The sequence below is a fragment of the Xyrauchen texanus genome, chromosome 40 (genome assembly GCF_025860055.1).
Source record: "Xyrauchen texanus isolate HMW12.3.18 chromosome 40, RBS_HiC_50CHRs, whole genome shotgun sequence".
In the NCBI taxonomy this organism is placed as follows: domain Eukaryota; kingdom Metazoa; phylum Chordata; class Actinopteri; order Cypriniformes; family Catostomidae; genus Xyrauchen; species Xyrauchen texanus.
The window spans coordinates 24,703,155-24,775,243 of record NC_068315.1 but is presented as its reverse complement, the minus strand read 5'-3'; positions in this window follow the sequence as shown (position 1 = coordinate 24,775,243).

The window sequence follows — 72,089 nt, the reverse complement described above, 5'->3', positions numbered from 1 at the left end:
CATTTCCATTTTGTTTCCATTCAGGTAGGTTGAGGTGTTGCTCACTGTTTAATGATGTGAACATTTCGAGGCAAAGAAATGCAGATGTACCATTTTTAATAGACCGGAGCTGGTGGCGTGAGCGTTGTGGCAAGTTTGCGACGGAGGTCGCTTTCAGGTATGTCTGGTATTTACATTTTCTTGATCGCATATTGTGGAGATATTTATTGTATTATGTTCACAGTAACAGCAGCCTTAGCAGGTGGGTGAATGATGGTCTGTACACTGAGCCTCAGGTTTTGTTGTGAACAATCATACAACTTTGTGTCTGGTGGTTGCTCAACCAAATTGTAAGTACGGCTCTCCCTTTTTCACATCGGGGCTCATTGGATGTAATTTAAATCTGTCATTTTGTTAAGGTATGTGTGGGGAGTTGAACCTCTAACCCTAAAACAAATCGCTAGCCGAAGACGCTACTGCTGTTTTGCTTACGGGCATTTTTTCTCTTTTGTTTTGCTTCTTTCATTTTGCCTCTTTATTTTGCTTACGGGCATTTTCTCTTTTGTTTTGCCTCTTTCATTTTGCTTATGGGCATTTTGTCTCTTTTGTTTTGCCTCTTTAATTTTGCCTCTTTTGTTTTGCTTTGCTTATGGGCATTTTGTCTCTTTTGTTTTGCTTCTTTAATTTTGCCTCTTTTGTTTTGTTTACGGGCATTTGATTCTGCTGCTTGCTCACCAGCAATTGTGTTGCTGTTATGCTTTGCGGCTCGCTTGGGCTCTCCGGTTAAGCGTCTCGCATTTGCTGTACTGCATATCAGCTCCTATTCGTGTAGTTTGTTTCCCCCTTTGTGCTGTGTTTCGTCTTTTTGTCTTCTTTTGTTGTTGTTGTGGTGTAGCGTTGTCTTGTGGCTATTGTTTGATTTTTTTAAGTTGAGTAAATTTGTTTTGTGACCACATATAGTGTGAGAGGCGGTTTGTTAAAGGTTGGTATTTCCCACACTGTCACATTATACCTGATGTGGTGTATGTTGTAGTATTGTATATTGTTATTTCTGTGAAATCTTGTTCTAATTTGTGTTTCTCTTTTCTCCAGGAGCCAGTGAGGTCTTTGTGGGGAGCAGGGGAGGATAGCTGTCTTGATTCAGTGGTGTGCTTCACAAGTGTGCTAAGTGTGCCATCACAACTTTATGGTGCGCGTGTGGTGTTTGACGATTTGGCGTGAATTTGAGGTGGGTTTGGATTATCTCCTGAGTCGGCTGGCCTGCCTTGCTCCTGCTAAGCCTGGCCCTGAATAATTGTTAGTTGTTTTAAATATTTATTGTGCTTCAAGGGAGAGAGAACCTATAATTTTATGTTTTTAGTGATACCGAATTGTCAGTAAAAGCTATATTTTTGTATTGATACTCACGTCTCCCTTTTGCTTATTTCTTTGCCTTCAATTGGTACAACTTACCTGTGTGCCCTTTATTGGGAGTATTTCCCTGGCTCTCCCCCAGGGTGGCGTAGTCGGGTTTAATTTCATTTTGATTTAAGTTTCCCTCCAGTCGGGAATGCCACATTTAGAAGCAGGGCTACCACTACTTTCTGTTTCCAAGAGGGACGGGTTTATGTAAACAGTAATATGTAAAACATGCATTTGCTATGCCTAGCATTAAATGGCACCTGCGATTGTTGTAACAGACAAATAGTTGAGCCAGGATCGTAAAATGGGACCCCTGTAAAAGCAGTTCTTGTGAGATTCGAACTTATCAGTTTTTATTTGTATTTTTCTCACAATTATATGTTGCAAGACATTTGCGAACACGCTTGTACAAACGCTTGTTGAGGAAGAGATTATTAATCGCAATGTCTGCATGCGGACACCTAAAATTTTATTGTTTTCTAGATTAAATATCTAGAACATATGTGAAGAATGTCAGGAAACATGCTTTCATGTGCATGTTCAATGTTATTTAAATTGTGATTTGTCATTAAATTAGAAGGCACCTGAAATTAAGAACCAAGATGAATACCGTAGTCTGATATTTTACTTAAACATATGGTTTGGAGCTTTGTAGATTATTCTCCAATGCAATGCAAGTGATTCAATTTACTTTGTATTATTGGCATGGGGTGACTCATCTCGTTTTGACGAGGACATACAAAATAATTTGGATTTTGTGCCTGAAAATTGGATTTAATAGATACTATGGGCACCATTTGCAGTAGTGTGGTGAATAAATATGACATATTTCTATTGATAACTTGTAATAAATTCTAGAGTGAAAACTAAAATATTGTGAGGATGAAGCAAAATACGAAGCGAATCATCTGGCACCAATTTCAACCCCTTTCTTTAAGCCTGGGTGGAGCTCTAGATTATGACATATTGTTGAAACACTTTAAAGTCATGCAGCAATTAGTTTCTATGTTCAAGCTTGTTAAGAGTTTGTAATCCAAAGATCCAATCCAATTTGGCAAACGTAGAGAAGACTTGTCTGTGAAATTAAAATTATGGATTTATTTCACCTTCATGAAACGTTTGTTTTGGGCGGTGGTAGAGAAAATCATGTTATAGTCTAGAGATGAATAGAAGTTTGTAGAAATGCTTGTTTCATAGTTATCGGTGCTGCATGGCGAGCTTGGATGGAAGACACCATTGTGGAATGATTAATGAACAAGTTAAGTGATGTGGAGCGCTACCTGCGGTTTGCTGAGCTGAATTCGGCTCAGGTCTGTATATAGCCAGAAGCTGTATATAGCTGTAGCATGGTCAGTGAAATGTCTGCACTGATTTGGAAAGATGTTTGAAATTAGAGTAGCAGTCATTTGAAAGGAAGTTCGCTTGTTGCATGATTGCCCCTGTGTTCCAAATGGAATAAATCACACTCCGAAGGGCGCTTTGAAGGGAGAACAATCATGATAGTCATGTTGGAAGATAACTTCAAACCAAATTTCTGATAATAAAGGCTTAAAAGCGAGTTCCAAATTTTTTGAGCCACCCACTTCTTAGCCCTCCAAATATTTCATGGTTTATTGGAAATTCTTCCAAAGGAATAGATCATGGAATGATCACTGGATGGAACACACCCTAAATGATCTGCACGGCAGGATAATAAGGCTGACAGGAATCACCTGTGTGGAAGAACCAGATTGAAACACTGGAGTGTGTTGGAATAATGTTTGAATTAAATTGTCTATCTTTGGAATCCCTCGTGTTAAATTAAAGATTTAATAGAGCTCAAGTGGCATGAAGCTGGAGCAGTGCCCATTTGCGGAGACAGCCTCACCTTATAGGGTGGAAAATAGGATGAGAGGACCTGTGTACAGCCATAGGGGGCTGTACGAGAAGTTTACAGCAAAGCAGAGGACTGTACAGAGGCAGCCTGGATGCCAGGTCTAATGTGGTGAGGAAAAATTAGAAAAAATGAAAGATAAAACCAATGCAAAAACAATTAACGTGTTAAATTGACAGCCCTAATATATATATATATATATATATATATATATATATATGTAAATATATTCCACCACAGATTACAGAATACATGCTGTAAAATGTCATTTGTAACATATTCCTTTAGATTACTTTGATTAATTCTTCAGCACTGGTAATTTTTTTTACTTGTTTTGACTATAAAAACTCTGCCAGTACAGCAAGACAAAATACACATGGTAAAAATAAATTCTCTGTCTTACTAGAAAAAAGAAATTATGATCCAATGGGAATTTTCTTGATAAAAAAAATATGATTGTGCCTGGTAACATGTGCATGTAAAATGGCTTGAAATAGCATTTTAGCTTGGCATAAAGCTGACAATTTATACAAGGTTTATTTCTATTTCTTCTGCTCCAAACTTACTTCTTAACTCTCTGTCTGCCCGTATGAATGTAACAAATAATAAGAAAGTGTTTTACCACTGTTCAAATGTACTTTGGATTGCACCATTAAAATTTATAAATGTTTTCCATCTGAAACCATAACTTATTAAATGAAATAAATGACAAAGTAATCTCTTCAGTAATCATGAAATACTTCATGATTGTAACTGTATTCTAAATACCAATGATTTAAATTGTAACTGTAGTGGAATACAGTTACTTACATTTTGTATTTTAAATACATATGTATTTCATTACTCCACAACCCTGTATGTATGTATGTATGTATGTATGTATGTATGTATGTATATATATATATATATATATATAGGAATAATGCACAGATTTCAAGCATTGCATAGCCTTCATTCCTCAAAACAATGATTGACTGATGAGTTTCTGGAGAAAGCTGTTTCTTTTTTTTGGTTTTGCCATTTTTGACCTAATATTGAAATTCAGACATGCCAGTCTATTGCATACTGTGGTAAACAAACAAAAATACAATGTTAATCTTAATTTAACAAACCAAATTGATTTTAACTGTGTTTGCTATAATGTCAAGTGATTTTCTAGTATATATATACACTGGCGGCAACTTTTGGCCGCCAGTGTATATCTATATATATATATATATAAGTTATTTGTCCACTACTAAATTGGCTATGGCATCATTATGCATGGCTACAGTGGTCATCTTGGAAGATGTGTGTACTGAATACACACAGTGTTTATGTGCACACGTGTGTATGTGTGCCTATTCTGAGACCACATTTCTCCCTCCCTCCGCCCTTGAGTAGACAGTGCCAGTAAGTGACCAGGCAACCTTCCACTGTGTACCACACACAACAATAGAGATGGTGGGCAAATGTCCTCCATCACTGAATCATGTAATCAGATTACAGGCCGGCCCCTTGGAGGTCATTCTGCACCAAAAACCAAACTACCAAACCCCCAAAACAGACCTCCTCATTCCCTGTTGGCCATGACCCAGTTAGGCCCATTACAGGAGGAGAACCCTGATTGCTGCTAGCTTGTACTCATTTTTCAGACTCGTTTGAATGACCTGAGATGAGTGGAGGAGGATGATTCTACTGATTTTTGATTAAATTACAATATATGTATGGTGTTTCTGAACCATACAAAGCATGCTTGTGCTGTCATCAAAACCAATCCTTGGTTTTCCTGGAACATCTGAGAACAAATTATCTGAAGAAAATGAGTTCATTAATTACCTTCTAATGACTGAAAAGGATATATATATATATATATTTTATTTTTTTTATCCATGACAAAATGGGAGTAATTTTAATGCTTTGCCATTATCTCTGATTGTGCATTTGGCACTGATGAAGAAGGTGGGTCCTCATCTTAGCAGTACCGTGGCAATAAACAGGCCAAGCATGGTGCACATTGTAAGAGACTTACCATGTCCACGGCAGCCAAGTTTATTATAAAAACGTTGCCACCTTCAACAGACCACATGCTCTGTTATTTGTTTTGATAAGTCTCTGACCCTGTCCATCACAGCTGTGTTGAGTTCCCAGGAAGAAAAAAAAATGCTGAAGCTGTCAGTTAAAAACAGACGGTTTGGAAGAGGCAAGTAATTTGCGATTAAGCGGAGGTCTCCAAAATCTGTGAATTTGTCTAGCAGATATCTAGGTTGACTACTGCCCAGCCAAGTCCATCTGTTTTTTTTAGCTGGTTCTGTCTGGTTCTTTTCTGGTATGAGTTGGCAGAACCTTTTCACTGGGCAACAAGCATAATGGATCATTCACGGGAAATGGTTCTGGCCACTAAGTAATGGGTTTCCTCCCCAGTGAAAGATGAGAGTCCAAAGCAGCATCATTCACCTTTCCCAGTCCCACTGAAATCCGTCACATCACACAGAATAACAGCACTAATGGTTTGAGTAATGCTCAGGGGTGGGTGTGCCTTTATTGGGAATTAAGTGTTCTTAGTGTGGAGGTTTCTGCTGAGATAGACAGTGAATCTGAAGGAACAGAACAGGCACAGTTGGCCCAAACATTACGAAAACTGCAAATATGAATTCATCTGGGAGGAAAAGACTGAGGAAAATGGCCACAATTTGGGACAGTTAAAGCTGTAGTATGTAATTTCTGCCCCACTAGCGCCACCAAACAGAAATTCAAAAATAAACAATGTATTCAAAACAGTTTTCCAAATATTCCATTGGTCAAACAAAGAGATATTTCTGCCCCCAACTCATGCCATTGGTTGAGTAACGTTGCTAGGGTGGATCAATACGTTCACTTAAAACAAAGAGCAATTTTCAAAGCACCACAGAAAACAATGCTTACAGTTTCTGAAAAATGTAACCTATGAATGGATTACTCCATTCCATACTATATGGCTCTTTTCCACTACACGTTACGGTTCGACACGACTCGACTCTGCTCGCTTTACTTTTCTGAGATTGCTTTTCCACTGCTGTTTAGTGCCGCCTCAACGTGGGTGAGATTATAGGCTGATCGTCATTGTTGCGCTGGCTCTACTGCCATGACATCATCTTAAACATGATAAATAACAATAAACAATAACACAACCGCTAGCTGTTAGCTACTAGCTAATTGTGCTGCATTAAGCAGTTGTTGCAAGGTGATTTTACATAAGTGTAACAGTTAAATTGGCCTGTTTATTTTAGAAGCAATCTTTCCAATAGCTGGTTATCTAAATAAAGTGAAGCTTTCAAGCAGAGTATAGAGTTAACGTACCATCCTCCATCGTGGACTCCAGGGCACTCTCCCTCCCATTGCTCACCGGTCTAGATAGTGTCCATTTAGTCGAACCACTTCCACTATTCCTTGATGGTTCTGTAGTCACTGAAACATTTTTTTTTACTTTTCCCTACACTGTTGGTTGGTCTGGTGGTAGCCGTGTGTGACCAACAGCTGAAACACTTCCTGAAAGACTTTTTTGTTTCACGTCGTTTCGTTCGTCGCTAACGAGAGCTATTACTATTAGAGAGCTATTACTATACTCGTTTATTGACCACGATGTGGTTTTGCGCACAGCCATTTCTTTTTACAATTCAAAAGTTGCGTAAACAAATGATACTGCTATCGCTGTAGCTAACTTTAAAACTAGCAGGTTGATGTCACGTGATGCAGTGACGCTGGTTGTGACGATTCTCTATGACCAATCTGTGATCTGCAGGGTTTTGACGTCACATTTAGTATGGCTTGGCTCGCTTGGAACCTCGACCGAGGTGGTACTAAAAAAGTACCAGGTACTATCCACAGTGGAAAACCCCCAAGAGTGAGCAGAGTCGAGTTGAGTCGAGTTGTACTGTGCATTGGAAAGCCCCCAATAGTTGTCTCTGCCTATAAAGATTAGTTATGAGAAGGTATTTTAGGTACCCCATCAAATCTCTCAAAATTCTCATTTCAAATTCTTAAAGTTTAATGTGTTGTTTTTGAGGTAAATTGAGACATCTTACTCTCAATATGGAATATGTGAGACATATCACTGATTCTTGAAATAAGGGACAAAACAGTGTTTAAAAATGCCAAAAAAAACTAAAACAAAAAAAAGCCATCCTTAAACATAATTACCAAAATGAAAGAGAGGGATATGTAAGATATCAAACATTATATAGCCTAAAGTAAAACAAAACAACTGCGTATCAAAGTTGTGTACTCACTTTGCGTCAACTCTGTCAGATTTTTTATAATCCTGAATAAATCAGACAATGTCATGGTCAGCTATAACTTTACCCATTTCCCACTTCCTGCTCATGGTGGATGCAACAGTAGAACACATGGTCTGGTAGGTTTTATATTTGTTTATATTTTAAACAAACAATGTTTATGACTCGGCAATCAAGCTTCAACTGCGGCAAAAAATAAATAAAAATGGCTCCAGTTTACAACACATGGTTAAGATGGGAAAATATTCAGTTTTGTCAACTTGAAAAATTACTATTTCAGAATAGTATGAAAACAGAAAAAAACATGTATAAAATGTTTTTATCACTTAACTCATTTACTGAGCACCATTATCAGATAATTAAAGAATTTACAATTTTGTTGGATCAAATTAAAATAGCATGCTTTTTAGTGTCTGACAGAGTTGACACAAATTCCAGTATGATATAAGTTCTAGGGAAATCTGCCCAAGGAAGACATGGGTTTAACATCGGGGAAACTGTCTCACAGAAAATAAATCTCACAGGATTACTAACAGGCAACCACCGCATGTGGAGCAAAGTAGACATTTGGATCCTAACCCACTGAAGATCTTATTGGGCTGTTCACACATACCACTTTTGCTTTCCAGTTTTGTGCAGGTAAAGATATGTTTTTGAAAACTTGAAAAAACATGAAAGGTAAATACACTTTAGACAGACTGATCTCACAGTGAGATCGGAAAGAGTTGATCGTCTTTTCTTTAGCTAAAATCTGCATATATTTACCAAAATTCGAAACACGGCCCCATGTGGCCAAAGCGGTAATTGGTCACGTGTGAGTGCCATTTTCTGGGTGCAATGACACAAAGCGAGTTGTTTTCTGCTGCTCAGGCACATATGAGGAATGACTCTTTTATAAAGTCTACAACTACTACTAGTGTATGAAAAATGTAATGTTAGGTGTGAAAATGCAACGCAGTGCGCAGTGCGGCCGTCACTGATTATATGATTGTAATTACTCCCTGATCACAGTGGCATTTGATCCAAGTTGTTCCCCACTGATGTGACGTGGATCATATGCAACACGCTATGGGTACGCCACAGTGCAAAGCAATTGAACTGGAGCCGTTGCAGACATGTCTATGAGGACATGACGGTGGTCCATGAGTCAACATAATTTCGCCAATCCTAGTCTATCAGAACTATTGGAAACAACATTCCGACCACCCATGTCATCATGTTGCTTTAGATATGCTGCAACACTCATAAGACCTTTAGAATACTGGTATCAAGGGATTTTAAAAGTAATCCATCAATTACATTAAAGTAGTTGAAAAAAGGGTTGATATATGATAATTCAGTTTAGATAAACCCACACCTCCCCAGCAGCAAAAAGACCTACATTCACTGGCATCTCATTTTTTTCCCATAGTACTAAGGCATGCTTCTTATCCTAGTGCCATTGCCAAAGAGACCATTAGGGAAGCTGTTATTTATACTTTCCAATCTTTTGGATTTGAATCATTTGTATAGTTAATAGTCTCAGATAATACTCCAATGATTTCAGAATATTATTTGGATTGCCTGAATATCAAGTTATAAATATGTTTAATAATTTTCAGCTGTGCCCAGTATTTGATTACCTGACAATATCAATTACTTGTCATGCAACTTAAATGTAATTATTTGTATTTATTTTTTTAAATGATGTTCTAAGAGGTATTCTAACAGTCCATAATGCATTTCTGTTGTATTAATTCCTTTATATTTATGATCCTTAAAACTGAAAAGGTAGTATTTTTGGCACACATCTTTGGTGTGTTGCCGTGCGTCACATGTGGCAGTGTGTGAGTAGTCATGACGTGGTTTGTGCAGTTCACTGCACACATACTAAACCGTATTAGACACCTTATAAATCGTGCTGCCCCAAGAAAGCAAACAGTAATCATGATACATGGGTGACTGATGCATGAACGACTGAATATAAGAATGTGAGAAAATAAGGAGAGAGTAGTAAAGGGTGGAGGTGATATGGTGGAGTAGTGCAATACCATTCGAGTGCCACCTCATGCCAGGAGCCCTCACAAAGAGTTAACGGGTTTGTTTTGAAAAGACGCAAATGGGGAGAGATGGTGGGTGGAAAGAATTCTGTGTCTACCTGCTCTGTAATAAGCAAAAATTATTCTTTGGCCTCTGGGAACTGGCAGTGGAATGAAGAGGCGCTTCTCAGTGCTGAAAAGACTGTTTTTTCTCAAAATAAATAACAGAAATGTAACCTTCCAATTAATTCCAATTTACATATGCCTGGCTCCAGTTTCCATCTAGGAGAGGGCCATGGGACGTCATTCCCATTGCCTCAGTTTGATTAGCTAATTAATAATTCCCTCAGTGCTGCAATTGATTTTAAATTAGCCAAATAGATGAGATGCACAGGAGTAAGGGTGCTCGCCATTTTGACGGCTTTCTACACATCTACACACATTTTCACACATACAGTGGGATTCAAATGTCTAAGTTCACTTGTAAAAACCAAGCTTCTAATTGTTTTTTTTTTTTTCTAGTTGAACAGTATTAATTTATGCTATCATTTAAATGACAAGTTAAAATGAGACTTTTACAAGAATAACAGAATTAATTTGTTTTCAGTAATTCCACCTTTTGCTTTAATGACAGCATACACTCGATTCCACAAGTTTATGAAAACCGATCCATGTCCTCCATCATGATTCGAGAATGTTCCAAAGAGCATCTTGTGTGCTTCAATGGAAGCTAGGCAATCTGACCTATCATACATAGGATTTAACATGGTCGACATCACAAATGTGCTTATGTTTGATAAGTGACCGAGAAATTGTGTTGAATCTAAAGTATTTCTTGTGCATTTTACATCATAAATATTCTTTGTTTTAAAGTTGTCAAAGTTAAAAAAAAAATCTGTTTATTTAAAGCTATAAATTGGATTTTAAATCCCTGATTTCAATGTGGACACTTTACAATATGCACTCAAAGCAGCACAGTGGCCAGGTTTTTCCTGGTGTGTCTAGTTCTGCCACTTTTTCTCTCCTCTGTGACGCTCAGCAGTCAATACTGCCAGAGATTAGCGCAGTTTGTTTGCTTTTTGTGTCATTAACGCCATCATCAGGGCCCTGGCACCCGGGCTTTACAGTTTGTCACCTGCTCCATGCTACGTTTAAACCAAGAAAAACCATATGAAGTCATGGCTTCAGCAGAATTGGCAGAAAATAGGCACCTTGTGCCTTGGGTGAAGTCTTAAGTAGCCCTATTGCAGTGCTTCTCAACTGGTGGGTCGCAGGTCTCTTCTGATAGTGTTGTGCAAGCAGGTAAATAATAATTAAAAAAACAATGATAAATGTAAATAATTAAAAGTGCAAATAACTATATATGAGTTCATACAGGTAGGATTGCAAAATAAAGATTCTGATCTACTTTTAAAAGAGAAGGGAAAACACTTCCCATATCCAGCCTTGTCTCGTGAACATTACGTGACCTTGGCAAAATTGTTGCAAAAACGAAATTACTTGCTTCATTACACGTCTGGCTGCAGTTTCCCAGTGAAATGTCATGGTCTGTAGACCTCGTAAAAAGTGTTAATGAAGCGCCACTGAACCTGCATAAATGTATTTATTGTGACTGTGTTTTTGTCTCTATATATAGATGTGTGTCAGCGTTCTCAATCCTGAACATCATCAAATCAGTTTGTTCTCCATTTAACGATTATCTCCACAAATATCTGTCTCATGCACTGGCTCCTGTGTGCAAACAAACAATATCCGCACATTCTGCATGACAAGCAAATGTTAAATTTCCCCTCATTGAATGGGAGGATAATAAAGAGAAAAACTTTTTTTTGTTCTCTTTTTTTATTACATTTATTTCTAAACGTTATGTATTTGATGGACATTGTTTTCTTAAGTGGGTTGACATTGTTAAAGATATGGTCTTTAGCAGATTTTAATCTCCCTCATAATTTTCATAGTAAAACAAAGGCCCAGATATGTTAAAATTATCTTTGTTTGCATTTTTAAAGTGAAGTTGATCAAATTTTATTTGTTAGTTAAGGGCAATTAAATCATGTTTTTTTCTTCAGCAACATCTTAAGCAGGAACTTATCGCCAGACCTTAAAAACTTTTAACTGAATATCCTTGAATAATTTTATGTTAAAACACACAGTATTAATAACTAACTAACAGATGATTTCCTAAAACAAATCTGTTTCTCTGTTCCTCATCTACACTTATTACATCGCTTCTGAAGCTACTGATTACTTTCATGCTGACTTATGTGATTTTGTTTAGCTTTAAAATGTTGGCACCCATTCACTTGCATTATATGGACCTACAAAGCTGAGAAATTCTTCATTTGAGCTCATCTAGGATGGCATGAGGGTGAGTAAATAATGAGAATTGTAATTTTTTGGTGAACTATCCCTTTAAGGGCTCTTGTCAGATCTGAATGAATTTGTCAATAAGAGATGTTTGGAAACATTTCTAGTAATTATTACAGTGAAAACTTGAAAATGTCCCACAAGTGCATTATATGTACTGCTGAAATATAAACCAAAGCAAGATAATGCTTTATTTATGCCTTCTTTTGCTATTTCATAGCTTTTAAAGTCCTGTGTGGATTCTTATCTCAGTGTAGTTACAGTTTTCAGTGTCATAAGTATTTAGATCATTAGTTATGTACGGCAGTACTGCCGCTCTCTAAATGCATATATGCAGTCTAGTGAGTAGGGCAGCAACCCTGGTCGAGGAACACTCACTTTGTATGAAACCGCCCCCTGTCATCTATATAGTGGACAATTTCGAGTGTCTGAATTCTGAGTGAGCAACTTGTTCCCTACTTTTGTTTATTCATTCTTACCCACAATGCATTCTTATTTCAAGTGTACATTTGATGTACACTCAACAATGGTTAATTTCCCACAATCCACCATAGGGTAGATGTACTAGCTGGGATTTTACTGCTTCCTTCACTCCAGCAATGTTTTATTTCATGCTGAATGTAAATTACTTTCATGACAAATCATTACTTGATTAAAATAACATAATAACATATAGAGACAAAATATACAGATACATTTTAAAATGTACTCTTTATTTGATAAAAATATCCATCCATCCATCCATCGTCAACCGCTTATCCTGTGTACAGGGTCGCGGGGGGCTGGAGCCTATCCCAGCTAACATTGGGCGAAAGGCTGATAAAAATATTTATTATATTAATATATTTAATAAGAATAACAAGTATGGCCCAAGTATTTTAATATTTCATATGTGAAAATGTTTCTGCTACAGTTCCAGATCTCCGACACTCTGTGTATATGTTAGCATCACTTAATGCTGAGATATAGTGCACTAACTACCATTCACTATATAGGAAATAATTAATGAGTGAAATATTGTTGACACAGCCACTCCCTTCACCATACGATTGCCTCGCACCTGCACATCTCAGAAATGCTGTCTGTTCGCACTCCAGTTGTTGATCACGCAAATGGCAGTGATTTACACTTAACTTGGACGTTTACAAGGATTTATACAGTTAATACGCCTGAGGTAGCTGTGATAGTTTCCAGTAACCCCGCAGGGTAAATGTGTAAATTCTGCTATGACATGCGGGATGCGGGACCAAGCGCACTGATATATGGCTCTACTGATTTAAAATTTACACTTAAAAACTGATGTCATAAGAGCCCAGTTACATTATCACCCTGAAAATTACTATCTCATTACACAGACAAAGCCCGCGTTAGGATTAGAGCCAAAATGTACCTCAGCATGATGCCTTAAATTGTAGCTGTGATTTTAAGCTTGCAATATCAGCTTGTCTTGGTGTTAAATGAAGGCATTGCATGACAAATCATCCTGGTTACTTCTGTAACCTCTGTTCCCTGATGGAGGGAATGAGAAGTTGTGTTGATGAAGTGACACTAGGTGTCACTCTTGGGATCTTTTATAAAAGACGAATGGGAATTTGCGAGTGGTATTTACATGTCACTCCCCCGAACATACGGGTATAAAGGAGGGGCGTGCATACCGCTCGTTCAGGTTTTGTGCTGAGGAGCCGAGAAAAGTCCCGGCTGTTTCAGCGGGTAGACCAGTGTTGTGGGAGGAGGGACACAACGTCTCGTTCCCTCCATCAGGGAATGGAGGTTGCGGAAGTAACCAGGACGTTAAGGAACCGTGCCTTGATGGCCTCTCTCATCTCGACTAGGTTGAGCCAAATTTGGAGCTCCTGGACCAACAATGTGGACATCACCCGTCCGAGAGACCGTCGGAGGGCGGTCTCCGAGCGCATTTCCTGCATCAATCCCGGGATGGAACTACCTTTGTGCAGCTCTTTCTGCACCTTGGCTTGGTGGACTTGCTGGTGAGCCATGGCGTGCAGGATGGAGGAGGCTTCCCAGCGGCACCATAGGCTTTGGCCATCAAGGCACGGTTCCTTAGGCTAGGGCTCAATCCCGGGATGGAACTACCCTTGTGCAGCTCTTTCTGCGCCTTGGCTTGGTGGACTTGCTGGTGAGCCATGGCGTGCAGGATGGAGGAGGCTTCCCAGCGGCACCATAGGCTTTGGCCATCAAGGCACGGTTCCTCAGGCTAGGGCTCAATCTATGAGGCGCCTGAATGCCATAAAAAAGTCTGTTCGCTAAGTGGTGTACTTCCCAACGTGAAGACCCCCAGAGATGTGCAGTCGGATCGGTGTTTTCTTCCCTGCAGGAGAGGTTGGAGGGACAGCTGTCCCCCTCCACCATAAAGGTGTATGTAGCCGCTATAAGCACGACCTTATCATCAGGTTCCTGAGAGGCGCCAGGAGGTTGAATCCCTCCAGACCGCACCTCGTTCCCTCATGGGACCTCTCTGTAGTCCTTCGGGGTCTAAGAGGAGCCCCTGGTGTCAGCTGAGCTTAAGGAACTATCTTTAAAGACTGCCCTCCTGACTGCACTCACTACCATCAAGAGGGTAGGTGACCTGCAAGCGTTCTCTGTCAGCAAAACGTGCCTGGAGTTCGGTACTGGCAACTCTCACGTGATCCTGAGACCCTGACTGGTCTATGTGCCCAAGGTTCTTATGGCCCCATTCAGGGATAAGGTGATGAACATGCAAGCACTGCCCCAGGAAGAGGCAGTCCCAGCCTTGACGTTGCTGTGTCCGGTGCATGCTTTACGCATCTAATTGGACCGCACACAGAGCTTTAGAGTCTCTGAGCAGCTCTTTGTCTGCTTTGGTGGACAGCAGAAAGGAAGCGCTGTCTCCAAGCAGAGGATCGCCTACTGGATCATTGACGCCATAGCTATGGCATAACACACTCAGCACATGCCACCTCCAGCAGGGCTACGAGCCCATTCTACCAAGAGCCCTGACCAGTGGCGCCTCTCTAACAGACATTTGCCTTTCACTTCCAAAAAAAGAGGGAAAAGGCGCAACTGGGCTAGCCTGCCCCTATTCTTTCTTTGGGCAGTCAATAGGCTATGAGGCAAACAGCAGTCTGCACGTCTCGCACCGCCAGTTCACTTAACACAGTACAACTAATTGTGGCGTTTTTGTAGGGGACCCCTAGTGTCAATTCATTGACACAACGTCAAGTGAGTGTCAGATAGGAAACTAATCTTTTTTTTCTCTGTGCGGAGCGAAGAAAGTGTTTCACTTTGTTTGAAGAGCATGATGCTACAGCACTGATGACTTGAGTGACAGTCTGTAACAGCAGCTGTGTGAACTTCTGCTCTTGTTAAAGTCTCAATATATAATCTCTCAACAAATTACACATAACACATTAATTCAAATTAAACCTAGTAATGTAATGACAGGAATGCCACCCACAACATTTCATAAATTCATAAAAATATTTCATTTGAAGTTTACTTGAGTGAGAATAAAAAGTACCCACTTTTAAGCCTATTCTAAAAGTTTTTTTTTTTTTTTTTTTTTAGTAAAGTAACTGAGTAAATGTAGCATATTACTACCCACCTCTGGTTATAATAATGTTTCTATGAGACTAGGTTGCCCATATATTTTGTTGTTGACATCATTCAAACCAAGTAACACTTGGTTTGAAACACAAAAAATTTTTGGTCTGCTGTTTGTTCCACATGCTAGTGTAATAAATCACACCTCTGATGTTGCTCACGCATTTAGGAAATTGTCAATTTTCTTCCAGACTTAGTAATTTTAATATGGAGTCCAAATTTATGTCATGTCTGATTTCAAGCACATTTGGGTAACAAAACAAAAGGTAAAAAAAAGGCTGTATATGTTAATATCAGTTAAGTCAATATTTTACAGAACACAACTTTGAACAAATCTTTTACAACATTTATAAATGTAGGATAATGTTAATTTCTGCATATACTAATACATTTATAACATTAAAAGACATTAACCTTAGTTAATGCATTATGAACTAACATGCTGTAAATGCAAAACAAGTAATAATAATAAAAAAAATGTACTTCATTATACTAATAAATTAGCTAATGTTAATTAATCGAACCGTATTGTAAAGTGTTACCAACATTTGTAGATAATTAATTTACATTTTTATAATACATTTTATAACTGTGTTGAATTGCCACTTGATTTCCAGTTTAATCCGTGGATTTGAAGCAAAAACAACAGAGAATCTGTCTGCTACAACCAATTGTAATTTTTATTTTGCCATTAGAAATCAGATCATCACTATCAGACTTCCCATGTGGTCCCACATTGTGCCCCAACAGACCCACCACTAACCTCGGTAACAAACAATTCTTCTTCCCTTGTGACAGTTTCAAAGAGAGTCAAACCATGAGTGATGGGAGAATGCATTAGCCTGCAAACGGCTGCAGTTACCATTGTGCAATTAGCACCAATCACAATTAAAGCAGTGGTGCAATTACACAAGCAGATGCCGGTGAGTCATGCTGCTTTAGCAGATCGAGCGATGGAAGAATGGTTTCTGGATGAGGGTGGTAATGTTGACTGTGTTAACCCAGAGCAGGCTCCTCTGTGTGGTAGTCGGCTAAGGTTGTCCCAGGCGTGTGTGGCCTAATCCCTCCCAGTAGAAGCTAGGGGTAACATTCACAGATGCCCTCCTTTATACCACCTACCCCTGCCAACCCACCGGCAATGTTCCTCCACGACTCGCACTAGGCCTCTGCCCTAAGCCTAGCAGCTGAGCTGGCACTAGTTGGTTGTTTGAATAAAAGTGAAGGTAAATAATGTCTGAGACCAAGTCAACAGTTGTGTCATACATTTTCAATTTGCCGTTCAATTAAGTAATTCTTTTTTTGTTTCAACTTTACAAAGCGGGGAAAAAAAACAGACTTTGATGAGAACTGAGACATTTGGTGAGGCTAATGAATGTGCCAGAGATACAGTGGTACAGAGAGGTACCTCAGCTTGGTTTGTGCCACCTTTGTTGGGAAGTAGTAAACTAAATGTAGCAACACTATTTTTTTCAGTTTTTGTGACAGTAGCTCAGCTATTTTTAAAAAAGTGTATAGCTTTTCCAGTTACAAGCTACATTTACCAACAAGCAGCACTGTATAACAGTACGCTACATTTGTCACATTGTATTGTGAACACATTAAAAGAGTGATGGGAGTAGCTAATCAAACAAGCTCATGTAAACGGTTCTCTTGCTCTCATGGAGTACTGAGAAAACCAAATAATTTAAGTGAATACCTTATTTCAGACAGTCAATGCAAATGAACAATTTAATAAAAGATTACCTTATATTTAGAATTGGAATAAACTAGTTCACAAAAATGACATTATAATTATACTATTTAGTGTAATTTCACTATTCATCAGTGTATTTTGAGTCAATTATTTCAATAGGGTAATTTAGTTATACACTTTTGTATGCATTAACTATACACAAATATACAACAGTTAGTTGTATGATGGTCTGACTCCATCAGCATTCCGACACTTCACTGTGTGTGTATCACTTTGAAAAAAGCTTGGAATGGTCTAGCTCCGCAGTACTTAAGTGATCTTCTACCACGCTATATTCCAACATGTTCATTAAGATCGCAAAATTCTGGCCTATTAATAGTTCCTAGAATATCAAAATCCACTAAAGGAGGAAGATCCTTTTCATATTTGGCTCCTAAACTATGGAATAGTCTCCCAAACACTGTTCGAGATGCAGACACACTCTCTCAGTTTAAGTCTAGACTAAAGACTCATCTATTTAGCCAGGCATACACCTAATTTATCTTCCAACCCACAATTAGGCTGCTTTAGTTGGGTCTGCCGTAACCAGAAACCAGAAACATTGAGCATGATCTCTAACTCTGCAATAAATTAAATGGCATCTACGCTTACATCTTTTTATTTGTTTCCCTGTCTCAACCTCGTGACTCCTATCCTGAGGTCACCAGAACCGGCTGGATCCAGCACCATTCCTGCTTCATGTTGGACTCCACTGCTACATGTCGCAGAATGATGATGACTAAATGCAGCCGGTGCCAGCCAAACATCACTTCAATCTATTATGATGGACTTCAGAGGATGAAATGATGCCAACACCAACCTGCATCACCTCGGTCTATTTATGGACTACGATCTTGAAATGAAATGCTTAGACTAACTATTGCCACCAAAAGCCTTCATCAGCCAATTAACAAGGACAGTTGCATCTATGTGAACTTCTGCAATTAATCTAGATGGACTTCAAAGACTTTGGTTATTAATCTTACAGTTCAAACACAATCGATGTTTAATCGCTGACCCTTAACACTTAGTTTAATAATTTTAAACCATGATTTTAACTATACATAATTAATATTTACATTACATTCATAATGTTAGCCAGAGGGGAACTGGCCCCCACAGTGAGTCTGGTTTCTCCCAAGGTTATTTTTTCTCCATTAACCAACATCTTATGGAGTTTTGTGTTCCTTGCCACAGTCGCCTACAGCTTGCTCACTGGAGTTATTAATACAATTATCATTTAATTATTTTTAAACATTATTAAAAATCATATTTTATCTAAATTACACAATGATTATTAATCGACTTTATAGACATTACAGTTTTATCGTCTGTTAATGCTGATATTCTGTAAAGCTGCTTTGAAACGATGTGTGTTGTGAAAGGCGCCATACAAATAAAATTGACTTGACTTGACTTGTGTTAGTGCCATTCTAAACTAAAGAGTAAGAGCAGTGCATATGTGTTAAGAGGAAATAGCTTTAAACAGCTTTAAACTAACAACTTCAGCATTATGGCTCATCACAGCTGAAAGACACAACAGACTGATTAATTACAAAATGGTTGCTGTTTAAAATGGTGGAGGACATTGAGGTTTCTATAGTGATCGATTTTTGCGCACCAGCTACCGCAAAATAGGGACAAATACCACTGCTTGGATGCTATTTTTCCACTGAGAAAGCTGATCTTCAGAAAGCTGACACCATCTCTTCTTGGAAGTGGCAACAGGTGATTGCACATGCTCCATCTCTCTCTCTCTCTCTCTCTCTCTCTCTCTCTCACTCACTCACTCACTCACTCACTCACTCACTCACTCACTCACTCACACACACATCCATCCTTGTTTATCCAATAACTTGTTCGAAACAGCACATGCCATGATACTATTTCTGAAGTGACATTTTTGAATTACTAACGGAGGCTTGGATGCATCATTTGTTTTGAACCAGCAACAGCAGATTCTGATCCATCATGTAAGAAAGTAGTTCCTGGACAAATGCATTTTTTTATGACCGTACTCAGTTCCCCTTCTGTCACTAACCCGACATTGTGTCGATTGTAGTGACACAAGGGGCATCTTTCGGTAGCCTCGGATACCTCTGAATATGAAAAAGGCTAATGCCAAATTGGCAAACAGAATTTGCATGTCCCGCAAATGCAGACAACTGTAGATCCAAAACAGTGCAATTTCCAAACCAGGCAGTGATGCAGCTGCCCAGGAGAGTCATCGCTCTGTGTTCTCCTTAAGTCAAAGACCATCTATTTTGTTTTGTCCACATTCAGAGACATGTTGTTGGCTATGCACCAGTCCATTAACCGCTGTACCTCCTCTCTGTATGCTGACTCATCTTTCTTGCTGATGAGACCCACCACGGTCGTGTCATTAGCGAACTTGATGATGTGATTTGAGCTGTGCATTGCTGCACAGTCGTGAGTCAGCAAAGTGAACAACAATGGAGTCACCACACACCCCAGGGTAGCCCCAGTCCTCAGTGTGGTGGTGGTGGAGATGCTGCTCCAGATCCTTAATAACTGAGGTCTCCCAGTCAGGCAGTCCAAGATACAGATGCAGAGGGAGGTGTTCAGGCCCAGCAGGTTCAGCTTTCCAATCTGGTGCTGAGAAAAGATTGTGTTGAGTGCCGAACAGAAGTCTATGAACAGCATTCAAACATATGTTTCCTTTTTGTTTAGGTGGTTGAGGGCCAGATGGAAGGTGGTGGTAATGCCATCGTCTGTTGAGCAGTTGCGACTGCAGGAGTTCCAGTTAGGAGGGCAGCTGTGTCTTGATGTGCCTCATGAAGAGCCTCTCGAAGCACTTCATGATGATGGGTGTGAGTGCAATGGGACGGTAGTCATTGAGGCAGGACATTGAAGACTTATTTGGCAGAGGGACGATGGTGGTGACCTTGAAGCATGTTGGAACAACGGCACTGCTCAGGGAGATATTAAAGATGTCAGTTAGAACATCTGCCAGCTGGTCTGCACATCCTGTGAGCACTCTGCCAGGAATGTTGACTGGTCCAGCAGCCTTCCGTTGTGTGAAAATACCAACATTTTATTTCGAAAGAAGCCCTTTGTGTCACTACAATCAACACAATGTCTCGTTCCCTCCACTAGGGAAGGGGGGTCACACTAGTAACCTAGACATTTTTCCTAATTTGTAAACATTTACTTGTTCATTGAACTGTTGTATGTATGAGCAATATCACACTCACAATCCTGTTATATGGTCCTAAATCAGCACTGCTGTGATTACCTATGGCACTCGGCCTGCGGCCGAATCATAGCAGTGCTGTGAATATTGAGCGAATTGGTTATTTTTGAGCGAAATCACTTTTTTCTATGTAAAAAAATGAATTAATAATAATTATTATTATTGAATTATCTGAGAAGTACACTACTTGGTGACTTTTCTTCCACTTGCCATATGAACACGCACACACACACACACACACACACGTGCGCACACACACAAAAAATTACCTTCACTGTTCTAAATTGACCAACCATAGGACATTTTTGGGAAAGACTAAACAACAGATCAAACACACACACACATTAATTTGTGAGACTATAAAACATGCAGAGTGCAATGATCAACTTTTATTTTAGAACTAAACTGTCAATAGAGGTTTATTGATAAACACAGTTAATATGCATGTAGTTATGCCAGTATTTATCTAAAACTACATGTTAGCTCACGATCAGCAGTTATAATGTTATCACGTGAATGATATATGGAGAAATACTGCATCTTTGTCCCTTTATTATGCTGTGCCTGTAATGAGTGGCCTTCCCTCAATATCTTTACATTTGCAATCCATGCTGATAAACGATAGTAATGTAGCTGGTGGGTTGAAAATAATCACCACATGATACAAAAATATTTTGGGCGGTTTTATTTCGACTGCTCTCTCATTAAAAGGAGAGCGGTCGATGGGGCCATATTGAAAAAGGTGATAAAAAAAAAAAAAAAATATATATAAACCGTTATTTTGTACTTATTTGATTAATGAAAAATTGAAATTAAATACATAAAATGAAATATGGTAATGAAATAAGGTAGAGGCTAATGTCAAATGAAAATACAAACAGGGCATTGGCTTTCCCATATGCTTGAGCATGCATCACCTCAATACATGCTTATATAATTTACAGCATTTTTTACATTTAAGCACTTGTTTAAATCACCCAAAGCACCCCATGCATTCAACACATGCTCAAATCACTCAAAGCATTATGTGCATTTAACACAGCATTTTATTTTTTTTAAGCAGGCTTTAAGTATAACAGTCTCTACGATACCACTCATATTTTCACACATAAGACGTATTACACTTATTCACTAAACTGGAAAATAATCTGGGATATAAATCATTAAATAAGATATTATTAATACTAAACTTTCATACCCAGTTCTCGCATTTGCACCAAAATGTGGTCTAACTTCACACATGCAATACATATGCATCCCTCAAAAATAACCCACAACAAACACTTAATTTTAAAATATGACTCTTGTGAATACATTCAGTATATAACATTTTATTATTTACTTACATTACTTATGTCTGTTGAGCAGTTGCGTCTGCAGGAGGTCCAGTTAGGGGGGCAGCTGCGTCTTGATGTGCCTCATGACGAGCCTCTTGAAGCACTTCATGATGATGGGTGTGAGTGCAATGGGACGGTAGTCATTGAAGCAGGACATTGTAGAATTCTTTGGCAGGGGGACGATGGAGGTGGCCTTGAAGCATGTTGGAACAACGGCATTGCTCAGGGAGATATTAAAGATGTCAGTAAGAACATCTGCCAGCTGGTCTGCACATCCTCTGAGCACTCTGCCAGTAATGTTGCCTGGTCCAGCAGCCTTCCGTTGTGTGAAAATACCAACATTTTATAGCCATACCTACAGAGTTTGTACTTATGACCAAATCATAACACTGCTCTTAGCACTAGTGCTCTTAAAACAAACCTTTCAGTTCTAAAGCTATAGGAGCTCTGTCATATTTATAAATCATACACAATGCAACACAGTCCTGGTAACCACAATTTCAATTCTAAAAAAATGTGTCTATTATTGAGCCTAACATCTTACTCTTGTCCTACAGCTCATTAATATATCAAAATGACCAATTTAAATCAATATCTCAAATTATTTCAAATTAATTTCACGGCTGCCAATAAAAATTCTGCCGGCCCAAACTCTTTACTCTCTTACAGCAACGCCACAGTAATGTTATTAATGCATTCGAGTTGCTGAGTGAAACGGTCAGAGATGCAGTCTATTTATTGAACATAGTCTGGAGCAGAGACAACATCGCGAGTTACAGCAAATTGACCAGAGAAAGAACACAAGGCAAAAGTTAAACTATTTTTAAAGCATTGGGCATCTCCAGCACAAAAGTCCACCTTAATCAGGTTAACAATGTTTGCGATGTTTGTGGTCAAATAAATCTATCTATCTATCTATCTATCTATCTATCTATCTATCTATCTATCTATCTATCTATCTGTCTGTCTGTCTGTCTGTCTGTCTGTCTGTCTGTCTGTCTGTCTGTCTGTCTGTCTGTCTGTCATCATTTATTCATGCAGTAAAGAATTTTTGAATCAGAGTCCAGATCACCCTGTCTGAGTTGCATGGATGTACATTATCCCTTATGTGTACACTATAATAGATCTGGAAATAAGTGAGAAATATCTTCTTAAACTTCGCAACAATGATTATTGCCATTATTTGCTTTTTCAAGTAATTTGCCCCCTGGCGCCTTCTGTATTATATACCAACTATGATTGGTACAACTTGGCTGGCGGCCAATCACTGCCACATGTCTGTAGTTCTACCTTACACCCACCAGAGGGGGCCCATTGAAAGACCCATTGAAAAAGGAGATAAAAAGAGTTACATTTTTTTTTTGATGTTGCTAATGACCAGAAAAACACACACACAAAAGCACACTTTCTATTCCTTTCTTGCTGCATCGCTATTTGCCCACTACTTTCCTGGTGTCCAATTCCCTTTTTATTTATTTATTTTTTAGCCCTGAGTAAAACACAATCCACATACATTTGCTAACAGTGCAATGACTGTAACTGGCCAAGTTGTGTCTGTATTTTGTGTGTTACTCAGCCAGTTTGTCCACGTATTCAGTTCTGATTTGCATTCAGTCATTGGTGTTTTTTTCACCATGCTTGACTTACATGTAAGCAACCATGACATTGCATTTATACATCACATACTATCAGGTCAAAACTATCTGCTGTGCCAGTCAAAACAAGCTTCTGTGATTGATTAGTGCTGCCTGACTTGAAGTGCATGACGTAGCGCAGTAAGCATGCCAGGTTCATTTGCGATTCAGTGCCACACATCCACCTTCATATTCTGTCAATGAGACCCATAACAGCTAATTTACCAGACAAATTGCAAAGACAGTAAACAGAATTTGAAAAATTACATACAAAGGCTCTTGGCAGATTGTGACAAAACAATTGTATATAGCCGATATACAGGCAAAAATAAGCAATGCTTGGAACTGTTCAGGGGTGTTAGAGCAATTTGAAAAGTGAGAGTGGGGTTGAGTAGCACATTAAGGCATGGCAAATCTGTCCCTCCAATTTATGATGTTTGCTGTTAAGATTTTAGCTATTCTTAAAAAGGTTATATAGTAAATAGTTATATTTACCATTAAAAATACACTTAATAATAATAGAATAAATGGTATATTGAATAAACACTTAGCATATTAATATGTAACATAGAATCAACATAGAATCACAGGTGTGCATTTAACAGCATTTTACAATGTATAATTGGATGAGCTGTGATTGTAGCCAGTGTTGGAACTATGTATTTTTTTAATAAGAAATACATTATGTGGTGTGTGATAGACAGAGACTGTAAACAGTCCAACAGAACAGCCCAACATGCTGCAGATATATTGGAATTAGGGCCTTATTCCCTGGATCTCTATCACACACCTCTGTTTTTTTTCACATAGGCTATACTGTAATAATCTCTATTTGATTTACTTTGGCCTAATGAGGATAATGAATTGGTCCTCCTGGGTAAGTGTAATGAGCTGCTCAAACATCTCTCCCAAAGAAAAACATGCAGATCTGAACTGTGAAAATAAATAGTGTAAATGTGAGATCACTCAGATGAATAATAAAACCATGTTCTGCTTAGCATGTGTCTGTGGAAACAGAACCCACTATTTCACTTTCCCAACATCCCAGAAACTCCTTAATGCTGACTTTTAAGTTCATTAAAATTATTTATAAAATATGAATTAAAGAAAAGTGTACCATAAATGAAAATTATTTCATCATTTATGTCTTTCGAAACCCTTTTCTTGACAAGAAAAAAGAGTTGTCCCAGATTCTATTTTTCATACAATGTATGTTAATGGTCCCCACGGCTGTCAAGCATGATTTTCAAGACAAGTGAATAATGACTTTTCAGTCTGCTGCTCAAACAAACCTATCATATAGCTTCAGAAGAATTTGGAGTATAGCACCCAAGTTGTATGGGCTGTTTTTTATGATGCATTATGGTGCTTTTCATGTTTTTGGAGCTTGAAAGCCCCTGGTCTCCATCTACTTTTATTGTTCGGAAGAGAGCAGCATGAACATTCTTTAATAGTTATTATTCTTCTGTGTTCTATGGAAGAATTCATACAGGTTTGGAATGACATTAAGTTGAGTAAATGAAGACAGAATTATAATTTTGGGGGGAACTATTCCTTTAAATATTGATCTAGCATGTGCTGAAATCTGTCATGAACTGAACTTTAGAAAACATGTTTTAGATATTTAGAATGCAGACTTGTGGAAGGCAGGTTTGCTGATTGACCATGAAGACAAAGAACCTCAAGGAGAACCTCAATGTTCTCATCCAGGACTTTTAGAATTGTTTGCTAACCGCTGTTTCAACTTCCAGTGCCTGTTGATGAAAGCTTCCAGTAAATATAGTCTTTCTTCTTCCCGCTAACTATTAAGATATATCTAAAGAAAACTTAAAGTTTATTTGTGATAAGATGTGGCATATTCAAATGTAGATGATGTCACTGTTTAGCAATGCCCTACCAAGTTGCATAATGCTCAGACACTGATGACACTGACAAAATTGCATGTTTCATCCATTTAATTACACATATATATGTATATATATATATATATATATATATATATATATATATATATATATATATATATATATATATATATATATATAGGTACTCCCCTTCCTGGAGGGGAGGTGTTGCCTTTCCAGCTGTCCTTCTGCTGGCAGGTCTTCTCCGCCTGGTGGACGGTAATGGCTCCTCCCCTTCCTAGAGGTTCCTTCTACTCACAGCGGCCATGAGTGACTCCTCCATTCCCTGGCTGACGGCAGCACAAGGACTCCACAACAGCGCATCCCTTCTCCTTCCTGGGTTTCGGCACCAATGTAATGAGGTTCAGGATTTTGCAAGGAGTAGGCAGAAACCGGCAGAACAGTCAACATAACTTTAATGACATAAATCAACTAAACCAAACATAAACACACAGTGGTGCGTCTCTCTCTCTTTCTCTCTCTCTCTCTCTCTCTCTCTCTTGAACTGGTGACCACGGCTAGTCTTTATCCCCCTACTGCTGATTAGGACAACTCAGCACCGGGCGTGTGTCTTATATATATATATTTATATACTGTATATATATATATATATATATATACACACACCTAAAGGATTATTTAACACCTGTTCAATTTCTCATTAATGCAATTATCTAATCAACCAATCACATGGCAGTTTCAATGCATTTAGGGGTGTGGTCCTGGTCAAGACAATCTCCTGAACTCCAAACTGAATGTCAGAATGGGAAAGAAAGGTGATTTAATCAATTTTGAGCGTGGCATGGTTGTTGGTGCCAGACGGGCCGGTCTGAGTATTTCACAATCTGCTCAGTTACTGGGATTTTCACGCACAACCATTTCTAGGGTTTACAAAGAATGGTGTGAAAAGGTAAAAACATCCAGTATGCGGCAGTCCTGTGGGTGAAAATGCCTTGTTGATGCTAGAGGTCAGAGGAGAATGGGCCGACTGATTCAAGCTGATAGAAGAGCAACTTTGCCTGAAATAACCACTCGTTACAACCGAGGTATGCAGCAAAGCATTTGTGAAGCCACAACACGCACAACCTTGAGGTGGATGGGCTACAACAGCAGAAGACCCCACCGGGTACCACTCATCTCCACTACAAATAGGAAAAAGAGGCTACAATTTGCAAGAGCTCACCAAAATTGGACAGTTGAAGACTGGAGAAATGTTGCCTGGTGATGAGTCTCGATTTCTGTTGAGACATTCAGATGGTAGAGTCAGAATTTGGCGTAAACAGAATGAGAACATGGATCCATCATGCCTTGTTACCACTGTGCAGGCTGGTGGTGGTGGTGTAATGGTGTGGGGGATGTTTTCTTGGCACACTTTAAGCCCCTTAGTGCCAATTGGGCATCGTTTAAATGCCACAGCCTACCTGAGCATTGTTTCTGACCATGTCCATTCCTTTATGGCCACCATGTACCCATCCTCTGATGGCTACTTCCAGCAGGATAATGCACCGTGTCACAAAGCTCGAATCATTTCAAATTGGTTTCTTGAACATGACAATGAGTTCACTGTACTAAAATGGCCCCCACAGTCACCAGATCTCAACCCAATAGAGCATCTTTGGGATGTGGTGGAACGGGAGCTTCGTGCCCTGGATGTGCATCCCACAAATCTCCATCAACTGCAAGATGCTATCCTATCAACATGGGCCAACATTTCTAAAGAATGCTTTCAGCACCTTGTTGAATCAATGCCACGTAGAATTAAGGCAGTTCTGAAGGCGAAAGGGGGTCAAACACAGTATTAGTATGGTGTTCCTAATAATCATTTAGGTGAGTGTATATACGCACAGTACATATCGTACATGTACATATCGTATACATATAGTAAAACATTTTATTTTATTTATTCTCCTAGGCATAACAGTGGACTCTTTTTCTCTCTTTTTAACCACTTTTGCTTCACTTTTCAGACTCTGTCTTGCCCATAAGATATGATGGAGTTGGGCAGAGTGGCATTTGAGTGGCACTATGGTGGTTAGAGTCTGTATTTTGGTAAGCGCCTTGTTCCAAGTCCAGTCTCCATGTATGTCTGCCAAACTGTACACATTCAATCAAACAACACCGTATCTATGGTTACCAAATTAAATTGAAGTGAGCACTATGATTGTCTAAAGCATTTTTCAATTTCCATAGAATTAAAATAATGAATTTACTTGGAAAGGGAATGGAAAGGGCACGTAATAGTCTGTTAAATTACCTTTAAGGGAAAAAAATACTATATGTGTAGAATGTTATCTTTTTTTAGTGTGTGTAAAGCCAAAGACATATGCCTTCTTCAAAATGAAGATAATTAACATATAATGAATGAGGCCATCAAAAAAAGTCCATTAGGGGTCAAGTTTATTGAAAATCCTCATTTGATTCTATCAGCATCGATTAACCATTAATTTGTGTTAGGTAGTTCAGTCATGCTTGGTAATTCCAATAAAGTAGTTTGCCCATACAAAACATTAAAGCAAAGGAAACAAACACTTAACTCTAAAGCATAGCGTAAGCGTTTTCCTCTGCGTCAAATGCTGTACACAAAACCCTTGAGCAGATATTACTACATTGCACAGATCTTGGACTAAAATCCTGACTTCAAGCATTCAGAGAGAAGCTCAGAGCTGGACTGAGATCAGCGTTAATAGCCACTTTCTTCCAGCACTCACACAAACGACAATGAGTAAATGCCTGTTGCATAAATGGCAGCATGGCTTTGTTCCCAACACACACAGTTTCCAGCACTGTGAGGCAGCGAAGAACTCGAACATACAAACTGGAGATTCGAGAGTAATGAGACTGAATCAGCCAAAACCTGCAATAACAAACAAACCCATATAAACAAATACACTCAGACTGAATTATGTCATGCATAATGGAGCCCCCTCGTATTTGTGCAGTTGTAGAATATGGCAGCGCTTATGGTAATATATGGAATGATATTCCGGACATTATTCAAAAGGAATTGCAAATTGTATTTGCAATTACGTTTCAATTTGGACGATAAATGTGACATAATCAAACGCATTGCAATCGCGATACCGCTTGCATTTAGTTTAACGCACAGTGACTGCCAGATTTCAAATGGAAAAGCAAAGTCTGTTTGCAACTGTGTTTCCCATATCTTATGAGTTTTGGCCCTGTCATATTTAAATAGCAATTTCAATTACCACGCCTGCTTTTTCACTTTCTCAGCGTCGCGTATGTAGCCAGCCAAAACTCAAATGGAATACTATTTTTTTATTTATTTATTTTTTTATTGCAATATTAACAAACAGAACAAGACGATACATACAAGAAATATAAACAATCTTTCAAAAACAAAAGAGAAATTATGGTTCAGAATACATTAAGAGAGGAAATGTGAAAGAAATTTAAATATATTCAACAATAGTCTAAAAAGAAAAGAGAGTAAGAGAAGAAAGAAAAAAAAAGAAGAAGAGGGCACAAAAGAAAAAAACATTAAGAGAGAATATTAAACATGGCACTAATTCTGGATGTTTTCATTGCTTTCTTGTTAACAGAAGTTGAAATTGTATTTAAATACATCTTCAATTCTTCTTTGAAAAAGCTAAAGTGGGGTTTACTTTTCATATATTTACATTTATGGATATGAAACTTTCCAATATATAAAAGAAGGTTTATACAAAAACATGCATTAATTAGATTCTTGTCTTTAACATAAAATCCAAAAAGAATGTGTCTATATGATGAAGAAAAGTTACATAAAACCTTTTGGACAATCAGAGCATCAATATTGTTCCAGAAAGACCGAGTAAAAAGACATTCCCAAAACAAATGATCAACAGTTTCAGAGGAGGCTTCACAAAAGAGCAGGAAGTATCAATATCATTTCTAAATTTCTTTAAAAAAGTATTTAACTGGATAAAATCTATGAATAATTTTATAGGATATTTCTTTAACTTTATTAGTTAGAAAGAATTTCTGAGGATGTGACCAAACATATGACCATTTAATATCATCAAAAAGGTTATTCCAATAAGAAATGGAGGAAGGAATTGAAGTAACAGGGTCCAAAAATAATGACCTAATTTTATAATTGGATTTATGTATTGAAAAACAAATAGAACCAACCACAGTAGATTCAGGGCTAGGGGAGAAACAGACGTCACTGTAGCACTATTATTGTTTCTAAACAGCATACAGATTTCCAAAGAGATGGCCTTGAAAACTATATTAAATTCTTTACTAGATACTGGGAATTGGTATCCTGAAACAAAATCGGAATAATTAAATAAATTACCTTCACTATCAAATAGCTGGTTTACTAATATCACCCCATTATTGAACCAGTTTTCAAGAAATAAAGATTTCCTCTTATGAAGAATATTACAGTTGTTCCAAATTAAAAAATTGTGTGGCAGAAATTATGCTTGTACATAAGTTTCCAAGCCATAAGCATCTGCTGATGATAATTGGAAAGTTTGACAGGAAGTTTACTAATTGAATAATTGCACATTAAAAGAAAATGTATACCTCCTAATTGAGAAAAAATATATCTTGGGATTATACTCCAAATAGAATATTGATTGTGAAGGAAACGTTTAAGCCAATTAATTTTTAAGGTATTGTTAAGAGAATCAAAATCAATGAAATTTAAGCCACCTTTATTATAATATTTCAAAATAACTGATTTTCTAATACTCAAATGGAATACTAATTCCCTTAGTATTTCCATTTCTGATGCCTTACACAGAAACTTGTCAATCAGGGTCAAGTGTGGGATTATGTTATGGGGCGTGTTTGTCTTGGGAAGTGACGTCACTCACAGTCGACGGTCAAGAGGTGATGCCCTGAACAGACGCCGGTTTATCAAATCAAATCACTTTATTGTCACACTACCATGTCCACAAGTGCAACAGTAGGTGAAATTCTTGTGTGCAGTTCCGAGCAACATAGCAGTCATGACAGTGACGAGACATATACCAATTACAGTAAACAACATACTTACACAACACAATTTACATATCAGATGTACACATACTTACACAACATGATAATTATATACAATACACACAATATAGAATACACAATATACAATACAATAAGTAAGGAGTATATGAAATATATATATATATATGTATATGAAGTAGTATATTGAGGAGAATATGTTGACAGTCCAGTGTGAGATTATAGATGAATAAAGTGCAGTGCTAATTACTGATCCTGATAGACTGTGAGTGATGTCACTTCCCAAGACAAACACGCCCCATAGCATAATCCCACCCTTGACCCTGATTGACAGGTTTCCGTGTAAGGCATCGGAAATGGAAATACTAAGGGAATTAGTATTCCATTTGAGTTTTGGCTGGCTACATACGCGACGCTGAGAAAGTGAAAAAGCAGACGTGGTAATTGAAATTGCTATTTAAATATGACAGGGCCAAAACTCGTAAGATATGGGAAACACAGTTGCAAACAGACTTTGCTTTTCCATTTGAAATCTGGCAGTCACTGTGCGTTCGCTTAAACGAAAATGCAAACGGTAATGCGCGATTTGCAATTGCGTTTGGATTATGTCACATTTTATGCGTCCACAAATTGAAAACGCAATTGCAAATACAATTTGCAATTCCTTTTGAATAATGTCCGGAATATCATTCCATAGTAATATGCAAAAAATGCTGTTGTAAAGTGAGTGAGAGAAAGGGACTGAGGAAGAAATCTGCTGTCTTGCACATACAATTTGACTCATCTGCATTGCCATGAATCTGGTATATATTCCTTAGAGTTGGTTTCCCATAATGTACTGTAGTCTTAGTTCATTGTTCAACTATATACATCCAGACTTATGCAATCGATTGCAACACAAACATCAGAATTATGCAATCGATCAAGTTTTCAAAGCTATCCCAATGGTTGTTGAAGCTTACCATTTATGACAACTGTTTGTTTTGATGGTTTAATGGTTAAACCATTCATTATTGTAGTGTGATGTGCATCACACGTCACTTGCCACATTATCCACCTTTTTACTGAATGCGGAAGTGATCCAAGATTCGACTGTTTTCAATTTCGGTCTCCAGTGTTATCACTTACATTGGCGTATATTCTTAAGGTATATACTCTGTTTAAGGTATTACATTTGTAAAAATTGTCATAAAGCATGTGGCTGTATAGTGCCGATACTTCACAGAGTTGAGATTACCATTTTTTATTGACAGTACCTCATCTGTGTGTGTTGAGTACTTGAAGCGATGGTCCGATGTTAGTTATGTACGTTGATATCATGAACTACTTTGACTTGTTATGACAGCCAACACCAGCACAAGTTGAGCAGGAAATACATTTTTATTACCAAAAAACATATATGGATGTTGTTCTCCATCTGTTTAAAGTGTGTCTCAAGATCAGAAACACAAAACAGGCAACTTGAATAGTCATGGCGCTGCCCAGTGGTTGCTCAGAAAAACGGCTAAATAGCATGAATATAATGCCAATACTAGTTATTTGTGTTCAGTGCAAGTCATGGTTTAAAATTTGTAAACTAAGTAAGTGTTAAGGGCCAATGTTTCAACAAAGATTTTGTATGAACCGTAAGATTAATGACTAATGTCTTTTAAGCCCATCCTGGATTAGCTGCAGAAGTTAACATGCATTTTCCTTTGTTATCTGGCAGATGAAGGCTTTTGTTGGCAATTAATTGATAGTCTATATATCCCATTTCAATAGTATAGTCCATCAATAGACAAAGGTGATGCAGGCATTGATCAATGAGGTGCTTCGCAGTTAAAACGGCAGGTCATTTTGGTGAGGTTTGGTAGGGTCCATCTTAAATCCAAGGTTCAGGCAGTGTCATATGAAGTATCCAATGACTTACAGTTGCAGTTTGCATCAGTTCATCCTCTAAAGTCCAAAATAAAAGACTGAAGTGATGTCTGGCTAGTACCGGCTGTAGTATGTCACCATCACTCAGCGACACAGTGGAGTGCAGTGGCGTCCGACACCAAGATGGAGCAGATCTGGATCTGACCGGCAATGAATCCTGAGGTTGAGACAGGAAACAAATAGAATAATATTAGCGTAGATGCCATAAAATTTATTGTGGAGTTATAGATTTTGAGAAATGTTTCTGGTTCTGGCAGACCTAACTAAAGCAGCCTAATTGTGAATTGGTGGATAAATTAGGTGTATGCCTGGCTAAATAGATGAGTTTTTAATCTAGAAATAAACTGAGTGTGTCTGCATCCCAAACAGTGTGCGGAGTTACAGTAATAATATTAAGAAGAGGTTCTGAGATTACAGGGAATACCACTTTTAAGAGCCTAGTTGGTATTAAATCTAACATACATGTTATGAATTTAGATTTGTTGATAAGTTTTGTTAACTCTTCATAGCCTTTGACAGCGAAGGATTGAAGTTGCTTGTGAGGAAAATTATGAGACAATGTTTTCTGAGGTGCTGTGACTGTTGATTGCATAATTCCAAATTTATTTCAGATTATTTCTATTTTATCAGTAAAAAATGTAATTACTATTGTGCTGCAGTGGAATATCTGGTTCAATTGAGGCTTTATTCCTAACCAATTAAGCCACATTACTGAATAAATACCTAGGATTGTTGTGGTTATTTTCTATGATTTTGCTCAAATATGCTGACCTGGAAGCTTTTAGTGCCTGTCTGTTGCTACAGACACTATCCTTCCATGCACTTGAAATACCTCTAATTTTGTATTCTTCCACTTGCGCACCATTTTCCGAGCTGCTCTCTTGAGAGTGTGAGTGTGATCGTTGTACCATAGTGCAGGGTCTTGACTGCTAGAGAAGACTGTATTTATATTTCTGTTATTACATCAAGTACTTCTAGACTTTTTGGCTTACGGAGTATGTGAGAAATTCTGGAAGATTTTTGTGAAGCTATCTTTAGTGGTCGAAAGAATAGTTCTACCTGAACATTAGCTTGGTGTAGATTGAGTGACATTGCAGCAAACAAGAGACAAGGTAATGATCTGAGATGTCATCGCTCTGCTGTAGAATTTCTATAGTATCAACATCAACTCCAAATGACAGAATTAAATCTAACGTATGAATATGGTGATGAGTTGGTCTTGTCACATTTTATCTGACTCCAGACTAGAGAGTTGAGATTATCGATAAATGCTAATCCCAATGTGTAATTTTCATTATCTATGTCAGTGGTTCTCAAACTTTTTAGCCAGCGACCCCTAAACTAACATCGACGAGAACTCGCGACCCACTACTTACCACAGCATACACAAACAATAAAAGTGGTTTTAAATCCACATCCACTTCCTATGGAAGCTTGTTTCCACCACAGAATAAAAAATAAAAAAGGTATCATGCAATTCTGACTTTATAACTGGCACTGCAAGTTTATATTTCACAATTAGGCCTATGAGAAAACAAGTCAGAATAGCGAGATGTAAACTCACAATTTTTAGAAAAAAAAATCGCAATTATCTTTTCAAATGTTTTCTTATGTGGCGGAAACAAGCTTCCATAACTTCATTTACTATATTTACTGTATATAAATTTAGGCTTACCTTTCAGTGGGATGGGTGCACTTGTTTTTCGGTGCACAAAAGCTTAATCTGTGGCCTGATGTTGGATACGGCTACTCGCAGATCATCCTCAACATCAAGACGTGATCTGTATTTATTTTTCATGTATGTAACAGCGGAAAAAGTCTGCTCGCACAAATACGTAGATCCAAACGGAAGCAGTACATCCATTGCCACACCGGATAACTCTCTGTATTCTTCTGCTACTGCGATCCAAAATTCAGGCAGTGTGGAACTGGAAAATAAAGTTTTTAATGTTCGATCACTGGACAGCTCCAGCAAAGCATCTTCCAGTTTTGTGGGGAGATTAGTCCTAGTTTCAGTGAATGGTTGCCGTATCCAGTCATACAGTTCTGGTTGCGTCTCTTTTGGAAAATACTTCTGGAATTGTTCCAAAAGGCAGTGGAGATGACCAGTGATGTGTGTTTTCAGGGTGCCGAGACTCAGTCCATTCTCCTCCAGATGTTCATCCAGCTCAGGAAACATCTCCACATTACCTTGTTCAACTCGCTCAGCCCATCTTTCCAGCTTTTTCACAAATGCATCAATTTTCTCATTCATTGTCAAGATGTTTGTGTTTGGACCTTGTAATGAAAGATTAATCATGTTAAGCCTTTCGAATATACAGGCCAAATAAGCAAGTTTTGATAACCAATCTGGATCTGTCAGGTGGTGCGCGAATTCAGATTTAGATTCTTTCAACAACGAGTGCACTTCCTCACGCAGTTAGTAAGCCGCCAGTGCCTTCCGCGAGATAACCACCGGACTTCGGTATGAAACAGCAGCGCTAGTGCTGCGAGCCCATCTCATTGCAAAGGGTGGCTAGCAGTCTACTGGTTACTGGACGTGATTTTATGTGATTTACAATTTTGATTGCACTTTTGAGAACACTGTTAAGCTCACTGTCAAGTGATTTGCTAGCAAGAAACTCACGGTGAATGATGCAGTGCGTAAACTTAACATGAGGAGCCACTTCTAAAACTTTTGCCTTGAGTCCCTTGTTTTTACCTGCCATTGCACCTGCACCATCAGTACATACGCCAACACAGTTATCCCATGAAAGTCGCATCTCTTTTAGTCTGGTGTCCAGCTTGTTGAAAATGTCACTGCCGGTACAAGTCCCCTCCAGCACTGAGCAGAAGAGCATTTCCTCGTGCAGTTTTCCATCAAATGTGTATCTGATGAATGCCAGCTACTGAGCAGAATTAGACACATCTGTAGATTCGTCGAGCTGTAACGCATATTTCTTTCCATTTAACCTATTAATCAATTGACTCTTAATGTCTTTTGAAATATCATGAATACGGCGAGCTATCGTGTCATTCGACAATGGGACAGTCATAAGCTCACTTGCAATTTTCTCGCCATGCATGGCCCGACACATAGCCACAGCTGCGGGCTTTATCAAGGTTTCCCCGATCGAGTGTGGATTTTTGGACTGTGCTATCAGGTATGCCACCTCATAAGATGCCTTCAGAGCATTAGCAGTAATTTGGGTTTGTTGTGCGAGTGTGCGTTTTTGAATCTGTAATTCCTTCTCTTTTCTGCGAAAAAAGTCTATAGGTTTTTCAACACAAGCAGGGTGTCTTGTCTCCAAATGTCTCTGCATTTTTCCTGGCTTCATACTTTCATGGGCAAGCACTTCTGAACAGATTACACACTGAGGATGGTCCACGTCGTTGACAGTAGAGCAAGTGAATCCATACTTTATGAATTCCTCTTGATATTTCTGACGTTTCCTACATTGGTCAGAAGGGGTCTTGCTCTTGTGTTTAGTAGATGTACACGGTTCAGATGATTCAGGCAGACTGTCCACAATTTCCTCAACATTTTTAACCTTGCGAATTACAAATTTATCCATTCTTGCAGTTGCAGTTTCCACGTGCAGTTGCGTGCTGTATTGATAACTAGCCGCATGGTGACGTCATATCTTAGTCATGAAATATTATTTTAAAAAAAATTGAAACCTTCTAATCACTTCTGTCTTTAGAAATCAGGAAATATTTAGTTGTAATCTTAATTTTTCAGTATTGAAAAATATTTATTGTAATCAGAAAATACATACATTTTTCAAACCAACTCGCGACCCCTTGAAATCATTCTGCGACCCCCCGAGGGTCGCGACCCTAGTTTGAGAACCACTGATCTATGTGAATGTTGAAGTTACCAACAATTAAAGCTCTGTCTATAGTAACTACCAGAAATCAGAATACGGCCTGGGTGATCTATATACTGTAGCAGGCGCAAAACACTTAGCATTATTAGCTCAAAAGACTTAAACTTTTATCCTGTCCCCTGAGTTATTCCAAAAACTTCACTGTAAATTTTAGCAACTCCTCCTCCTCCCTTCAGAGGCTCATGTTTATAACAATAACCTAACAATAACCTGGGGGAGTAGATGCATTTAAATTAATATATTCATCAGGTTTATGCCAGGTTTCAGTCAAGCAGAGGGCATCCAAATTATGATCTGCAATAATTTCAATTACAGTTAGTGCTTTGGTTGTAAGAGTTCTAATGTTTAGTGGTCCTACCTTTATATGTTTATCTTCAATTATTTTTAGTATTTTATCAAGTTTGACCTAAATCAAACCTTTTTTATTTTTTATTTAGTGAGGGGTTTGTGTTTGGTAGTTCGGGGAACAGACACAGTCTCTATATGATATAAAGGTGATACAGTCTCTATGTGTTGTAGGTTATGTGACCTGTGCGACGTCTCAAGGCAGCTAGCAGACGTTCGCCACCATGATGAGCAGGGAGGGACCAGAGCATACTAGTCTCTAAAATAGTTTTTGCAGTTTCACACCTCTTTAACATTATCTGTAGTGATGTCTGTCTGGCAAAGCCGGACATCGTTAGTGTCAACATGAATAACCATTTTAGAAAATCTACGTATAGCATTAGCCAGCACTTAATAACAGTAAATTGAATCTGATGTCAGACGCCCTGGAAATGCATTTAACGGTGGTGGCTCGAGTCTCTATTTCCACGTTCCTCACAATAGAATCACCTATGACCAAGGCTCAATCAAAATGATTCTCAGTGGGTGCATCACTGAGTGGGTAGAATCGATTGGAACCTCTAACAGGAACAACAGAGTGGTGTTGCATTGCTGAGTGAGTATGCCACCAAGACGTCACCCAAATGCCCTGCTGCAGGGGCTCTACAGCCTGCACCGTCTTTGTTTTCTCACTGATCTCCAGTAGAGTTTGGATGCGTGCCTCTAACTCATTAACCTTCTCCGTCAACCTGACTATTTCCTTAAATTTATCACATGTAAATGCCTCATTGCTGATGGAAGAAGCTATAGTAAATATGTGGCATGCTATGCAGGAAGACATAACATGAGCGGATGCTATGACTTACAGCAATTGTTTGTTGTTGTTATGGACGTTCTTGATCGTCAAGAGTTTGAGATTAATGTGGTTCGATGACATTCCTGATCAGCAGAGGTTTGAAATTGATGCAATAATCCGTGTAAAACAGGTGGGATAAAATCAAATAAAAAAGAGAGCAAATGGGTGCGCAAGTTAAAATACATGCAGTTGAAATAGTTGAAAAGCGGAAAACAAACTAAGCATGCGGTAAAATAGTAAAGGATAAAACGATGAGCTTATAAGAAGAATAAGTCATGCTAAGCAGGATAGCAAGCTACAAACACAGACTCGTGCAGTGTGCCAGCAGCAACTGGAACATTTTATCTCCCCAATCTTTGAATATTTGTTGACATCCTTGCTCATAGCTATTAAAAGACAACATGAAGATGAGAATTAATTAAACAAATTGTATGTTGGTGGGTGGATCAGAGCATGTGTGTGTATCATACCTAGGAGAGTGTATCTGCGCAACGCACATAATCCTGGCTGCACAGGCCTTCTCTGAACTCCAAATGGAAGCATTTACATTTTATTGCTGGCCTCTCTTTCACGGACCAGCAATTTCACTCCTTGAGAAAACAACTTGTACCAATTGCTTATAATTGGTCAAGATGCTGGCCGCGTGGCAGAAGGAGTGAAAGGTTAGTGACTGTGGGCCACTGGCCAGCTGTGCTTGAGTCTGTGTTCATTAATAACCCAATTGCAGCCAGAGCCAGAGCTGTCAACAACACTCAAACAGCCAATGGTGCTATATAATATGTGTATTACCATATTTGTAAATTTTTTAACTGTTTCTTGCCAGATAAAGTTCACAGCAACTTTTCCAACATTGCTTTACTTACCCAGCTCATGATTACATATACATATATGCTCTGTTTTGAGGAGAGAAGAAAATCATCTATCCTACAAATGTTATGTTGGATATTGGAATTGACACTGAATAGCTCCAACTACTAATTCCAAACAGTTATAGTATGCATTTCTCTGGTGCCAAAATACTTTTGAGTTGATGCTGGACAGTTCCCACAGAGAATCAGATCAAAGCTTTGATTTTCCCTCAGTTTTGAAATTGAGGCCTTTTCGTAACTACGCATTACTCAATTAGAATGTCTCCACTATGGGTCAGAATCGCAATCTATATGACAGGATAAATGCACCACTAATTGGACTTTCGTTTGTGTATTCTGATTGAGGTATCACTGGGTGAAGTGCTTAATTCCAGGCCTTGTATGAGAGCTTTGCTAATGTCATAAACTGATGTCATGTTGGGAAGTAAATGCATTAGATACAGCAAACAAACATACAAACAAGTTGGCATACATGTTATAAATGGCATGATGAGTCAATGAGATCTCTCTGGCTTACCGTAGCCTCAATGGTGCCATACTTTTAGAAGTTTACATCTTATGATGCTCACTGCTGTCTTGCTTGTCGCTACTATAGTAATTGATCAAGTAATAATAATAATTCCTTACATTTACATGAGTGCTTTTCTAAGCACTCAAATCATTTTACATAGTATTGACAGAATCTCCTCTTCCACCACCATTATGCAGTATCCATCTTGTTGATGTGACAGCAGCCAAAGTGCACCAGAATGTCCACAACCCACCAGCTACTGGTTGAGAGGAGAATACAGTGATGTAGCCAATTCATATATACTATATTTAGAGGATTATTAGTAAGCCATTATGGATAGAGACCATTGGGCAAATTTGGCCAGGACACTGGGGTTACACCCCTACTCTTCACGAGAAGTGCCCTGGAATATTTAATGACCACAGAGAGTCAGAACCTCATTTTTATGTCTCATCTGAAATAAGGTTTCTTTTCACAGTATAGTGTCACCGTCACTACTAGGACTTTAGTCAAGTCAAGTTGAGTCAAATGTATTTGTATACCTGTTTTCACAACAGGCATTGTTTCAAAGCAGCTGTACATGAAATTATGCTCTAACAGAAAATTTTACTTATTTATGTTCATAATTATTAGTGGTTAAAATTTGTAAACAAAGTAATTCAAAGGTGTGGGTTAATGGTTAAACAAAATAATTTTGCAGTAACTATACGTTTTAGTGTTAAAGTCCTTGAAGTCATCCAGAATTAACTGAGGAAATACACGTGGATGCATTGTCTTTGCTTTTGACCGATTAAGTATTTTGTTAGTAGTTAATTTATTTTCTATGTTGTTTTTATATATTTATTTATTTTAAGAGTGTTTTGCCCCTCCTTTGACCAAGTTGGTATAGGGGAGCATCAAAGTCTGGCTGGAAGCTTATGGCAGGTCATTTTGGTGAACTCCATCCCGAGGCCATGCTTGACATGGCTCATGAAGAAGCACATGTCTTTGAGTTTGCATCAGTTCATTCTCTGCGAAGTCCATCTAAGTAGGCTGAAGTGAAGTCTGGCTGGCACATGCTGCTGCTCTCTTACTCAAAGACGCTATTGAGCCTGTCCCTCCAACCGAGATGAAGAAGAGTTTCTACAGATCTTACTTCATCGTACCCAAGAAAGGCGGTGGCTTATGACCAGGACTTGTGAGTTTTCAACCGGGCCTTACACAAACTCCCGATCAAAATGCTCACGCAAAAACACATCTTAACTTGCGTCCGGCATCTAGATTGGTTTGCAGCGGTAGACCTGAAGGACGTGTACTATCACGTCTCAATCCTGCCTCGACACAGACCCTTCCTACGGTTCGCGTTCGACGGCCAGGCATATCAGTACAAAGTCCTCCCCCTCGGCATGTCTCTGTCCCCTCACGTCTTCACGAAATTCGCAGAGGCAGCCCTTACCCTGCTCCGAGAAGCCGGCATCCGCATACTCAATTACCTCGACGACTGGCTCATTCTGGCCCACTCCAGAGAGTTACTATGCACTCACAGAGACCAGGTGCTCAGGCACCTCAGCCGTTTGGGGCTTCAGGGCAACCGAGAAAAGAGCAAGCTCGCCCCGGTTCAGAGCATATCTGCAATTCTTTTGTTGTGAAATGTATCATGCCTCTGCTAAGAGGATATGGGGAGACTGGGCCTAGTTGTCACATGGGCAATACCTCATTATCGCTAACATTTTATCCAATTGCACAAATGTGAAAATATTGTCTACAGAACTTTGCAAATGCTTGCCAAATTTGTTATACATCACAAATTGTTCATAAGTCAATGGCTTTGCATATATATATTTGCACTTTTTTTACATTGCTATCAACAGGGAAATGTAAAGTAAATTATGTGTATTAAATGTAATATATAAGAAGTAGAGAACAAATTACTAGCAAATAAGGTGAACAGTGACCCAAAGCCTCTGACTGCACTACCCACAAAAAATTTCAAATGGCTAAGAACAGGACTTTAATGTTTTCCATGTCTGTGCCGAGGAGAGCCTAGGCCAGGGAGTACCAGAGCGGGCAGTGGGAGGATTCCCGGGAAGCAAACAGGTCTAACTGTGCTTCGCTGAATCAACTCCAAATCAATTGGACCACCTAGGGGTGGAGTCTCCACTCTACCCTGAGCATCACCTGCCATGACAGTGTGTCCATTGTGTGGTTGAGGTCGCCCGGGATGTGTGTTGCCCGCAACTACTTCAGTCGCTGCTGGGTGCCCTCATGGCTCATCACAACAGCCTTAACCGTGGGTATGTGTGTGCCATGGTAGGTGCATGAAGGCGGGGAGCCTGCGTTCGTACAGCCTTGGCCACAAATGTACGATGTACGGCAATCGTGACAACGACTGCCATAAATACAGACTGTATGACCCAGGGAGTGAGGAAGCTGCGTTTTTTTTAAATGTGGGTGCCTCAGCTCCTTGGGCATGTGGTGAAATGGTGAGGTGGGGGGGTGTCAGCTTCCTGCAGAGGGCTCTATGCCAGGGCCAAGCCGTAGGCTCGGGCTGTGACGGAGCCACCTGAGTTGCTGCCGCAGGTGGATGCCCTCAGTGGTGAGTAGAATGGTTGCGGGACCTTGACATTGCCGAGGCAGGATATTTTGATAGGCCTCAGTCTGCTTCTTGACCGCTGAGAACTGCTGGGCAAAGTCCTCAACTGTGTCACAGAACAGGCCAGTCTGAGAGATGGGGGGATTGAGAATGCGGACCTTGTCTGTGTAGTGAGAGTGGAAGAACCCAAAAGTCAGGTCTGGGCATTAAAAGGTGCCTGCCACGACTTTGTGTGCTCCTCGTGCACCTCCGGGAAGAATGGTACTGGAGCGGGATGTGGCTGTGAGTGGCGCTCCGGACCCAGGAACCAGTTATCAAACCACGAGGGCTCAGGGCAGGGTGGAGGGTTCCACTCCAGCCTGACACTCGCAGCAGCTCATGCAAGCTTGGCCGTCAGCTCTGCGTCGGCCTGACTGGGTCACCACACCCAAAGGTGGGAACCCAGTCAAGTCCTCCATGTCCGACTGTGCCAATCCCCTCTCCAATGCTGTGATTGAAAGCTCATCCTGCTCTCGAGCCCCGAATGAGACATTAAATTCACCCTGTGGCAAGCTGCCTGTCTCATCCCAGAACTCGACAGGGGCAAATGAGCATACCTGGGATTGGGAGGTCTGTGGGGATCACCCAGCAGAACCACTCCCATTGGGGTCACAAAATCGGCTTCGCTAACCGTCGTAGCCTTGTGCCCACAGGCATAAGGACCTAGGCAGGGAGCGGCTGGAGTGGCTTTCCCCTGGAAGAAAGATGCAACCACAACATTGCCATGGTAATGTTCCCGCAGTGAGGACATGAACCTCCGTGAATACTGTCTCAATGTGACTATGGCCCAGACATGTGGAGCAGCGACCGTGGCCATCAGAGGTGGAGAGGTAGCGACAGCATCCTGGAACTACACACAGACAGAAAGGCATCTTTAAAAAGATGCGCTCCGTCAGTGCGCACTATTTTAGAGAAAATACTCTTTATCAGAATATATAGTATTTTATTTCCATTGGCCTTTTCTCAAAGATCAGAGGTGTTTGGGGCTCCCAAGAGTGACCCCTAGTGTCACTACATTGACACAATGTCGAGTGAGTGACAGATAGGGAAACAGTGTTATTGGTGTACTGGGCTTGCCTGGCATGATTCGTCTTCCTGCTCTGGCTCTCCCTCTTCTTCAGTCTCTGAACAAAGTGGAAAAACAGCTACTCCCAATCTATACCGGCATGCCGCCAAAGAGGCAGACATCCATTTGCTCTAATGCCACAGATGCAAACGATAGCAGTCTGGCTGATTTGTCATTGAATGAATCACTACAACAGAGCTGAAAGGAAAATCACAGGCCAGATGCCTTGAGTTGCCCAGCCAGCTTTGCACCGTGACTCCCAGGGGTTGGCGACTCATGCCTTCCAACACAGAGATCCAGCATGCTAATGGGTTACTTATGCTACTGCACTCCCAGCTGTCAATTCTAGCTATCTTTGCTTTCCCATTTAACAACACTTTAACATTCATCATTTGCCTGTGATATAGACCTCAGATGGCCCAGCCCACATCAGCATTCGACAGATCAAAATATCTCTCAGACTATCCTCTGGCTAGATCAATAAAGTCAAATTATTTCAATGAGTAGATCTATCTGTGTCTGTCTGTCCATCCATCCCTTATGTTTAACACGAAAAGAGATGTTGGCCAGAATACAGTATTATGGACTGACAGCCTCAGTTCCGATTTACTTAAAATGTATTTGTATTAAAAAAATATGTATATGTATTAAAAAAGGTGTCAGCATTCTCAAAATAATCTTTTACAGAAATACAAAAATCATACAGGTTTGGAACGGCATTACATGTAAGTAAAAGACAGAATTTTGGGTGAACTAACCCTTAAACTGTACACTGAAAAGCATTTGGAAGTAGGATTCAAATGATCCAAGCTAAATTTGAATGTTAATGCATAGGAAGACCTAGAGAAACAGGCAGAGAGAACAGTAGAAGAAACAGTGATAAAATCTAATGCAATTTAAAAGTGGGAACAGTATTTTAAAGGGGAGTACATGGGCAAGAGCAGACATAGTAGCAAGAATGGCAAGGACTCTAGAAATCTTTGCACTTAGTTCCAGGGTCAGAGTGGAAGCACAACATGAAAGCACCTGCACTTAGTATGCTGCAGTTCATCAGCTGTGCCTCTAACAGGGGTAGGGTCACAGTAATCATACATCAACCTGCTGTGATTTAGGAACCATTTGAAGCCCTGAAGTACATAATGATAACCTCAAATATCCACTGAATTGGCACTGTGAACACAAAAAGACAAGAACCACCCATAAAACAACTTTTGACTTATGTGTATTCTATAATTCATGATAGAAGGTAAATTAGATATGCAGTGTTGAGGTGTCAAGAAAGTTGTTTATTCATTCCTAAAAATAGTTCTAGGTTGGCAAGCTTTTCACCTCGACCTGTCTGCAGCCTCTTCATATAGGAATTTGTTTTATTTTGGAGACCTCTCAATAGTCCTCTGATAGGAATACCAGCTGCTAAAGTCATCAGGGTGCTTGTAATGTGTTTTAGTGAACTTGTCCCCTGGCTCCAAATCCACTTCACTCCCATGCTTAGCATCCCTTACCATGAAATACATTTGGAATGGTGGTTAGTCCGCACTTTTCTTTCTTTATTTTTTACTGATATTGCTATAACAACTTTATGATGTTCTGCTTTTAAAAGAGCAACAAAATATATATTTTTTCCTTTTAAGAAAAAGGCATGCTCTTTTTATTGACATTAATACATATTGTAATTTATTGACTATTATTACATGAAACAAATAAAGTTGAATGTTTATTACTAAATGATATGCAACAGCAAATAAAAGCATAGCATTTGCTGTAACTTTGAAGGTGGATACTTTACATTGATATGAAGTCAAAATAGTCACATGGGAAATTGACAACCTGGACTCATAGTGAAAACTGGGGAAAACGTGGGTATAATAAGTTACCACAAAAAAACTTGTTATAGGCTATGTGTCTCCAGGTATAATTCCCTGCAGTTTCCAGGATAAATTAATTCTAGAGGCACTACAACAACTGTCTGTTTTATTCATTTTCACTCAAATCATGACTTTAATGGCTGATTATGATTTTATAAATACTTAATTTTCTCTCTATTACACAAACCCTGCTATTTTATGATGTTGACACTTGTGTAACGAGCCAGTTAGGTGACGTGAAGTCAGCTTCAGTCAGTTTTTACATGCATCAGTCAGTGTTTACATACAACAGCACTACGTGATCGTTTGTAATACTACTACACTACACTAAGGCTAGGAAATAGCTTTAAATGTTTTTAAATGAAAAACTTCAGCATTATGGCTCATCACAGCTGAGAGACACAGCAGACTGATTAATTGCACAAACTCAAGGTGCTTACCTCTTACCAGACTTTCCACAATGGAGAGGACATAATGTTTAAAATGGCGGAGAAGATTGTGGTTTCTATAGTGAATTACTCTTGCGCACTGGCTACCGTAAAATAGGGAGAAATACCCCTGCTTGGATGGCAATTTTTCCACTGAGAAAGCTGATATTCAGAAAGCTGACAACATCACTGATTGGGAGTGACCACAGGTGATGGCACATGCTCCATCTCTCTCTCTCACTCATACACACACAGACAACCATCCTTGTTTATCTAATAACTTGGTACAAACAACACAAGCCATGAAACTATTTATTACATTTTTGAATTTCTAAGGAAAGCTTGAATGTATCAATTGGTTTGAACCAGCAACGGCAGATTCTAGTCCTTCACGTAAGAAAGTAGTTCCATGCACAAATGTGTTTTTCATGACTGTACTCAGTTTTTCCTAATTTTTTTAAATGTACTTGTTCATTGAACTCGCAATATCACACTCGCAATCTGATGTAGGGCCATATCGCACTCTTGCTCGTGTGTGATATTGTATATATATATATATATATATATATATATATATATATATATATATATATACATTATATAAATGCATGTACAGTATATGTGCATTTTGCTTTTAAAGTAGTCTTTACAATGTACATAAAACATTCAGGATATAATACATAATGCATTGCCCCAAAATAAATTTTATGCATATACAAAAAACTAATAATAAAGATAAGGTTGGCACAGGCATGAATTTTAAGATGACACGTGACATTACGGAGTCATAGAAGCACCACAAAACAAGATGATTGCTAAAGTAAATCTGCTTTTTCTTCTCACTTCTGTATTTTAAAACACTAATGGTTAGATGTAGGCATTGATAAGGTAAGGATGTATTTTTTAACTGCTCATTTACATTTTAAAACACTACTGGTTAGGTTCCCGCAAAAGTTTTAGGTTAGGGAGTTATGTTTAAAAAAAAAAAAAAAAAAAAATATATATATATATATATATATATATATATATATATATATATATATATATATATATATATATATATATATATATATATATATATATATATATATATATATATATATATATATATATATATATATATATAAAATTCACCATAAAACCACATCTAAATATGACACCAGTTTACTTGCTTTCGGTGCCTCCAGCTGGACATTTCTCTAGAAACCTACAGCTAAACGTGATGTACAGCATGTATATTTTGAATGGAAAATTTTTTGTTAATTTGCAGCAAAATTATATTTTCACATTCAAATAAAAGTTTGCAGAAAATGTGTGGCAAGAAGTTAAGTAAGCAAACATTTAGTTTATAGTTTCATATTATTTTCAGTTGGTTTTAGAATATGCCTAATTCCACATTTTGTTGCATATTCAGGGTGGTGTTTCTTTTGTAGATTTAAAAATAATTGAAAATATGTCTCACCCTTAAAACTATCTGGATAATAACATTGACTTGTACAAATTATCAAATAAAACATGGCAGAATGCAATTTTTAGCAACTCCCACACACTTTCCAAAGAATACCCATAATGTGCTCCAAAGATGTCATAGAAGTTCTGAAAAATCACTCATCGAACTCCATAGGAATGAGTTCATATCAGCAAGATGGACTTCGTTTAAAAAGGCAGCATCCTTGGTTTTCAGGTATCCTCAAGATAAATATTTAGATTCTAGCCATCAAATAAAAGAGAAACATGCAGAGGCCGTATTATGGATCATTGGGAGTAAAAGCCTCTACTTCATGTCCTCTTTGTGGCTTGGCAGAGATCTGCAAAAATCTCTTACCTGCCTGCAGGCATAATTTACTCTAAGGTGAAGATTCAGGTCAGTGAATGACAATTTTGAGGAAAGGAGAAAATCAAAAGATGGCTTGGAAATCAAACAGTTCTCTGAGCTCTTAGTTTCCACTACTTTGGAGAAAGACTTGAAAATATACACACACTCTTACAATCTTAAAAAACAAAGAATCATACATGTTTTTTATGTTCAGTAAAGAACTGTCTTCTTATCTAGAACAATTTTATTCATTTATTTATTTATTGGCTAATAAATCGTTTCTGAGTTGCTGTTTTTTTGTAAGTAATTTTTTAAATAAATGTTCTCAAGGTTAAAATTGTTTAATTAAAGCTTCTTAACATCAGTGTATTGATGCAGTACATATAATGTTTTCTAAACAATGAGCCAATTCACACTAATCCGTTTACGTTTGAAATGTTCATTTTCAGTATCTTAATGCCATGGTTTTCCAAAGTATGCAGTTATGGAGAGTGTTTTAGAAAGTCTCTATTTTTGGTGGAGGAAAACACCATTCTAGAGTGGATGAGAGGGACAAACATAGGGAAATAATTAATTTTTAAGCAAAAATGTATAAGGACCTAACATGTGGGAATATAAAGTTAATTATGGAAATGTATAGTTTTTGAGCACATGTAAGGGGGTTAATATGGGCAAGGAGGAGGCGAGAACCGGCTTGTCAATATAAATAATATTTAATTAAACTCAAAACCAACACACACGGGGCGCAAAGCATGACCCTCCCCAAGGAAAGTGGGTGGGGTGTAGGTCATGCCCGTAATTCTCTCTTTCTCGAACCGTTGTCACCGGCCGCCTTTATCCCTCGTGCGCCCCATCAGGTCGATTGGGGACTGGGCGTGCGACATTCTAGCCCGGCCCCGACCCCCTCCGCTCCACACTCCTCCCGGCGTTACTTTAGGCTGGGGTACCACAGGCATGACCTACACCCCCCCCCCCCCTTTCCCTGGGGAGGGTCGTGCTTTGCGCCCCGTCAGGTCATCCCCGCCTTACTCAACTCGGGAGAAGACAAGAGGGGAAAACAACCACCAAAATTAGGCGAGGGAAAGCCAACACGGTGCGACAGCGAGAGAGAGAGTAGACAGAGAAGCTCACTCACCGGTTCTCTGATGTACCATCGCGTGGTCCTCGAACACTACGCCACACTCTCCGGCTGACGACATCTGCTCCTCTCCGGGCGAACCGGAGTTAAATCTCCGACCCCCAGCGGCCCTACCGCTCCAGGCGATTGGGGAGTTACTTCCCTCCTCCCCTCGCGGACGGCGGTCTAACCTCGACCCCTCCGCATTTCTGGGGGACGGCAGGGTACTCCTCTGCCCCTGGCAGCAGCTCCATCGTTCCAGGAGGTCGGGGAATCCAGTCCCCACTCGCCCCGTGGGCGGCGGCCATTCCCCGCGTCCGGGTGGTCGGGTTACTCCGTCACCCGGCAGATGGTAGCGGCGCTCCCCTGGGTGGACGGTAGTGTCAAGGACTCTGCGACGGGCATCCCTCCTCCCTCCCGGGTTTCAGCACCAATGTAAGGGGGTTAAGATGGGCAAGGAGGAGGCGAGAACCGGCTTGTCAATATAAATAATATTTAATTAAACTCAAAACCAACACACACGGGGCGCAAAGCATGACCCTCCCCAAGGAAAGTGGGTGGGGTGTAGGTCATGCCCGTAATTCTCTCTTTCTCGAACCGTTGTCACCGGCCGCCTTTATCCCTCGTGCGCCCCATCAGGTCGATTGGGGACTGGGCGTGCGACATTCTAGCCCGGCCCCGACCCCCTCCGCTCCACACTCCTCCCGGCGTTACTTTAGGCTGGGGTACCACAGGCATGACCTACACCCCCCCCCCCCCTTTCCCTGGGGAGGGTCGTGCTTTGCGCCCCGTCAGGTCATCCCCGCCTTACTCAACTCGGGAGAAGACAAGAGGGGGAAAACAACCACCAAAATTAGGCGAGGGAAAGCCAACACGGTGCGACAGCGAGAGAGAGAGTAGACAGAGAAGCTCACTCACCGGTTCTCTGATGTACCATCGCGTGGTCCTCGAACACTACGCCACACTCTCCGGCTGACGACATCCGCTCCTCTCCGGGCGAACCGGAGTTAAATCTCCGACCCCCAGCGGCCCTACCGCTCCAGGCGATCGGGGAGTTACTTCCCTCCTCCCCTCGCGGACGGCGGTCTAACCTCGACCCCTCCGCATTTCTGGGGGACGGCAGGGTACTCCTCTGCCCCTGGCAGCAGCTCCATCGTTCCAGGAGGTCGGGGAATCCAGTCCCCACTCGCCCCGTGGGCAGCGGCCATTCCCCGCGTCCGGGTGGTCGGGTTACTCCGTCACCCGGCAGATGGTAGCGGCGCTCCCCTGGGTGGACGGTAGTGTCAAGGACTCTGCGACGGGCATCCCTCCTCCCTCCCGGGTTTCAGCACCAATGTAAGGGGGTTAAGATGGGCAAGGAGGAGGCGAGAACCGGCTTGTCAATATAAATAATATTTAATTAAACTCAAAACCAACACACACGGGGCGCAAAGCATGACCCTCCCCAAGGAAAGTGGGTGGGGTGTAGGTCATGCCCGTAATTCTCTCTTTCTCGAACCGTTGTCACCGGCCGCCTTTATCCCTCGTGCGCCCCATCAGGTCGATTGGGGACTGGGCGTGCGACATTCTAGCCCGGCCCCGACCCCCTCCGCTCCACACTCCTCCCGGCGTTACTTTAGGCTGGGGTACCACAGGCATGACCTACACCCCCCCCCCCCCTTTCCCTGGGGAGGGTCGTGCTTTGCGCCCCGTCAGGTCATCCCCGCCTTACTCAACTCGGGAGAAGACAAGAGGGGAAAACAACCACCAAAATTAGGCGAGGGAAAGCCAACACGGTGCGACAGCGAGAGAGAGAGTAGACAGAGAAGCTCACTCACCGGTTCTCTGATGTACCATCGCGTGGTCCTCGAACACTACGCCACACTCTCCGGCTGACGACATCCGCTCCTCTCCGGGCGAACCGGAGTTAAATCTCCGACCCCCAGCGGCCCTACCGCTCCAGGCGATCGGGGAGTTACTTCCCTCCTCCCCTCGCGGACGGCGGTCTAACCTCGACCCCTCCGCATTTCTGGGGGACGGCAGGGTACTCCTCTGCCCCTGGCAGCAGCTCCATCGTTCCAGGAGGTCGGGGAATCCAGTCCCCACTCGCCCCGTGGGCAGCGGCCATTCCCCGCGTCCGGGTGGTCGGGTTACTCCGTCACCCGGCAGATGGTAGCGGCGCTCCCCTGGGTGGACGGTAGTGTCAAGGACTCTGCGACGGGCATCCCTCCTCCCTCCCGGGTTTCAGCACCAATGTAAGGGGGTTAAGATGGGCAAGGAGGAGGCGAGAACCGGCTTGTCAATATAAATAATATTTAATTAAACTCAAAACCAAAACACACAAACATAAACACACACATGATGGACATGCCTGTAATTCTCTCTCTCTCGAACCGTCGTCACCGGCCGCCTTTATCCCTCGCGTGCCCCATCAGGCCGATTGGACATTCTAGCCCGGCCCGCCCCCCCTCCGCTCCACAGCACATTATTAAAAAAGTTTACTGGTGAACCAATCAGCAAACCAATCACCTTGTTATTTGGCATGTAATGCCATTTAAAAATTCTGCTATAAATGTCTTTAAATAAACTTGTGTTTACAGCTAAGTTGAGCAATCTGTCCCTGAAAAATAAATCAGAGCCTGCCTGCAGAATCTGCAGACAGTTTGAAACCTTTTTGTGGTAACTTATTATACCCAAGTTTTCCCCATTGAGCGAATGTGCCTGTGGCTTGTAGATTAATGTCTTACCTGCCAATGATGATGCGTACTCTCCTAAATCATCTATGTTCCCATGGGCCACAGCAGAGTTGTAATACAATCTCCTTACCAGCCTTTTGAATCTATTCCCTGTATTAAATCAGGTATTATATGACTAACAGCTGTTTTTGTATTATTCATTTATAAATATGAATTCCAGAGGCAGGCTGTAACTGGGCAGTCTGGGTGGACCCGATGATGTTGTCATAGAGTCATCCCAAATCAGGAGAATGACAAAAATCAGTGATGTGCAGAAACACACTGAGTGGTTAGTGCCCATTTGTGTGTTTCTTAGGGCAAAATCTGACCCTATTTAACATACCAGGATTTGCAAGTGAGCTGTATCAGCAGCGCCATAAATAATTTTGATTAGATTTTAATGGTCATTTGTTACTTGTAATGATGGTGAAATCAAATGGAATTGGCCCTGGAATTGTATTGGATAGAGAGAAGAAAGAAGGTGTAGAGTTTTCAGAGGCGTCTAGAGTATGCTTGGAATATTAACTTGACTAATTTTGTATAATTTTTTTTATGACCCAACCATTTATTCCTCTCCACAATGAGATACTGTATTTTTAATCTGACTTTGATAATGTGGCATTAGGAATAGACAAGCATAAAAAGCATGTAGCAATAATATGTCATGTCACCTTTAGATAAGTCATTAACTGTAAAATGCATGTCAGCAGCAGGATCTATTGACATAAAAAATATCAGGGTGAAATACAGTTTGCTTTCACTCAAATATCTATGGGAATATTTCTGTTAGAAAGCATGCAGGATATTTTGGAAAAAAAAGAAATGTCTTTCTTTAAACCAGAAGTGTGTAGTGTCTTTGCTATTAGTGTTACAAAACGGAATTCAAAAATAGTGATTGTTTTCAAAAAGGTTTCCAGGAAACTCACTGTGATTTTCATTGGTCGGACAAACAGATAGTCTCAACCCAAACACACACCATTTGTTCAGCCAATATTGCTGTGTTAGGCTGGTAATGATGATCAATATTTGTATAGAACCACAGAGTCACAAAGTGTAAAAGTTTCAGTGAATTCAACTTAAGAATGGCTGATATACAATAGAATTGTCTCTGCACTTTAAGATGGAATAGGAGAAAGTATTTTTAATATTGCAAAGACCGCACTTTTAATTATCTATGGGAATATATGATTCTGTTCTTAAGTAATTAAGATATTTTGAAAAGGAAACTTTTTAATGCAGAAATGTTGAACGTCAGAAGCTGTTCAGGTGTGAATGTCCTCGACATTTCAAAAAGTTAAGTAGAAGATCCTATTTTATTTTTTCATCTTGTTGAATATGTGTTGAGTAATGATTAATGACACTAAAGATCTTGTCTGTGCTCTGTTGATTTGAAGCTAACCAAAGTAAACTATCATATGATAAAACTGTTATTGTGTAGAGTTTCACCAGTCGGCCAACTCTCTTCCCAGTAGATTAGACAGTAGTATAGTATGTCTGATGTAAATCTATAGGCCCTGGTTTCATTGAGCCAGCATGTAGCAGCAGCATCTCCAGGGAGGATCAGCCGGCTACTGCGAACTTGATAAAGGCCGGCAGTGAAAGACAGCAGAGAAGCGGCGCCAAATCTAATAAGTGAGCACGGGCCTTAAGAAACCACTAATAGTTCCTAAAGTTTCCCATCCCATGAGCCTTAGCAGCAGGAGAGAGGGAGCCGAGTGGATGGTCGGTAATCAGTGTCAGACGTATGGGCAGGGCCTGATGTGTATCTGGATGTGTGTGTATATTGCAAGAGGAGGAGTAAAAGGGGGACTCTTGAGAGTGAGAGAGAGACTGTGTTGGGTTCTGAATATCAATGTCTATTTCCGGCATGAAATACAGTAGCCTTGTTGGACTGAACTGGCCTCACACTTTAGCAGACAACTTCCATCCTTACACTGAAGGCTTTTCATTAGTAATTGGGAATGTCTGTAGAACAGGGTTGTCAATATAAGCGGGGCTTAACCCAGAAAGGGTAGATTTCCCTGTTAGTTCAGCATCAACCCGTTTCCTTAAAAACATCAGACACATTAACAAATTAATTCAGAGAGTTAACTTAAAATTATAATATAATAATATGTAAATTGTTTTATTAAATAAAACTAATTCCTTAAAGGTACTGTAAGATATATTTAATCACACTTCACAGTAAGGATCTATGTGTTACATTAGTTCATGTATTTGGTAAAATGAAGTAACAATAAACCAAATATTTCTATATTTACAACATTTATGTAGCCAAGTGGAGAAATTTCATGTAATTTAACAATAGTCATAAACTGGACGTGGACCCCTTTAAGAATCGGAGTTTTGCAACCACTGCTTTCAGCCACTCTGTTTTGTTGGAAGTGTGAGAACATCTGTTGAGGTAAATACAAAATTGTATTCAAAAATGCTTATAAATTGTATTACATATGTGTTCACAAGAGTCATATGTTAAAAAGTTCTGTTTGTTTTGGGTTATTTTTGAAGGATTCATATAGATTGCATGTGTAGAGTTTGACAACGTTTTACATACATGTGAGAACTGGGTAGGCCTATGTAAATTTAGTATTAATCATATATTATTTAATGATTTATAGCCCAGAGAGTTTTTCAGTTTAGTGAATAAATGTAATACGTGTTACATGTGAAAATATTTGTAATGAGAATTTTATTGTTTAAACTGTTGTACATATCCTTAAAGCCTAGTTAAAAATACTTTAAATACTTTATTTTTGCATGTGTTAAATGCATAAAATGATTTTGAGTGATTTAAGCAAGTACTTAAAAGTACCTAAGATTCAACATGGCGGCTTGTCTGTAGGCAAGTTTTTGTTGGTCAGATTTTGTCAAGTGTTTTTACTTAAGTTTACTTGGTATTTGAACGTTCAGACATCGTTTTTAAAAATGCAGATGCCGTCTTGATGCAGATGGAGTTGCCGTTTCTCTTGGCATCGAGGACGGCGTTGGAGAAGGTGGCATGAACTGTTGGGTGTACCTGCGCTGTGTCAGTGGCCTGTTGTACGTGCCGAGAGTGCACCGGAGTTGATTAAGTTTTCTACTCCGATGATTCGGCTGTCGTGGAGAGATTTCTCTCTTGTGTTGTCCCTCTCTTCTGGAGATGCATTGCGAGGACTGCGCTGCTTGTGGTCACGGGGAAACATGAGTTTATCACCATATGCGTCGCCTACTTGTTGCTCAACTGATGGCCCAGCGAGGAGAATTTGGTTAGTTTTCCTTTTGCTTCTACTATCGTCAATGTTCATCCTAATCCAGGATCAGAGCTGGTTCAGCTTCAAACACCAGATAAATATAAAGCTACAAATGAATTAAAGTTTCTTCATCTAAATGTCCATTTTATTTATCAAACAGTGCACTCAATAAGAGTTTGGGCTGACATGACTGATGCAGACATTATGGTCTTTTTTTGAGACAAGGTTAAAAACATAAATTACAGATGATATGATTAATATTGAATATCCTGCAAAAAAAGGAGGAGTTGTAATATATATGAAATCTAATTTAAACTGCTCCTGCAGTCAATCAGCAAACCAAATGGTTTTGAACTATTAGTGATTAAATTAAATCTTTTAGTTGGCTCAGACATTATTGTGGTTGGATGTTATCATCTGCCTTCATCCCCAAGTGAAGTACTTTACTTGCTGACTTTCTGCATGATTGGACCGAATCTGAACAGGTTTTACTCTGTGATTTGAACTAGGACTGGTTATCATCATCTTTGGACCCATTTAAGGAGATTTGTTACTCTCTCTGCTTGGTGCAGTAGATAAATTCAACAACCCAGTTAAATCAAAAGGATTTGGCCAGATCTACTTTACTGGATATCATCTTAACCAACGCACCTCATAGATTTTCTGCTGTTGGAGATTTTTGTAATGATCACTGCACAGTTGTTGCTGTTAGAAATTGTAAGATTCCTAAGAGCTTACCACATTTTATTTATAAAAGAGTTTTTAAACATTTAACAAACAAGATTTTCTACATGATATGTATACAGTAACAGTGATTTGGGTGTTGTAACATGTATGGCAGATGTACATTTAGCCTGGGATTGTTTTAAATGCACTTTACTGGCCATATGTGATCAACATGCTCCTTTTAGATGAATTAGGATTAGTGGTAAAGATAATCCTTGGTTTAATGTATCTGTTTCTAAACAACATTTTCACTGCGGTGAGAAAACTTTGCTTTCCCGCTTGCCGGACACAAAGCGAGGCACGCACCTTCCGGGGCAGTCTAGCAGCTCTTACACTATTTTTTATTACATAAACGATTGTATTATGTAGGCCTATCTGCATTCAATTGGTGCTTGGTACTCCATTTAATCCATATTATTCTATTTTATTCAGATCGAGGATTTTGTTAGAGGATTTAAAATAATTTTAGGGTGATGATATCATAAAATATGATGACCAACATTAGAAGCTTCATTCTAAAACCTCAATAGAAACTTTGAATGTAAATATGACATGGCATTCGGTATGGTCTAGTATGAATGGTCAGAATGACCGCTATGGCCATTCAAGTAGTTATAGAATTTCGGTAGTTTTAGTGTTAAGTGTAGAGGAAGTTTGCAAAATGGTGGAAATTGCTTAAAGCACCATTATGAATACAATCTTTCTTAAAAATGTGTATTTTTTTTATTATGTCAACTGAGAAAACAATTGAAACCTAAAATTATATATATATTGTTTTACCGTAATTAATGACCCTACATTAACCTAGTTGAGAGTCATGTTGGCGATGTGGCCTATAGAGGGTACTCCAAATCACCTTCCCTCTCATTCCCCAATACATTTCCTTTTCCCAATAAAAATAATATGTGGCAAAAGTTCAAATAAAACGCATCATAGAAGTAATTTTTCCAAGTGATTAATTTTGTTGATTCAAGCTGAATCACATAAATGCTCCTTGCTTACATTCATGGTTATCACTTCATATTGCTGTTACATTAGAATAATGGATCTAGCTAGCTAGCTAGCAGTTTTTTAAAAAGAGAGTCATCCATAAATTACTCTGATCAAAGAGCTCACTCAGTCCCCTGAGCTGTGTTTTTGTGTAGATGTGTTGTGCACACAAACTCACCACAAGCTCTCATGTAGGTCAAATTGGCCATATAACCAACACATTAAAAACAGAGCATGAACAGGAGTGTGCCCATCAGGTCGAGCGCCATGTAAACATTCCCACCACTGATATTTGTTTTGAGCTACGGAGGTGGCAATGCACCTACACAGGAGGCCTATTCTCCAGAGCCATTCCACACAGGGAAAATTTTTGGTTAGACACTTCAAATATTTGCCCTTAATGACTTATCTACTAAGGCCTCCAGTATATATTGTAGTATGTTCAATTTGTTGGTTCTTTGCATCAAATGTAAACAGTTCTGTGAGTTTGCAAAACAAAAACAAATGACCATGGGTGCATTCCCAAAAGCACAGTTTTCAGTGGCGGTTGGTAAGGGAGGCTCAGCCCCCACAAGAATGTATTCAAAATTAACATTGTTTTAATCCATTTACTTACTACCATACACCACTCAGATGCCTTTAATGCATTTATGTCTCATTCGTTCATGCATGGTAGACAGGGGAGTTAATTTATTGTATGAATCAGTATGAATGCCAGACGAAGCTGATGACATACTGCCTCCTCTCCCTTAGTAAACTGACCAATCAAAATGGATATTCAAATGGAGCAACATCATCTGCTTCCATTCAAAAAGCTTCCAAAAAATGCCCAATGGAGGCAAAATGAAATTTGCCACCTCCTGAGTTCATAACCAATCATTATCAGAGATAACATTTCAATCAGCTTTCAGTGTCACGTTTACGCTTCATTAAGCCTGCTTGTGGATAACATGACAGATGAGAGGAATATGCCAAAATATAGATGGAATAAAAGTTATTGGAAGATCTAAATGTGAAAGACTGAACGACATGATCATATATATATATATATATATACAGTATATTTGATGAAATGAAGCAGTGGAGAATGGAGCTCATCTACACATACAGTAACCTATTTAGATGTGAGTAGATGTTACATGGAATGTGGCCCTTGGGGCATTGATCATAGTCTGTGTCATTTGTTCTGTTCGTTAGTTTCATTTACAGGTGTTGAGTTGGTGATCAGAAAGTGCCAGCAAAAAACGTATCATAATATTTTATATTTAGACCCACTCTAATCTATTATTTGTTTAATCTTCAGATACTAATATATGCCTCCTCTGAAAATTTTGTCACAGACTGCCACTGATCAATAGACAACTATGGCTGCAAGTTTCAAAATAAAAAAACAATTTAGGTGTTTCCTGAAACTCAAGTCAAGTCAAGTCATGACAATTTTATTTGTATAGCGCCTTTCACAACACACATAGTTTAAAAGCAGCTTTACAGAAGATCAGGCATTAACAGACGATAAAACTGTAATGTTGATGATTCATCATTGTGTAATTAGATAAAATACGAAAGTTCCAACAAACAGTTGCAAACAGTATTGCAAAATTGTGTGGTTAGAACTACAGCTAACTGTGGGTAGAAGCATAGTGCAGCTTTGCCTCTCGGTGCTTTGACAGCACTGTTAAAAGAGAATATTTTCTCTAAAAGAGCTATACAAAGTGGCGTTGGACGTCCTTTTCAGGATGCGTCTTTATAAAGATGCCCCTCCACACCTGTGTAGTTCCTGGATGCGGTCGAGTTCTCTCCGCTCTTGACGGTCACAGACACTGCCTCGTGTGTCTGGGTAGCGATCATTCCGAGACGGCATTTGTGGATGGTTCGTGTTCTCACTGCAAGAACCTTACCATGGCAATGTTGCGGTCGCAGCTTTCCTTCCTAAAGAGGAACGGCACTCCAGCGGCCCCCCGCGTCGCTTCCTCCCACAGGATTGAGGACAACCCTGCTGGCAATGGAGGCGATTTGGGGATGACAGCGGGCTCTTGTTTTTGCCGGGTAAATCCCCACGAACCACTCGCCCCCCCGGCACGCTCGTTGACTTCCGCCTGGGCTCCCCTTAAGCCCCCCCGAGCTGGATGATGAGCTCACTGCTGCATCGGAGAGTGTTTTCTGGGGTTGGACTGGAACCCTCCGTCCTCCCCACAGCCTTCACGGCTAGATGACTGGTCCATAGAGGGCACCTTTCACTGCCCGCAAACGACCTCCTCGCTCATCCGCTCTCACTAACCTCGCCGGCGGAGCAGCCCACAGGTACTCGTTGGTCCCCCAGGTGGACTGAGTGGTTGCAATCCACCTAGAATGCCGCCACCTGGCGGGATCACCCGGTGCTCCCCTCCAAGGCCTGTCGGATGATGTCATAACTGACCTCCAAAGCCTACAGTGCCGCTGGACAGGCCACCTCCGCCCTGCATGCCATGGCCCTCCTGCAAGTTCACCAGGCCAAGGCACTCAAAGATCTGGCCCCAACGTGTTGCAGGAACTGCACTCAGTAACCGACCTCACCCTCAGGGCCAAGAAGGTCACAGCGCGGACACTCGGGCAGGCGATGGCCACTCTCGTGGTCCAGGAACGACACCTGGCTGAACCTGGTCGAGATGCGGGACGTGGACAAGGCACACTTCCTCAATGCCTCAGCGGTGAAGAAACAGACGGAGGCAATTTTTCACATCATTTTTCACATCATGCCCCGCTGCGCCACTAGCACGGGCCGTGCTCCGTCTGCTCGCCGAGGGTGTCCTCCTGCGGCTTCCAGAAAACGCGCAGCTCCGCCTCAACCTGGGCCCAGCTCTCAGCCCCAGCGTCGAGTGCCCCTCAGGAAGCGCACGACCCCCTTCTCCCGAACGTCCTCGAGGACCCAGAAGACTTCCAAGTGTTCCTGAGACTTACGACCCAGAGAACAAGATGTTTGCTCCAGAGCTGGAAAGCAAGCCACTCTGTCCCCCGGTGGAGGGCCGGGAGGAGAATCTTCAGTTCAGTTTGTTTTCTTTGCCACACCCCCGTACCCAAATAAAAGAGCTAGTTCCTCTTTCTCTGGGTCACCTGGCCCGCAAATGCCATTCTCACAGCAACCCGATGCCACACCTCAACTGTCCTGGCAATCCGGACGCGGACCCCCCCACCTCCGGACCCATGACTGCTGCCCCCTAGCCAGCCGGTTCTGATGAGTCCATACACGGGACCTCCTCCTCAGTCACTAATCCCCCCCTGCTGGGTGTGCGGAGGGAGGTAAGTGCTTTGTGTCTTCTCTCAGCACCAGAGCTTTGGGATGCGCTTCTGCCTCCCAACGCCATACTGCCTGCTCCTCCCCGCTAAGAAGCCTCGCCAGGTATGTTGGAAACGATTGTCCTCTTAGTGCCCCTCGCTTGGACGCGTGGCTTTCACTTCCCAACCCATCATGCTGGTTGGCCAGGATCATACGACTCGGCTATGCGATTCACTCCAGCCGAGACCCAAGAAAGGCAGCGGATTACGACCGATCTTGGATTTGCACATTTTCAACCGGGTCCTGCACAAACTCCCGTTCAAAATGCTCACACAATGACACATTCTAACTTGCGTCCAGCATCAAGATTTGTTCGCAGCAGTAGACCTGAAGGATGCATATTTCCACGTCTCTGTCTTGCCTCAACACCGACGCTTTCTAAGGTTTGCGTTCGACGGCCCGGCATATCAGTACAAGGTCCTCCCCTTCGAGATGTCCCTGTCCTCTCGCATCTTCACGAAGGTTGCGGAGGCAGCCCTTGCCCCGCTAAGTGAAGAGGGCATCCGCAAACTCTACTACCTTGATTACTGGCTCATCCTGGCACACTCTCAAGGGTTACTATGCGCCTACAGGGACCAGGTGCTCAGGCACCTCAGCCACCTAGGGCTTCAGGTCAACTGGGAAAAGAGCAAGCTCGCCCCAGTTCAGAGCATCTCTTTTCTTATGAGTTAGACTCGAGTGTGCGCAGTCAGTGCTGCAATGCCTCACCTTGTTCAAGCCAGGCACGGCAGTTCCTCTAAGATAATTCCAGAGGCTCCTGGGGCATGTGGCGTCCTCCGTGGCGGTCGCACAGCTGGGGTTGATGCATATGAGACCGCTTCAGCATCGGCTCCATGCTCGAGTCCTGAGATGTACATGGCACCACAGCCTGCAACGTGTGTTCATCTCCCTCTCCTGCCTCAAGACTTTCAACCCCTGGACAGACCTCTGTTTTCTGCGGACAGAGGTTCCCTTACAGCAGGTGTCCCGACGTGTTCTGGTCACCACAGACGCCTCCAAACAGGGTTGTGGTGCCGTGTGACACGGGCACTCAACTGCTGGCTCCTGGAAAGGGCCCCCTCTGCGTTGGCACATAAACTGCCTAGAGTTGCTGGCTGTAATTCTTGCCCTGTGGAGGTTTCTCCCGCGAATACAGTACGTAATACTTAAATCACCCCTGAGGAAGAACCTTCTTTCTCAGGGATGGGGCACCCTCTGGCATCTGCGCCCAGATCTCTGGAACCTTCATGTCTGGCCCCAGAATGTGATGCAGAATATCTAAATGGCATTCCACCTGCCGTCGTAGACACAATCAACCAAGCCAGTGCTCCCTCTACCTGACAACTTTATGCCCTGAAGTGGCGCTTGTCCACAAATTGGTGTTCTTCCTGGTCTGAAGACCTGCAGAGGTGTGCAGTCGGGTCAGTGATTTCATTTCTGCAGGAGAGATTGGAGGGAGGCTGTCCCCCTCCACCTTGAAGGTGTATGTAGCCGCTATTGCGGCCCACCACAACGCAGTGGACTGCAAGTCCTTGGGTAAGCATGATTTGATTATCAGGTTCCTTTAAGGCACCCAGAGGTTGAACCCTCCCCAGCCAAGCCTGTTCCCCTCCTGGGATCTCGCAGTGGTCCTCTCGGGCCTTCAGAGACCCCCTTCAATGCCCTCCTGATCTCGCTCGCTTCCATAATGAGGGTTGGGGACATGCAAGCATTCTCTGTCAGTGACACCTGCCTGGAGTTTGGTCCGGCTGACACTCATGTCATCCTAAGACCGTGACCGGGCTACGTGCCCAAGGTTTCTACAACCCCCTTCAGGGACCAAGTAGTGAACCTGCAAGCGCTGCCCCGGGAGGAGGCAGACCCAGCCTTTTCGTTGTTGTGTCCAGTACGTGCCTTGCGTACTTATGTGGACCTCACGCAGAGCTTTAGACAGACCAGTTGTACCGCTTGAACCTAGCGCCTTTCCCCTTCACTGAGGCAATCACATGAGCTCTTATCCCAGGAGACCCCGCTAACTTGGCTCCCTGGATGACTCCTCCCTAGCCCTCTGGTCCGCAAATTCAGTGGAGGAATTCCCCGATCAGACCCACTACGGGTACTGAAACAACTCTGTACTGGAATAGGTGCTCCACAGGACGGGCCCCTGTGTGGATTAATCCCCCTCTGTGTATTTTCCTGCTCCCTTGCTTGGTACATCGCCTTTTTTCCCCCTTTGGGGTTCCAGGAACCTAAAAGGTTTATGATGATTATATGGGGCATAGGGGAAAAGTACATGCAGTCTGACACAGCCTGTCTCTTTGGCGTGCAACTGCCTGCCCGCACCTGCGTCAGCAGCGCATGTACACGTTTCAGCATATGGCGTGATTAAATATGGACTCCTAGTGTTGCTTCTTCGACACAACGTCGACGTGAGCGACAGACGGGGAATGCCTAGGTTACTATTGTAACCTCCATTCCCTGATGGAGGGAACGAGACGTTGTGTCCTCCCAGCCACGATGCTGAACCGAGCCACTGTTATGGCCAAACCTCATTCTCGGCTCCTCAGGGCAAAATGTCCGGGGGCGGGACATGCAAATTCTGTCTGCCAATTTCTCATTAGCCTTTTCTTCAAGTTCAGACATGAGCAAGGCTCTCAAGAGAGACCCCGCTTCTTTGACACCACATCTCGTTCCCTCCATCAGGGAACAGAGGTTACAATAGTAACCTGGACGTTCCATATTAGTTTGCTGTGGGAACATCATTTGACTTCATTGAGGCTTCTGTATCTTTCATTCCATGTACATTATGTCTTTCATTCTCTCAACACCTTGACCTCGTTTACATGAATTTAAGAAAACAATTTATTCCGGGGTTTATTCCTGAAACATTGCATAACTGCGAGTGCAGCCATTTAAGGTATTAAAGGCTGCTAAGAGAAAATGCTTCATCACACATTGTTTCTGTCGGAGAACACTCTGTTTTTGTGTTTTTGTTAATGCATAAGTGTGTTTGTTTATATAAGTGCACATGTGCGCATGTGCATATGTCCTCAAGCGTGTCAGGGGAACACAGAAGTTTGATCTAGAGGGAAACCCCCACTGTTGCAAAGTATTTATCTGTTGTATTACAAACTGCATGCCGCTGTTGTGTCTTCAGCAGCTCACACACATAATGAACACATCTCTACTTGCAGGCATTTTCACCACTACATTTATACAGGCTCAAGTAACCCCCGCTGCTTAAAAAACCTGCTCTTCAACCCACATAAGTAGAACACTACAGATCAGTCTCTACCGAGGGCGAAAACATTTTAAATGGCAGTTTTCAATCAGATCTCTGCCTATCTTTCGCTGAATAAGCTGCTGGATGACAATAAGCCAGGCTTCAAAAGCGGACATTCCACTGAGACTGCCCTGCTGTCTGTCACTGAGTCACTGAAACTGGCAAGAGCTGGATCCAGATCATCCATCCTGATTCTACTGGATATTCTTGCCACTCCAGTGACAGCAAAGCAAACAGAGAGTACAAGCCCCCCATACTGTACAGAACTCCCAATATCCAAGTGCTCTCTAAAACAGCAGCAGTGATAATAAGACAAGCCGGAATATGAGTGGAGTATTTGCCTGTTTGGCCCCTTCAAATGATACAGAATGCACCACTGCTGGTCTCTCTTCACTGGCTGCCGGTTGATGCGCATATCAAATTCAAGGCTCTGATGCTGGCAAAAAGAACAGTCACTGGGTCTGCTCCAGCATACCTAAAATAATTTCTGCAGAGCTACGTATCCACCAGAAGCCTGCAGTCAGCGATGCCTTGGTGTACCAACACTAAGAGGCACCAAAACACTTTCCCGGACTTTCGGGTTTCACTGTACCTCATTGGTGGAATGAGCTTCCCATCTCCATTCCTGATGCAGACTCTTTGTCTTCAAAAATGGCTAAAAACACATCTTTTCCATGAGCACTTAACCATGCACTCATATACAATATACTGTAGTATGTGTATATACATGTACATACATACACTACCGGTCAAAAGTTTTGAAAAACTTGACTGAAATGTTTCTCATGATCTTAAAAATCTTTTGATCTGAAGTTTAAATGCTTGAAATTAGTTTTGTAATTATATTTTAAAAATATATATTATTTTGAAATTGATGACTTGGACCAAATAAAAAATTCTGTTTTAGCTAATTCTAAGGGTGACTACTTTGAAGATGCTAAAATATAACACAGTTTTTATTTATTTTGATGACTTTACTATTATTCTATAAAATGTGAAGAAAAAAATTATAATAAAGAATGTGTTTCAAAACATTTGTCCATTTGTGTGTGTGTGTGTGTGTGTGTGTGTGTACACATAACTATATATATATATATGTTGTTACACTATAATCTGACTTGGCTCGACTGTTTGCAATTTTCCAAAGTCTGCTTGAGAAATAGAGGTCATTATTTGAACGAATTAAGAATGATGGGGTTTACATGCTCACAGACATGTTTACATTCATACTGTTTTCCATGCCTCCCTTTGTGACCAATGATGCCTGGGCCCAAATGAGACTGGACAGATCCGGGAACAGTCAGTTCTAGGGACTTGTCTGAGTGATGTAGAGGCCTGCTTGCCAGTCCGGATCTTGGTATGATACAGGAGGTGTTGGCTTTGGGAATTCCACTTAGTCTACAAGGTGGCTTGGTGGAGAGCAGGTTTGGAGTCAGGCACTCTTGGTGGTGCACACTCTGTGGCGGGGTCTGCAAAGCCCATCCATCTTCTTGCCACTCCAGTGACAGCAAAGCAAACAGAGAGAACAAGCCCCCCATACAGTACAGAACCCCCAACATCCAAGTGCTCTCTAAAACAGCAGCAATGATAATAAGACAAGCCAGAATATGAGTGGAGTATTAGGAAAAACATCTTGAAATCAAATCTTACTTATTTCACTGCACAGAGCATCAGTCGAGCTTAATGTACAGTCAAAGAAACTTTTTGTACTCTTTATCTGTGCTTAATTCTCCATAATGCTTCTCAAAGATTGAAGACTAATTCTGAGTGCTCTTCCAACTGAAATGACCAACATGGCATGTGTTTCGGATGCTTATCCTAGCATGAGATGTTGCTGTGCTGCTGTCCCTGCTGCTTTTTTACCTGGCTGACCAGCATGATCAATTTTGACAGCCGAAAAAACATACTGGTCAAGCAACCACATAAGCAAAGTACCCAGTATGACTATGCTGGTCCACCAGCTAGACCAGCACCATAAAAACATTATCCAGTATTTATAGTCATCATTCTGAATCAGCATGACAATTCATACTGGCCTAAGTTGGTCTTTTTAGCAGAGCTGAGCAACATCATCTACATTTTGTTGTTCATTTTTCTGATGGGGGTCACAATGAGAAGTGAATGCTCTTTTACCATAAATGTGCCAAATATTTAAAAAAAGGTATTACTGAAAAAAATGTAGGACACTTATCGGCTAAATGGTCAGGGGACCTGAAGGGAACTCATTTGACATTTTCAAATTTTCTTCAACACATTCTATGCAGCACTAATATATATATATATATATATATATATATATATATATATATATATATGTTAAGCAAAGATGTATATGAAAAATATATATAGGTTGTATTTTTTTACTTGTATTTGTATTGTCATTTTGTGCTATGGACATTAATGAAACCTCAAATCATGAGGCTTATTGAAGAGAGGTGTGATATTACTTTTCTAAGTGAATTGTGATTTTTGTCAGTCAAACGATAAAACAGGTTAAAAAAAATCACATAGACTTAGAAAAAGGGACCCTAGCCATATCTAAGGACTAGAATCTCACAGTGAATTGGTCCAGTAAGCAACCATCCAAAAAACTCTAGTAACAACAAAGCTATGCCCCTATCAACCACTCACAACACCCTAGCATCATGATGGCAACTTTTTTTATGTGCAAGCGCCACTCACATTTTTTTCTCGAAATGTAAAAATCTAATTTAAGTTTAATTATTTCATGTTATGCTTTTGCAAGCTGTAGCAATCTTTATACAGTTTGGACTTATATAATAATCTCTCAGGAAATTGTCCTCAGTTTTTGTTGTTAAGAAAAAAAAACCAAGACAATATCACAAAGATGAATGCTATTTATTGTCACATAATTTTGTCAAACACTTTCCCCTTCTGTCTTCTTTTGCCCCGGGCCACTTGGGTTTGTTTCACTTTGTTTTTGCTTTTTTTTTTTTTTTTACATGCATTACCACAGCGGTTGAGAACACAGCCTCTTTTAGATTTGTTACCTGGAGCTAAAAGAGAGCTATATCACTCAGCACTTGACGTGGGTATCATAATACTTAGTCCGAGACAGACCTTGTGCCCTGGTAGAAACCACAGACTGCACTGTGACACAGTTTCTGCAGCTTTAACAGTGAAACTTGATCTGTGTTTCCCTCTAAGAGCGGTTTTGGGAACAGTATTCTCTGTATCTGGACACACTGGCCTATAGTGAGTAGAGGGGCACTGAGGTGAATGAGTCTCTGTGCAGGTCTAACTGGCTGGTTAGGCTGGTCTCCTCCTAAATATAGAACAACAACAATGGAAAGAGGAAGTACTTAGAATCGGAGTTGATTGGTGCTGGAACAGAGCTGTCACTTTCATGTTTGGACAAGTTTGCTGACACTTAGTGCGAGCATACTGACTTTCAACTAATTTGATCAGATTCAAGAATAGTGTATTGATTAGCTATCGCTTACCTGGCTGCAACTGAAACTGGAAAGTCAATCTGAAAAAAAAAGAAATCTTTGCATGTTTTAGTGTAGATAATATAAGAATATACTGTCTGTGCCACTGTTTATTTCAAGCCTGTTTGTGGCATTCCCAACAGGCTGTCAGTGCGTTGCTTGGTGACACGCAATGGCTGATCCTACCTCAGACTGATTGCAATGTGACTGTTATTCGGCAACAGTAGGTCAACAGTTTTTCTGTTAAAATTGGTCTGTGCTTAGCTAAATTCAAATCACTGCCCTCCAGTGGCCGAAGCTGGAAGTTTTGTTGAACGTATGGGCATATATGAGCTCCAGTTTCCTAGTGAAATGTCCACAGAATGTTGCTAAAAGTAAGGCTCTGATGCTGGCATACAGAGCAGCACCTGGGTCTGCTCCAGCATACCTAAAATCATTTGTTCAGAACTACGTACCCACCAGAAGACACACAATGGCTGATCCTACATCTAACTGATTACAAGGTTACTGTAATTCAGCAGCAGTAGGTCAAATGTTTTGCTGCTAAAATTGGTCTGTGCTTACCAAAATTCAAATCACTGCCCTCCAGTGGCCAAAGCTGAGAGTGTGGTTGAGCTCCAGTTTTCGATTGAAATGTCCCCAGAATGTTGCCAAAAGTGTTTTTTTAGTTATAAATGTTACAATACAGTAATCAGGAATGCATATTTTATTCACTTTACTCCCTAACCCAAACCCCAACAGAAAGTGGTGTAAAAATAAAATTTTTGATTGAATATCTTTTTAGAGCACTAGAGGGAAAAGTAATCTTCACTGAATTACTGCAAAAATGCCTAATGGAGTCTGTCGTTTGTCAAAAATAGTAAATTTAGGGTTCATAAAATTTCTAAAGCAACATGTGATCATGTTGCCTTCTCGTTGGTGGAGCAAAAACTTTACAAAATAACTGGCCATATTATGCCTGAAATATAAATTACCGTAATTTCCGGACTATTGAGCGCACCTGAATATAAGCCGCACCCACTGATTTTTAAATAAAATATTATTTTGAACATAAATAAGCCGCGACCTGTCTATAAGCGCAGGTGCCTACCGTACATTGAAACAAATGAACTTTACTCAGGCTTTAACGAAACACGGCTTGTAACAAAAATAAATAGGCTTTAACGAAACACGGTGTGGCAGCGGGGCGTGGTCAAGCGCCCGTCCGGAGAGAAAAGCGGTAAGGGCGCTTACACCTGAGCTAAATTATGTCTAACACCGGTGTCTAATTTCAGTAAGCATGGGGAGAGCGGCATAAAAGGCAGCAGCCACAGAGCTGAGAGAGTGACACACGCCAGTCTAGTGTTGGCGCATAGAAGAATTGAGAAACTTTATAAAATTGATTGTATACATTGCTGTGGCCATTAAAAGCCTTACCTGGAACGTCAAGTGCCCTGCTGAAAACTGTCACACTGGTGCCCGTGTGACAGTTTTCCCAAGAAGGACACGTGAAGCAGGGCACTTGAAATTAGACACCGGTGTTAGACATAATTTAGCGCAGGTGTAAGCGCCTTACAGCTTTTCTCTCCCGGACGGGCGCTTGACCATGCCCCGCTGCCACACACGGCTTGTAATAAAACATTTGCAGTAAACAGTAGCCTACCAAGAAAGTCATTGGTCACTATCTTCCTCGTCCTGTGCACTGAAACCACTGAAGTCATCTCCTTCGATGTCGGAGTTGAATAGCCTCAGATTTAGTTGTCTTTTTGCACTGAGTCAATTCCTCACGCTGCTGTTTCCAATGTCTTATCATCGACTCATTAAGACCAAGCTCCCGTGCAGCAGCTCTATTTCCTTTTCCAACAGCCAGATCAATCGCCTTCAACTTGAAAGCAGCATCATATGCATTTCTCCATGTCTTCGTCATGGTGAGGGTGACAAAATTACTACCATAATCAGAATGATGGGAAGTTTGAGCACGCTCGATTTAATCTAAACAGTAAACAAAAAAAGTTGTTTTGACCTTAACCCGTTCGGCATTTTCATTGGTCTAATGAAAGCTTCACGCCGCCAAAAAACTGAGCACGCTCACAGAATGTTTTTTTTTATAAAATTTGAAAGCTGGAAAAATCCATATATTAGCCGCGTCATTGTATAAGCCGCGAGGTTCAAAGCGTGGGAAAAAAGTTGCGGCTTATAGTCCGGAAATTACGGTACTCATTGTTAGATTCTTGTTTCTAGAACTGAGGTTTAAAAATGTCTGCTAAGGCCGAATCACAGACATGCTGATATTTAGTACAACAGCATAGTAATTCTGGCTCTTATTTATTTCAACAGATATTATATAGTAAATATATAGTAGTACTTATTTACAGTTCCCCTTCTGTCGCTCTCTCCACGTTGTGTCGGAGAAGCAACACTAGGGGTCTCTCTTGAGCCACCGAATATACCTCTGATCTAGGAAAAAAGGCCATGAGAAGTTGGCAGTCAGTATTTGCATACCCCGCCCCCGGACATACGGGTATAAAGGCGAGGCAAATACTAGAGTACATTCAGAAATTTTCTTCGGAGCCGATGGTCTTGTATGCTGTCTGCTATGAGTTACACACACCCGTGTATTCCTCTGACGATCTGCATGCTGTTGGATTTGACGGCGCATAACAGCGGCTTTCTCCTATCCTGTGCACGGCTGTGCGTTGTTGCCCCTGGGCGCTTCGACAGCGCAGATAAAAACTCGAAAGAGGTTCTTAAGAGTGATTTTATTTAAAAGAGTAATTTCCTCTAAAAGAGCAAACACAGCGAGCGTGAATGTCCTTTTCAGGATGCGTCTTTATAAAGATGCCATTCCGCCGCTGTGTAGTTCCTGGATGCGGTAGACTGCTCTCCATTTCAGACCGCCACAGGCGTTGTCTCGTGTGTCTGGGTAGCGATCACACCGAGGCTGCGTTTGTGGATGGTTCTTGTTCTCACTGTGAGAGCATGACCATGACAACGTTGCGGTCGCGACTTGTTTTCAACCGAGAACAAGCCACTCCAGCCGCACCTCGCATTGCTCCTTCTTCCCACAGGATTGAGGACGGTGCGAGTGGCGCTGGAGGCGATTTGGGGGTGGCAGCGGGTGCGGCTCTGTTGGGTACCAGAGACCCGCGGACCACCCGTTCCCCAGCACGCTCGTTAACTACCGTCCGGGCTCGAGGCAACAGCGGCTCGCCTCACAGCCAGCCTGCCTATCCTCTAGAGCTCGAAACGGATGAGCTCGCCGCTGCATTGGAGAGCGCGGCATCTGACGCGGATGACTCCCCTGGGCTGCTGCCTTCGGGCCAGCACCCCCAGGCTGAGGCTGATGCTCAGATGTCCGACATGCTTTCCCGGGCCACCGCCAGCGTGGGCTTGGATTGGAACCCTCCATCCTCCCCACAGCCATCGCGGTTGGATGACTGGTTCCTGGGGTCTGGGCGCCCACGGCCACGCCCCCAGTCCCGTTCTTCCGGAAGTGCATGATGAGCTGACGTCGCTGTGGAGAGCGCCTTTCACCTCTCGCAAAGCCACTCGCTCATCCGCTCTCGCTACCCTCGACGGCGGAGCGGTCCACGGATACACGGCGATTCCCCCGGTGGATAGGGCTGTTGTGCTTCACCTATGCCCCGGAAACCCTACCACCTGGCGGGGTCACCCTGTACTCCCCTCCAAGGCCTGTAGGACAACATCCTCGCTGACAGCGAAGGCCTACAGCGCCGCTGGACAGGCCGCTTCCGCCCTGCACGGCATGGCCCTCCTGCAAGTCCACCAGGCCAAGGCACTCAAAGAATTGCACGTGGGTAGCCCTGATCCCGATGTGCTGCAGGAACTGCGCTCAGTGACCGACCTCACCCTCAGAGCTACGAAGGTCACGGCGCAGTCACTCGGGCAGGCAATGGCCACCCTCGTGGTCCAGGAACGACACCTGTGGCTGAACTTGGTCGAGATGCGTGAGACCGACAAGACTCGCTTTCTCGACGCCCCAGTCTCCCAGTTCGGCCTCTTCGGCGACACCGTCGAGGACGTTACCCAGCAGTTCTCAGCGGTGAGGAAACAGACGGAGGCGATCTCCCAGATCCTGTCCCGCCGCCAAGTCTGCCGCCTCGGGCCATGCCCGTCTGTTCGCCGAGGCGTCCCCTCGCGAAGAAACAAGCTGCTCCACCTCAACCTGGGCCCAGCTCTCAGCCCACGCGTCGAGCGCCCCGCAGGAAGTCGACGCCCCCGTCTCACGGACCCCCTCGAGGACCGGAAGGCTCCCAGGCGCTCCTGAGATGGACGACCCAGAGCCCAAGACGTTAGCTCTGGAGATGATAAGACCGCTCTGTCCCCCGGTGGAGGGCCGGGAGGAGAATTTTGTTTTGAATACGTTTCATTTGCCGCTCCCCTTAACCAGGGCAGCGGTACCCAAATTCTCAATAAAAGAGCTATTTCCTTTGCCTCTGGGTCATCTGGCCCGCAAATGCCGTTCTCACGGCACTCTGCCCCAGATCTCAACAGTGGACGCGGCCACAGGTCCGCCCTCAGCCCCACGACTGACCCCCGGCCGGCCGGTTCTGACGAGTCCAGAGGACGCCACCATAAGACCTCCTCCTCAGTCACTAACCCGCCCCCTGCCGGGAGCAAGGTAAGTGCTTCGAGTCTTTTCTCAGCACCGAAGCCTCGGGACGCACCCTTGCCTCCCGATGGCACTTTACCTGCTCCGCCCCGCTGCGAAGCTCCACCGGGTACGTCATAAATACTCGTCCCCTTGGTGCCCCTAGCACGGAGATTGGATGCGTGGCTTTCACTTCCCAACCCGTCACGCTGGCTGGCCCGGACCATCCGTCTCGGTTACGCAATTCAGTTTGCCAGGCCCCCGCCCCCCTTCGCGGGCGTCCGCTTTACCTCAGTGCACGGCGAACATGCACAATCCCTTCGTGCGGAGATTGCTACTCTTCTACTCAAAGACGCGATCGAGCCTGTCCCTCCAACCGAAATGAAGAAGGGTTTCTACAGCCCTTACTTCGTTGTACCCAAGAAAGGCGGCGGCTTACGACCAATCTTGGACCTGCGAGTTTTAAACCGAGCACTGCTCAAACTCCCGTTCAAAATGCTCACGCTAAAGTCTATCTTAACAAGCGTCCGGCACCTAGATTGGTTCGCAGCGGTAGACCTGAAGGACGCGTACTTCCACGTCTCAATTCTGCCGTGACACCGACCCTTCCTACGGTTCGCGTTCGACGGCCAGGCGTTTCAGTACAAAGTCCTCCCCTTTGGCATGTCTCTGTCCCCTCGCGTCTTCACGAAAGTCGCAGAGGCAGCTCTTGCCCCGCTCCGAGAAGCCGGCATCCGCATACTCAACTACCTCGATGACTGGCTCATACTGGCCCACTCCCGAGAGTTACTATGCGTTCACAGAGACCAGGTGCTCAAACACAGCTGCGGGCCTTTGGAGAGGGGCCCCGCTGCGCTGGCATATCAATTGCCTAGAGTTGTTGACTGTTTTCTTTGCCCTGCGACAGTTCCTCCCGTTAATTCGAGACAAACATGTCCTAATTAGGTCAGACAGCACCACTGCAGTAGCGTACATAAATGTACATAAATCGCCAAGGCGGCGTACGCTCCCGCCACATGTCTCCTCCTTTGGAGCCAGCAGTGACTCAGGTCGCTGCGTGCCACTCACATCCCCGGCAAACTCAATGTGGTAGCGGACGCGCTGTCAGGACAACGCTTGCCCAGTGGAGAGTGGAGGATTCACCCCAGTCGGTTCAGCTGATTTGGGAACGATTCGGCAAGGCCCAGGTAGACCTGCTTGATTCCCGAGAGACCTCCCAGTGCCCGCTCTTATATGGCCGAACAGAGGCCCCCCCTCGGGGCAGACGCGCTGGCACACAGCTGGCCCACGGGGTTGCGCAAGTACGCATTTCCCCCAGTGAGCCTTCTTGCACAGGTGCTGTGCAAGGTCAGGGAGGACGAGGAGCAAGTCACACTAGTGGCTCCATACTGGCCCACCCGGGCCTGCTTCTCGGACCTTGTACTCCTCGCTACAGCCCCTCCCTGGCGAATTCCCCTTGAGGAAGGGCAGGGCACGCTCTGGCATCCGCATCCAGACCTCTGGAAACTCCACGTCTGGTCCCTGGATGGGACGCGGAAGATCTAGCTGGCCTACCACCCACTGTCGTAGACACGATCAACCAAGCCAGAGCCCCTTCTACCAGGCAGCTCTATGCCCTGAAGTGGCGCTTGTTCGCAAATTGGTGTTCTTCCCGGGCTGAAGACCCACAGAGGTGTGCAGTTAGGTCAGTGCTCCTATTACTGCAGGAAAGGTTGGAGGGGAGGCTGTCCCTGTCCACCTTGAAGGTGTATGTTGCTGCTATCGCGGCCCACCACGACGCAGTAGACGGCAAGTCCCTTGGTAAGCACGACTTAATCATCAGGTTCCTAAGAGGCGCCCGGAGGTTAAATCCCTCCCGGGCAAGCCTGTTCCCCTCCTGGGACCTCTCGGTAGTCCTCGCGGGCCTCCAGAGACCTCCCTTTGAGCCACTAGAATCAGTTGGACTCAGGGACCTCTCTCTCAAGACCGCCCTACTGATCGCGCTCGCCTCCATCAAGAGGGTCGGAGACCTGCAAGCGTTCTCTGTCAGCGACACTTGCCTGGAGTTCGGTCCGGCAGACACTCATGTGATCCTAAGACCGCGACCGGGCTACGTGCCCAAGGTTCCTACCACGCCTTTCAGAAACCAGGTAGTGAACCTGCAAGCGCTGCCCCGGGAGGAGACAGACCCAGCCCCGTCGTTGCTGTGTCTGGTACCTGCTAGGGCTGTCAAAATTGCTCAAAAATGACATTCGAATATTCCCTCTAAAAAAAACACATATATTCGAACTATTCGAATATCTGGTTGCGCATTTGGTCAATGACGCGCATTACGTCAA